Below are 63,560 nucleotides of genomic sequence, written 5' to 3'. Positions count from 1 at the left end.
TTAATTCTGTCTCGGGAAGAAAGACGAGCGACAAAGCTGAGCAAAGCTCGTTCCTGTAAGCGACTGACGAAATACATTTAGAGTTAAGGTACTATATGGTAGCCCTGTAGCAGTACAAATTTATTAGATGATATAAGTTAGGTAAATTAGCACTATATATATTTTGTAGTGGATAACTGAAAACATTTCATCGAACTCTTTAATAGCACCTTTTATTAACCCAGAAATCAACTTATTTTGATGATGGAAAATATCTTGTAGTGATCTTAAACGAGGGAAATCGCCAAGCATTGTATGTACATTAGCATTCTATTACCTTGAAATAATTACCGCTAAGACTTTTTTGCTACTTTATCAATCAACTACCATCCGTTGATAATCATTTGCCATACTTAACCCCTCAAGCCGGTATAGGTACTTACATTCTTGGGCCCCACTCGCGGTATTTAATTTTTTTAATCTCTCCCTTTTGGAGCATTGTTGAAAATAATTTATCTTTTTAAATATTTATTCTAAAATTTAAAAAATTACCTAATGTCAAATTGCTTATTCTATTTGGTAAAAATTTTACTGACGCTATATTTTATATTTTCACTTCTTTATTTGCCTTTTAGTTTCGAACCTCACTTCTAAAAGTTCAGTTTTGTGTGATATGATTAGAAACAATCCTCTAAACATAGGATTGCATGGCAGTTGGACACCAGTAGTACACTGCATCCCTCCTTTAACCTCGTGCGGAGCACACCTGAAATCTTCTTTGAGGCCTGGACTTCATCCCAGTCGGCAGTATCTTTTCAACGAGTTGCCTACCGACCAAACTTCCTCACTTGAACTTGCACTATCACATCCGATAAAGACGAGCAGAACCTGATGACAAAGCGTTGATTCAAGGAATTCACTTATCTCATAGAAGCAGACTCAATAGATTTATCTTCCTTAAAGAGTGTCTTTTCATGTAGTCAAAACAGAAAGATTAGGAAGACCTATTATTATTCAAGAAGCAAAGGACAATCATTGATATTCAAATAATTCGATGGCGCCACAGAAAATAATTGCAAAACCGAGAGAGCGTGGCGGGGCGTATGGCGTACGTCGATCCGCGGATGAGACCTGCCGACTGCGAAGTATCACGTATTGAGAACCGCGCGGAGGGGTTAAGGCATTATATATTTGATATATAAATAAATATATATATATGCCTATATATATATATGTATATATATATATATATGCCTATATATATATATATATATATATATATATATATATATATATATATATATATATATATATATATATATATATATATATATAGGCGTATGAAATTCGCACATCAGGGTATGGGGGCCAGTTCCTTTCCCTGTGCCGGTTATGGTTTCTCTGGAAGATCTGGTACCTAAATAATCACGCAGCTTTGATGGAGCTGCAGGTGCCCAAAGACTTGCCCGGGAATCGAGCCCGGGTCCCCCGGTCAGTGGTGTAATGCTCTAACCCTGGACCACCGCGACCCACGACAATAGGTTAGAGGTGGCATAAATATTTCCAGGCTCTGATATGCGAAAAACTAAAGTGAGCTGATTTTCAGAAAGTGAATATATCATTGCTCCGTGGACCGCATTATGATATTCATTGCAGTTAAAATTAATATTATAGTTTAAGTTTAAAAAATGAAGTTAAAATTAAGACACTCGAAAATTGTGGGAGATCGTCGAACTCTTTCGGATTGCAGTTGACATGGGATCAGAGAAGTCGCCTTTGTGGTTAAATAGAAATAAAGGACGGTTTCGGGACTCTTGTCAAACATACAAGGTCTGCCCCAAAAGTAATATGACTTATTTTTTCCCCGAATAGACGGACGGACGGGCGGCGGTTTCTCTGGCTGGGTTCGAGGGAAGCCGGGCCTCAGGAAAGGCTGGAGGCCTAAGACAGTTGGCTCCCAGCCTCGGCTGAGTGCGGATCGTTCGTTTGCGAAACCTCTATAACGTTACCTCTTAACGCTCCGTCATGAACTGGTTATTGGAACAGCGCTACGCCATCAAATTTTGCGTGAAGCTTAGCAAAACTGGGAAATACACTCATGACATGCTCAATGTAGCTTATGGTGATATAACGCCATGGGTAGATCGGTGGGGTGTTTTTGTGTGGCACAAGTTGTTTTGGGAGAGTGGAGGAAGACGCGGAACGTTCAGGACGCCTTTTGACCTCAAAAAGTGACGAAAACATTTCAAGAGTGAAGGCTTTTTTGGACAGGGATCGTAGATCAAGTGTTCGCATGTCTCCTGATGAACTTGGCATCCCTAAAAGTTATGTGCATCGACTTGTGACCGAAAACATCGGCAGCATGAGAAAGGTGTGTGGAGGGAGTTCGGTGCCGCGAGTGCTCTCGGGCGAACAAAAGCTTCCATTTGTTTTGATGTTCCTCCTTCAAATCGGGCTATCCCTTCAGTCTTCTTCTTTTTTCATTACTTTTGTTGTCACATTACTCAACAAACCCCGTACCACCGAATTTAGTCCATCACTTGTAGTAGTCCCGTGACAGACTGATTCACCACTTCGGTGATTCCTATACCTAGGTGAAATACCAACCCAAAATTGGTAGAAGTGGTACTTAGGGTTACGTTAAACTTCGGAATGTACATCACGTTCCCCAAGACAACATGTCATATCTTATGTTCTGCAACCTTTTGTGTAAGTAAAAATATTATCTTAAAATCAATGGTAAATCAGTTGAATAATATTTTGATCGCGAATAAAAAATAAGTAGGCTGTATGAACCTAAAAATATTCGGTGGTAATAGAAGCCTGTTGTACTTAAAATGATTGATTTATATATAATATAATTTTTCTTGGTCATGAAAGTATTTTTTTTTTGTTTTACCAAGTTTTTATTGGGAGGTGCAATGGATGTTATATTTGCCGTTAGTGTTTTGTGTAGGTATTTGTGATAAAATGGAATTTCTGATTAGCGGTATCGGGTAATGGAGGACGGTGTTTGGACAGCAAATCTATCGGCCATTATCGTCTGTAAACCGTGCTAATCCACATTTTGGGGACCATCGCCTCGCATCCGTCGCATTCTTATTTCGCCATTTTTTCTTCTAAAGATACAACCAACGGCGGTCGTGCGATATAACCGCGGGCAAGCGACCTTGATTCTCTCCCAGGCTGCTATCCATCCAAACACAGGGCGTGCTGACGTAATCCTACGTAATTTTATGAGTCATTTCGTTCATTCATGTTCAATCCACCCCAAGGGATGGTCAAGATAATGAAGAATATGAAAATATAAAATACATTGCCCATATACTTCGTCCTGATAGCTTCCGCCCAGTGAAGGGCGAAATTCTAAATCGCTTGTTTGGAATCAGCATTCCTCTTTACGTGGCCCATTTGCAATTTCCCCTCTGTTTCCTCGCCAATTCCCTTCCATTATCTATCCCTTTTCATTCCCAGAGAAATTATCGTGCCTCCAGGTGTCCCCAGGCCATATGATTCTTCATTTTCGTTTAGTGAACCGTAAGGCATTTTTCTAGTCTCCTCCGCTTTTGAGGAATTCCTCTTTTTCTCACGTCATCTTTCCACTTAATCTTCAGTCCCCGCCTCCAGCATCACGTTTCCATTCACTCATTGCATTCAATAATAACGGGAATCACTCTCGCTCACTATATTTTACTGGAATTTATAAGAGCATATTAATGAACAAATAAGCAGGTAGCTTCTTCAGTGTCAAAAACTTGTTTCCTTGCAACCTCTGCAGATGAATTTTAAATACTTTGTCTTTACGGTGAAATTCAATCCCCTCATGATATTTAAACACTTATGATAGATAGCGTGGGTTGCGGTAGTCCAGGGGGTAGAGCGATGGACTACTGACCGGGGGGTCCGAATTCCATTCCTGCGCAGGTCACTCTGGGCACCTGCAGCGGCACCCAAACTATGTGATTTTTCGGGTACCAGATCTTCCTGGGAAACCATAACCGGCACGGGGAAAGGAGCTGGTCCCCCTACCCTGATGTGTGCATTTCACACGCCGCCGGGCTTAGTGCTGAGTGAACTCTACTATCACCTACCTAGGTCACCTACCAAACCGACCTTCAGGTTAATTACTGTGTTTATGGTGTTAAAATAAACGATAATTTTGTCTGGATACCAAAGCAGGTACTTGGAAATGTGATAATCATAGAACTACATGAAACAACTAAACGTATGTGTAGGTAGAAACAGAATGTTTTCCGTAAGAGACTCATTAACTCTCCCTAAAAAATTCCATGTACTCGTACATTAGATACAGCTCCCCGTGATTTTAAACCTACCGCCATATTGGAATACATTGCTCTTCTGCCGTTTCTGCGCTCTTCCAGTTATCAAACATGGAAATTAATTGAATAAAAATGTATTATATCTGCGTAAAATGTCCCTCGAAACTGCATTTTAAACATTTAAGAATAATGAAAAAGAAAGAGGATTTGACTTATCTCTTTTAACTTTCAAGAGACATTTTATTGGCATTTGTAACTGTTCCAGAAATAGATGTTGACGTCACCTTGCGAGCAGGACGTTTCTCTGCATTGGGGTTGTCTTATGCCGAACTGCAGTCACCGGATTAGCTGCGAATGCTGAGAATTGTAAGTTATTAGTAGATCCTAGCATGGTTTAGGAAACTTTCATAAATTTCCTATATTATGGGGACATATTTTTCACATTATTTAAATGGGAATTTGTATATGTTATATTTTGACTTATCGTTATTGACAAGCTAATAACCTGGCATAGATGGTATATTGATTTGTTATAACATCTTTGTTGTTAACGGAATATGTAGACGTTTTTGTTGATGGTAATAAGCAAAGCTGTATCTCATTTTTGGGTCAACCGGAAATTTTTGATTGCGTTTATTGATGGGCGTGGCCATCTTAGAATGAAGGAATGTGATTTTATTTCAAGTTACTTCATGGGTCCCTGCAATTTCGTAGTCGTTAGTGTTGTATAAAATGCAATCCAAACCTGGTTTGCTTTAATTTCTCGACCCTAGGATTTTGTTGTTGCTCATTATAATTATTTTGAAGTGAAGATGTGACAAATTGCTTTCGCCAGCTATGCCATTATGGCGATTAGATTTATTTCATTGTATGTATTCCTTGGGCAAGTGGTAGGGTAAAGTTTAATATTTGAGTGATAGCCAAAGTGGCGTCATTGAATAAGTAACTCCAGCTAAGTATCAGCAATGCGGGTAACATAGGGCGAGACAAATGACTAGGCTGTCGAGCATTTCGTAGACTTATTTCATGGTTCCAACCATTATGTTGATAGTTATATCATAACAAGGTAGCGCTATGTCATTATGCAAATGCCATTATCAGCCCACCAAAGTAAGATAATTTACTTTAACCACAAGTCTGAACTTTTCCAAACCACAACAATAAATAAGTGCCATAAATATGGAATTTATGTGTAGAAGGACGTAAAATAGTTTTAAATGTTGAATCTGGTGTGTAACTAGCTCAGTGATTATTTAATAGATGATCATTTAAAAATGACAACATTCTTTCAATGGCCTTTCAAGCCGCAATTGGTTTGTTGAAATACTGCCTTCATTGTCGAATGATAAGCCCCCTATACAATTCCCCAGTCGCAGCCTTAACCTATTGTAGCGCAATCTTTTAAATTCCTATAAGTGTAGGTCTTAATATTTACCGCCCCACCCAAGTGATATTTTGCAGCATATTCTTTGAACTCCGTTCATCGTGATAGATTAGATAATAAATGCCAGTTTGGATTTTTTTTCATCTTCTCAGGTGGCAATAAAATCCATAGTTTCCCCAAGTTTGAATGTGTTGTATTTTCATTGAGCTTAATTATATGGAGCTATTTAAGATATGTTCTGAATAAGCGAAATTAAAAAAATGAAATGCTCATAAATAGAAAACAGTTAATGCTAGCCTTATGAAAACCATTAACCAGTTATGAATCCCGAGGTCGTTTTGGTAGGGGATGGTCGAGTCCACCCGACGGCGTGTGAAATTCACACATTAAGGTAAGAGGGATTCTCGGAGAGGCATGTCTGGGAATCGAACCCAGGCTCTCAGGTTAGTAGTCCATCACACTACCCCTGGACCACCACATTTCTGCATTATCCACATTGCTCTACAAAATGAACCAACCGGAGTCATTGTCCAGGCCATTGTGATCATCTGTCTCAATGACTTGATGAGATATGGCAGTGGTTCATAAACAAAATTGTTTGATGCAAAGAAAGGTGACTTGGTTTCAATGGAGTGTTCCGCATCGGTTGAATAATATTGTTGTATACTTGTCGATGAGTCAGTAAAACATTTATATTTTAAGGATGGCTTAATTATGCTCAGTGCTACAAACCATGACTATGGCATATCTTTGCATGGGAAACTTCTGCAGGAGACTGACCATTTCATCTGTGTCATAGGCATCCAATTCAGCTAGAACAGGGAAAAGCATAATAATGTATTGGATACTTTTTAAAGAATTAATTTAACTGAAAGAGATTTGTTTGCTGAGATTGCAACTATGAGAATATATCTGAATTAGTTACATTTAAATGATTGCCACCTCGTTGTATGACATCTATTGACCCTATTAAACGAATTCTTTGATTAATAGTAGTCTGCTGGTCGCCACAGTTTTTCAGTGGGCACAGATGGTCTAAGCTACATTTATTAGCCTCGACTAACATCACACCAATTAATCTGTATTGCAATAAATCATTTTTTAATTCCACGTGTTTTTTAACTCCATTTATTCTACCTAAAATGCTCTCGATATCTTTAAAGTTCCATTTCCTCTCAGTAATTCCTGCATCCACTTTAATTGATGTCATTGAAGTTCTCTCTCATTAACCTCCTTTCTTCCTGGAAAGGAGAAATTGAGCTTCTTATGACCTTTTGAAGACTTGACTTTATTAATTAATTTTTTGAACACTTTTTTGCTTAAGGAAAAATTATTATTTAATATAGTCACTGGTCTATATTCCTGTCAGTTAATTGTTGTCCGTTTATTGTTTTTCTCCATTCAAATATTTACATTCTTCTCCACACAAGAGAGTACCTAATACCTATAGGGTTATAGAAATTGCCACTGACTTTGCCCAAATCACAAGAATTCTTAGAATACAGATGGGACAGCTGTGTTCTTTCTCATTATGTCAATCATCTTTTTAAGGAGATGAAATCCCAATAGTGAATTTTAGACTGACTGGGCAGAACTCTCCTGGTGATAATTACCTATCTGCATTGTCATGTAATGCATCAAGACACTAATCTAGGGATGAGTCTAATTATATAAAATAATGGAACAGTCAAAATGGTAATGATATTGAATTAAACAGTACATAGTGTCCGTGATCCACATAGCTTTTTCTGAAGCATTATCATGTGCTTTGTGGACATCAATGCAGCACCATAAGGATGTATTTATCATGTGGCAAATTGGAGGCATCACTGCAGTTTGAACATGGAAAAACCACAGAAAACCTTAAACAAAACAAAAATAAATAATAGTAATACAAACAGTATGAAAAAATGACATTCAATACAAAGAATATGGAAAAAATATCCAAATCATTGGGAATCGTGTAGTATGGGGATATTACGAACTGTTTAAATATAGCAGCAATCACATTTCAACTGCTCCAGGGTTCAAATGCTCCTTTTGTTTCAACAAGACCATGTAATTATGGTGCTGTTCCAGCTTCTATAAAAGCTTCTTGCTATGCATATTGTCTACTATCCATCAGTATACTTTTATTATTGAAATTGGTGGCTGACTTTTGAGAGGAAAAATGAATATTTCTCCCCTGTACTATCGTCTGTATTTTTTCAAAGTTCTAATAGCTTGATTAATCCTTCCCATTGAACTTGGGGTGATGAGAGCTAGGCATGTAATGACCAAAATGTGTAATTTCGTGCTTACCGAATATCAATTTTATTTTGCACTCCACTGTCTTTAGTATAATGTAGTTAAGTAGCCTCTATAAAAGTAGCTAGCAGTATACAGCTACCAGATCCTGTTGCTGAGTTGTCCGCACCCATAGCTGGCCATGAAATTCTGGAACTTTATTTATTTATGTAATGACTATTTAGGGGCAATTGAGACTTAATAGTCAAGTCTTCTGCCGTATGCCTACATATTACATTATAGGCAATTACAAACACCCAAGCCTTAGGTGGAGGAAAATCCATCTAGGTGAGAATCAAACCCATTACCCCGGAGTTGTCTTATTGTTCCAAAATTTAGCACTAGTTGCTTATGATTTCGCAAAAGCCTCGATGTCCTTATTATATATATTCTAAACAAGGTGGATCTAGTCCTGTCTTTCATCAGGGATATACCAGAATTACCAACATGAATTTTTTAATAATATTTCAAGCTTAAGCAAACTGGAAATTAGAATCCTATGTTTAAAAAATACAATATCCCTAATTATAATCGGCTCTAGTTTTAAAACAAAGGATTGCTTCAAATTATCATTAAGTGTGCCATTATACCTTGCCCAACCAGTTATAATTTCCTTTTTAAATTCTGTTAACCGCTTGACTTTCCTTCTTCAATGGTTTTCTTTTCCATCATTTTCAGTCAGTCTCGGTCATGTGAAAATAATTAACATATTCACTTGCAATTCAATTTTTTTACTAAATTAGTTTGCTTGTCCACACTGCAGTAATTGAAGTTCGTTATTAATGTGTCAGCCATAAAAAATGATTGTCCTGCCTTTAGTTCACTTCTAATGTAAAAGTTGGAGATTAATCTTTGTGAACATAGTGGACTTTTCTGGAGTTGCCTCTTAAAAATTGAGACCAATGATCAGTCTCCACTCTTCGTATATCTCTTTTTCAAAGGAAAAAGTGCATAAAATTCTCAGATCCAATTGATATGCTTAGCATTCCTTTCTTAATTTGAATGCTTATCGTTTGGACCTTAAGTGGATTCTCTTGAGACAGATGCTGAGGGCATACTATTGTAAACCAATGCTGCACCCAACTACCACCGAATAGAATCCACAGACAAAGTTAAGGGCTCATTAGGACCATAGTTATTCAAGTATAGTATTTTATTTACTAATGTTTTAGTTGTTCAAAACACTGAAACGTCATAATCCCCGCAATAATTGAAACATCTTTTTGTAATTCAGTGGTTTTGTGAAATCTAGAGTTAGGAATGAATTTGGAAACATCCCATTGCTCCGAACATGTAAGTTCTAGGAAATGTGGTATTACGGAACAAAATATGTGAGCCAATATTATGGAACAACCAGTTATATTAGCAACTCCTTTGATAACTCCTTGAGACACATTTACTCTCATTGGTGGGCATTGACCCGTGCACTTCTGCATTGGTTTTCAGGGTGAGAGGTATTTCAAGGTGTATGAAAGGCCAATGCATGTATAGCACTCACTGACTTTTGATATAAACTGGTTCCAGCAAAATTGCAATCACCTCATTTTCACTGTTAGTGAAATGAAATAATCTCCAAATTTATAGAATCCTGGAAGCAAAAATATGCCACAATAACTTTGAGAAAAGCATACATTGTTAGTCCCACGAAAAGTAAAATAAATCTGGGAAAATAATTTATTGCAAATGAAAGTGAAAATTGATAAAATTCTTAAAAATAGCACCATTGTGCGTCGAAAAACCCATGCCAGTGCCTCTGCCATTCGCAGTATGCTTCCTGGAGGATGTTAATGTGGACCTTGTTAAGTCATCTGATCATGACCTCTTTGACATTATCTGGAATTCCAAAATGCTTTCCTTTCAAGCTCCTTCTTATTCTACATATTTTTTTTTGGGACAGACCCTGTATTTAAGACAAATAAAACTCTTGTATTAATTATAGTTTAAATATGCTGGTGTATTTACTAGTTGCCAACAAATAACAGTTTCGGCATTGATAATTTACGGCAGTAAATAGAAAATAATGGAAAGAAATGGGCTAAAATGTGTTTAGAGTTGCAGAGCATTGATGTTTCACTGCCATAATTATTTTATAACATTCTTCAAAATGTAGTAGTAGTAGCCGCTGCTACTACATTATGAAGAATGGTATAGAATAATGAAAGTAGTGGAACTTCATTGATATTTCGGGAAAATTAAAAAAGAACGAGTGGTGATTGAAATTGAAAATCTGCCAAATTGATGCAGTTTTAGTGTGAATATGAGATGAAGTGGGGAAGTTTTACTTGATACAATGAAAAAGGGGAAAACATTTAAGCTGAAAGTTTGGTTTTTATTCAGATTTAGGGTTAAATACCCTGGGGAATGTGCATATTAAAACAAAAGTAGTTGTGTTGATCAGGAGGATGGTAAGAGTCATTGCAGAGTGAGGTAAAATGGCAGAGATATTGAAAAAAACTAGACTCTTTATGGCTGATTTACGTGAGAACATGGCTGATGTTCTAATGGCTAAATCCGTCCCCAGGGCCAGATAAAGTCACTGGATTCACCATCTTGTGGCACTCATCATTTAAATCAAGTACTGCTCTCATTTTGTTCTGGGGGACCAATCTGCTTAAATTATATCTAATGCGGGATCTTTTGTAGTTTCTTCAATGTCATACCTCAAGTACCCCGAGCCATCCTAAAAGGGTTAGTTTTGATTTTTAAAAGTGTTATTCCTCTTCATAATTATGGGGGTAAAGAATTTCAAAACGGGTCATGTGGTTACCTCTCCCCAATCCTGGAAGTGCCCCTTTCCTTCACAGAAAGACCTAACAACACCCCCCACTGTTAACCCACCAATCACCTTTTCTGATGCTTAACACCCCCCCCCCCTCCCAATCAACGGAACCCCACTTTTTTCTCCTCCCCTCTCCCACCCACCCCTCCTCTCCCTCATAAATGGTATATAAATGGACCGCAACTTGTGTTCTTCATTTGATGAACTTATTAATCCCAAGAATATGGTTACTCTAACCAAAATGGTTGTAAAATCATAAGTCTCATATAAAAATAATTTTGTTGTGAATGATATGCCGAAATGTGATCAAAAAGAGGAGCATTTAATTCTGTGGCTGTATTTTAATTTAAATGCTTAAATCATAGCTCACACACAATTTCGAAAGGTGAAAGACGAAACCTTGGCACTGAATTCCATGCTCTTCACATGGAGCTAAAAGTTGACCGGTTTAGCGTAGAAATAATAATAGAAAAATATAGAAAATAAAATAGAAAAAAATAACCCTTGAAAATACATAATCACTCATTGGGCTATATTTTGTCAGTGTTGATGAAAGATCTACCTGCTTACCAATCAACGATTTTCTAGTTTAACTCAAAGTTGATAGGATGCACACAGTGGCAAGTGACTGAGGTCAACTATGGTGCAGACAAAGTGACTAGCAAACACTGGTTGATAGATGTCGAAAATTATGAACCTGATGGCATGAACTCACAAGAATGAAGGCATGGAACTGGACGCTAACAACGGAATGCGCATTAAAGTGTGTGGAATGCTCGCAATTGACACACATTGTTGGAATTTACAAAGTCAATGGTGAAGTCAGTCAGCTTGAGAAGGAAATGATAAATAAGAGGTCTTTGGTTCATATCTTTTATTTTTGTCCTACAATAATGTATTAATTATGTTGTAATGATACAATTGGGTCATGGCAGAAATGGACTTTATCATATGCTTTGTGGTTTGTATACAAAGTATCAGGAAAATTTTAGGAAAGATGGATTTATTCATCAGATATTGCTACAATGCCTCAAAATTCTTTGAAGTACATCCCTCAGATTCGACGCACTTTGGAAACAGCTTTTCCATGACTTGAAAGCTCCCTGTTCGGCGAATTGTGGAAAGTCCTGAAGGGTACACATGCAAGCTTCTTTGACAGCACTTAGGGTCTCATGGTGGTGTCATTTGAGGAAGGTTTTCACTTTTATAGGGAATTAGAATAATAGTCTGCCGGTACCAAGTCAGAACTGTATGCGGGTTGGGGAATTGTCGCGATGCCGTTGCAGAAAGTTAGTTGGAGTAGACACTCAACTCTGCTCTTAGTCGTCCATGAAGACCTTCAGGAAGAGTTCAGCGTGGATCTTTGACATAGCTCTGTGAAAATGTGTGCACTGTCATCTTATTAATGGCAATACAATCTGCGATCATGCGGACACTTAACTGGCGATCTGAATTCAGCACTTCATGCACACATCAGAAAAATTGTTACTAATACTTTTTATATAAACCTTGTACAGGGTAACCTTTAGTCACCAGGGTTTGGCTTTACCTTACAGTGATTGAACAGTCACTGATATGGTCTTGGCTATATTTAGTGTCCATCTTAAAGATCAACTATCAAATATATGTTTATTTGGGAATTTTTTAGGAAGTGATATGAAGGAAATATTAAAGCTCTATTACTCACCACTGGCACAACATTGTTATTATCAAAATGTGCTATAAGACAACCATTTTCTCTGTCGGATGAATGAATAAAATACCTAATAGTGAGTACTTATCATGGCAAATTGAGTTGGAACTTAAGGAACAAAGTCTTATATGTAGATATATATGTGCCCTTGGCCCATAAGGAGACCCTGCCCGATTTTAGAACACATTTTGGAGTAGAAACATGCATTGTCCTATGGGCCAGAAATTATGATCCCTTCTCATAGTAAATTAAAAAAATATTTGTTTGACTGGGCTCAATGCTTTTGCTTTTACAGGCTCGGGGATGATGGGGTAGTTAGTGCTTTGCCATAAGTTTAAAAGCAATTGTTCATGAAATAGTGTGTGAAACTTTGTTTGTATATACTTAGTCATTTATGTTCTTCTAGTTTCATTTATCTTTTTGAAATATCTCATTCAATGTTGCTCTCCCTTTTAAAACTGCATTGCAGGCTCTTTGATAAAAACTGAAGGATACTTTGAGAGGTTGGACCCCTAGGATAGAATCACACGCAACAAGAGCACACATCTGACTGAGGGAGTGGGAAGTGAGTCACGATGGAGCAGATCGCTGTGAAGGAAGTGAGGGTCCTGGAGAGTGCGGAGGACATCCAGGAGAGGAGAGAGCAAGTCCTCAAACGATATGGCAACTTCAAATCCGAAGCGAGGTCGAAGCGAAATATGCTGGAAGATTCCCGGCGCTTCCAGTATTTCAAGCGAGATGCTGACGAGCTGGAGTCTTGGATCAACGAGAAGATGCAGGCAGCCTCCGATGAGAATTACAAAGATCCAACTAATCTGCAGGTAATTTCCTTCTAATTTTAAATGTTGTGCGGTTGAGTTTGTTCAAAGTTGTCCCTGTTTTGGTTTAAATTTCAAATTTTAAAAGTTTGTTGAAGTGGAATCCCTTAATTCAGCTATTAATTTTATTTTGCATGTTTTGGCATTATGCCTGGTGAACTTAAAAAGGGTTTAATCTTACGTGAACTTGATAGTCATGAAGAGAATGAAATGTTGCATTTGTTCAAGAATAATTGGCATCAAAGGCAAAGCAATTTTTTGAAGTCTTCTGTGTTTTGAGGAAAGGAAAATTAATCTTGATAAGTGTTTGTGTTGAAAAAAATGGGGGGTTGATATTTGATTAAATACAGTATAGTGTGTTTGTTAAGAAAATTGTGGTGAAGAAGCATGATGGCTTAAATTTTTGTGGTGTTTTCCTTTGATTAGAAGATTGTAGCATTCAATTATGCATAATGTATGATTTTGATACATTTGGAGAATACATGTGAGAATAGAAATGCAGAGTCAGATGTGCTATTAATTAATCAAACCTCGACAGTTTTATTTGACAATTCAATATTTAATATTTCAAAAAACTTTGGGAGATGCCAAAACATTTACTTTTAATGGCGTCATCCTCTAAAAATGTGCGGTGCAATGCAAAAATTCGAGTGTAAAAATCCTTTGCCTCGATCAAAATACAAACTGGTTCAAATCCTGCTCAAGGCAAATGATTTGTATTCTTTAAAATTGTTGCACTGCAATATTATATATCTTCAATTAGAAATAATTCTGATTCATGTGAAGAGAAATGATCCTGTATCACAAAAATGAACGGTAACCCTGCAGGTGCTTGAATTGACAATCCAATGCCCGGCCAACTATATACAAATCAATGCCTCCCATGCATGGGGATTATCATGGGGAAGTTTTAAGTTTTAGTTGATTAAGCATTTTTTGTTGTTCTTTGCCAATTTCAGGCCAAAATCCAGAAGCACCAAGCTTTCGAAGCTGAGGTTGCTGCTCACAGCAATGCTGTTGTAACATTAGACAACACTGGCAAGGAAATGATTACTGAGAATCACTTTGCATCTGATGTGATTAGGAGAAGATTGGGTAAGTTATATTAAATCATTCTGTGTGTTGTTAAAAATGCTATATATTTTTATAATAAATAAAAACCGAATTTTACCAAATTCTTGGATGGAAAAAAATTATTCAGGATTTCAGAAGAAGTTGGTGTTTTACACCAATTTCACTGTCAAATAATTTATTCTGAATATCTTGCTTAAATGTTGAAATTGGAATTACCTTTCATTATTTAATTAATTCATGGTAGAGAAACAAAAAAGGTCAATTTTTCAAAGCAATGTTTAATAATAATAATTTATTGTTAAATAATGAAAATCTAAATTATAATTAATATTTTCACCTCAAGCATTGTAGCTTCCTCATTTGTGAAAATGTAGTGGAACCTCATCAAACGAGCACCTTGCACAATGAGTAAATAGGATAATGAGCAAAAAGTATTCACATTTTTCCTAATTTGGTTTCCAACATTATATTTTTGTGCACAAATAAATAACCCTTGCTAGAATGTCCCCCGGGCAAACAGCCCAATGAGGCAAAATAACGTATTCTTAATGATTTTAAAATGTTGCTTTTCTTATGGATAAATAAAAAACGATTGTATTTTCACACTATTAATGAGAATCTTATTTGTGAGAAGGTGAGAGTGATTTTGCTGACGGCATTAAGAAGATGCTGTAATCATTGGCAGTCAGAGAAATATTTGAGGGGAGCCTTTGGTGTTTTGAGAAGTGCAAATAAGAAAAGAACCGGCATCCTGAGTGAGGCATTGTTAAGCTGCAAGCTTGAAAGCAAAGGCAGCATAGAACTGGAATAACTTTAAAATAAAACTTTGTATATCCATGCAGAAAATTAACTTTAATGTGATGTGTTAAGCTGCAAGCTTGAAAGCAAAGGCAGCATAGAACTGGAATAACTTTAAAATAAAACTTTGTATATCCATGCAGAAAATTAACTTTAATGTGATGTAGGTTTCACTGTAGTGCAGCATCATCTGACCTGATTTGCACTGCGGTGAAACCTAGGTTACGTTGTGCCATTATCAGGTGAATTACCAATTGTCATCAGGTGAACGACCTTATGACCCAATGTGTTGAAATCTAGGTTTTCCAAAAAATATTCACTGTGGAGTTCACAAAGTTAGTTTCATTTTCATGAGAAGTAATGATGATGAGGATTTTTTATCCTTAACTATGCGCATGTAATTTTTTATAATAAATGTGCATCTTTTATTTTTGTTATCATGGAGCAAATCATCTTATTTTACATTAATTTCTATGGGAAAAATTGCTTTGCCGAACGAGTATGGTGCCTTTCAAGACAGATTGTGGAATAAATTATGCTCGTTGTGTGAGATTCCATTATAATTGCATGAATGCATTTATGACCCTGGAGGTTGTGACTCAGATTAATGAATTCCTATGATATGCTGATTAATACCAGCCTCATTTGTATGGATTTTCTCTTTGCAGAGGAATTGCACAGACTTTGGGAACTTCTGCTGTCAAAACTGGCGGAGAAGGGAATGAAACTGCAGCAGGCTTTGGTCCTCGTCCAATTCCTGAGGAAATGTGATGAAGTCATGTTTTGGATCAACGACAAGGTTTGTCATGAATGAAAAATTATGTACGCGTATTTCTCAAGAACATATCACTTAAATGGTGAAGTACATGAAAACCCATGAGTACCTGATTCTGAAATAGGCAGCCTTAATTCAGAAATGCTTATCAAGTTTTTCTGTGCTTCAGGAGACTTTTGTGACATCCGATGAGTTTGGCCATGATCTTGAGCACGTGGAAGTACTTCAACGTAAATTTGATGAGTTTCAAAAGGACATGACCTCCCAAGAATACCGGGTGACTGAGGTTGGCGATTTGGCTGACTCACTGGTGCGTGATGGACATCCAGAGAGAGAGATAATTGTTCAACGCAAGGAGGTATGTTTTTGTAGGAACTTTATAATTACCCTTAACGCATGTTATTGCTCGTGTATGAAAAGGTTCATTGACATCATGTCAGTCTAGCGCTGCTCAAGCCAGTTACAGAAAGTTTCCTTCCATTGTCTGTTGTGTTTAGGAGCTGAATGCTGCATGGCAACAGCTGAAGCAGTTGGCTGTGATGAGGCAGGAGCGTCTCTTTGGTGCTCATGAGATTCAGCGATTCAACCGAGATGCTGATGAAACCGTTGCCTGGATCTCGGAGAAAGATGTTGCAGTGCTCTCCGATGACTATGGGAGGGACCTTGCGAGTGTCCAGACTCTTCAGGTGAAGCTCTCATCTCTTTCTCCCTGGACTTAGTTGGCCAAGATAACATCTGTGCTCTGTAGTTATGCAATAAATGAGATATTTGTCAGATTCAAGTCGCTGCATTTATCTTCTCTGTATGAGAACTACAGAATAGCAATTATGTCGCAATGGCACCACACAGAATGGGTGCCATAATTAGACAATTGACTTCACTCTAAATCTTGCTTTAATTTAATATCTAACTGATAATTAATGATGGATTCTCATTTTAATTCTTGTTTTCAGATGTCATCAGAAATACCTGTAAAAGTTAAAATGGTAGTCTTGAAATGTCAATATAAGGATTTCATCTTTTTCTTTCCAAAATACAAAGCACTAAACACTCCTGTTTCTGAAGCAGATTTGATGGTTAATGTGTCATGGTGATGATTTTCATTGTCTTGTCCTATTTTCAGCGCAAGCATGAAGGGGTTGAGAGGGATTTGGCAGCACTGCAGGACAAGGTGGATGCCTTGCAGAGGGAAGCCCAGAGGCTTTGTGGCACGCATTCCAGCCATGCTCCACAAATTGAGAACAAGCAAAGAGAGATCATTGCGTACTGGAACAGTCTCACTGCCAAGGCCAAGGTGGGCAAAAAAGTCTTTGAGCCTCCCTTTAATTTTCTATTAGTCATTTGTTGTCTTGGATTTGGAAAAATTAACTCTTTTATGTTTTTTGTTTCAACAGGAACGCAGGCAGAAATTGAATGAATCCTACTATCTCCATCGCTTCTTGGCTGACTTTAGGGATTTGGTATCGTGGATTAATGACACAAAAGCCATAATCTCTGCTGATGAGTTGGCTAAGGATGTTGCGGGGGCTGAGGCCTTGTTGGAAAGACACCAAGAGCACAAGGTTTGTGTTGATGCAAACAAACTGGAAACTCTCTGGAAGCACACACTTAATCTATGCTTGGCTGCATTGGAATTTTTTATGCATACATGGATCTCACTCACAGCTTCAGGACATTTAGATTGTATTTAGTTTGTTAAAGGAAGATTCTCTTGTCTAGCCTCTGTAGAAATAGGTTGAGATAAGGTAGCATAATCAACTTATAACAATCTATATTGAGACAAACCAATGTTATAGTAATAATAATGTTTATTGGTTCTTTTAAGATATGGCTGTAGCAAGTATGGAACACTTCACATTGTCTGCTCATATTCTTTGTAGACATCACAGAGCGGACATTACAGAGTCGGCATATATCTCAAAAAATAAAAATATAAGTAAGTGTATGGAGTAAAAACCCAGAACAGGAGTTGGGAGCAGTAATAAGAGTATTGTCGTGGAGTTATTTATGAATAAAATCATTTACCTAGAGAAAGGGAGATGAATTCATGAACTGTATAGCATTGTTGACCACAAAGGAATTGATATAGTTCAGATTTAAAGAACAAAAAATTATCTATTTGCCTTAGTTTTCTCGGCAGTGCTTTCAAGAATTTCACACTAGCATATCCAGGGCTCTTAGCAAACATGGATGAATTGTGAGCAGTTATTCTAAAGTTGTAACGACCTCCTGTGCTATAACTATGTACAACAGCATTGGTTTTCAGAATGAAAATGCCTTTGTATTGCTGCACAAAGATTATAGTATGCAATGTTTATAAAAGGGAAGGGTTAGATTGTCAAATCTTTTAAAGTAAGGCCTAGTATTTTTTCCTAGTATTCTTACTACCCATTTCTGTAGTCTAAAGAGGTGCATGAAATGATGCGAGTACTATTAATACTATTTTGATTGGGTTTTAGTAATTTAATCCATGGTGAGAGATGAGATGGCTTCAGTCTTTGAAATGAGGAAATTTTTTTGAACCTCTGTATGAAATGCAGCCATATGCATGTTCCAAGTACTTGGATATTTTTGTAGAAATTTTTACTGTTATTAATGGGTCAAACTACGAACTTCAAGCATCCTAACATGATAGATCACTGTTTTTAATTCTTTAATCTAGTTGTTCTCTTCCAATTTGAGCCACTTCATCTAAAATGCCATCATATTTTGCAAGTTTTTTCCTTGGAGATTATTTTTTCCCGAGAAAAATTCAGAATATTTGAGTAATAAAATTCTCATCAATCTGTGGTAATTTATTCTATGCTTTTAATAAAGCATCCAACTCATGTACTAAGAAATGCGGTGTTACTGAATTTTTCACTTTTCATCGCGATCCATGCAGTCATTTTTATTCATTTCTGTCAGTTTTTAGAAATTTGTTTGTTCAGTTTTTTTTAGTCATCTTCGTTATTGATTGCTCTCTTTTCTTGCATGTGCAGGGTGAGATTGATGCTCGAGAGGACAGTTTCAGCAGCACCCTAGCCGCAGGCAGGGCACTGTTTGAGCAAGGTCACTATGCATCCCAGGACGTGCAGGAGAAGTTGGCGGTGCTTGCTTCAGAGAAGACTGCGCTGCTTTCACTTTGGGAAGAGAGGCGCATTCTCTACGAGCAGTGCATGGATCTGCAGCTGTTCTATCGTGACACAGAGCAAGCTGACACTTGGATGGCTAAGCAGGAGGTATGATCCATCAGGTGGCAAAGCCATTGCGTGGAGTGAAGACGGATTGCGTAAATCTAGAAATTTTAGCATTTAGTGCACTATGTTTACGTTTTTGGTCATTCAAATGATCTGAAATCATACTTATTCATTTCTTTATTGTATAACAGAAAAAAATGCTTACTTACTACACAATTTTAAGAAATAAATTCCTGACTTTCAAGTATTGGAGTGGGAGCAAATACCACTTGCTGATCTTGGGTTTCTCTTGAGAATCTTAATGGGTTTTGCATAAGTTTTTGAATTGTTAAATTAAGTACAATGGTAAATTATGTACCAATTTTTATTGGTTTGTTAACTCGTAGAAGGAAAATAAAATGAAAATATTAACATAACTGGATGTTTTGGAAACTACTAAATTATTTTTTGTGTCAAATATAATGTTGGATGATTTCCAGTTGGGTGGAAGGTTCAGTAAAATACGCTAGACTATTTTAGTTATTTGATGTGATTATCATAGCTGCCCAAGTAATAATATGTATTTGTAGTCCCTCTCAAGTTGTGGTTTATCTTCCCATTAGGCTTTCCTTTCCAACGAGGATCTGGGCGATTCCCTCGATTCTGTCGAAGCCTTGATCAAGAAGCATGAGGATTTTGAAAAATCTTTGGCTGCTCAAGAGGAAAAGATCAAAGCACTCGATGAATTTGCTACCAAACTGATTGAAGGGCAGCATTATGCTGCTGATGATGTTGCTCAGAGGAGGGCAATGGTATGTTCATCCATTTAATTCTTTTAAATTCTTTAAAATTTAATTCTCTTAAATTCTGCATTAATTATTTGGTCCTTTTCGACACTGGTTTGCCGATTTATTGGTGTTTTTTATGCATGTGATCTTATACTTTGATGTTGTGTCTTGAATGCATTGTCCTAATTTTTGAACGCGTGGTATTTCAGCTCCTGGAGAGACGCTCGGCTCTTCTGGCCAAGTCAACTCGTCGGCGAGCCATTTTGGAAGACTCGTACCGTCTGCAACAATTTGAAAGGGACTGCGATGAGACCAAGGGGTGGATCAATGAGAAGCTTAAGTTTGCTACCGATGACAGCTATCTGGTAGGAGCGCTATGCATTTTATTTGTTCGAGTTGCCTCTTCAAGTTAGAGGTCAAAAGTTTGGTGTATTGTGTGCTTCAGTAATTCATACGTACATTATGCTTGTTTAATGGCATTACTCATCAGAAACATATTGCCATTTGAATTTTATAAATTCTAGACTTTTTATATTTGAAAGATCACTGGACATTATAATTGTTGTTTTAAAATCATTGGCTAACCTGATTAATCTATGTTGATTAATGCACCTGTGTAAGTGGAAACTCATTGATCAATTGAATCCATACCGTGCATGCTTAATTACAAGTAATGTTTCACTTAAGGTATGCAAGGGTAAGGAGATCAGCTGGTCAGCTGCAGTCATTTTTTGGCTGCAGTTTTTTCTTTGACTCAGTATTTTTAATTATTTACCAATTCTTGTCTAACTTATGTTCCTATTCTCCTGTAATATTCCCTACATTTGAGAAATTTACCCTTAATTTTAATTAAGAAGTACATAGTCTCATTTCTTCTAAGTCATCAGAGTTCCAATTGCATTATCATTCATGCATGCATCTTCTGTTTAGGGGAAGGCGTTGAGCAGTCTGCACTATCTATGGCATTACAAAAAATATTCGAACCAGTACAAAATACCTTTCGTCTCCCTTAAAGCCCTCTTTACCACCTCATTGTTTGGTACTTTGTGCTGCTTGTTGTGTATAATGAAATCTTAATAGCCTCCCCTCTTGTCATTGCTTATGATATATTCTCCTTTCTACCATGTCTTTAAATATCTGTTCATTTTACTCTGCTGTCATCTCAAAAAAATTTCCATCAACCACTTAAAGTGTCCATCAATTCTAGAAATCCACCTTGTAAATCTATCCATTGTATTGTATGCATATCCTCGATCGTTGTTGAGTTGGTGCAATTCTTTGCTCAAAACTCACGTCAATGGTAAGATCTGCAGCTACTTGAGAAAGTCAAGTTAGTCATTTATACAGTTGTGTGTCACGTGAATAATTGGGACCACGGCCATGCTACGCTCTGGTTTGCATGGGCGTGGCTTGCTTTTTTCACGAGGGGAGTGTGAAGCAGCTTAAATATTTTGTGGGTGCACTTTTTCAGGATCCCACTAATCTTAATGGGAAAGTGCAGAAGCATCAGAACTTTGAGAGAGAGCTGAGTGCTAACAAGTCTCGCACTGAGGAAATTGCATCAACGGGAAGGGAGCTGATTGAATCTGAGCATTATGCCTCTGGTATGTTTCAAATCTATTTATTCCAGTTGTCATTATCATTCAGAAATATCTTCTTTTTTTTTCAATTTCTGGTTTTCTACATCTGCATCTACTTAATACCCCGCAAGCCACCGCAAGGGCGTGTGGCGGGGGGTGTTAGGACACCAACCGTAATTTAGAAAAGAAAAAGAAAAAAAATCGCATGCAATAACCACAAAATCATACATCCACAAAAAAAACATGGCATACATTCATGCATGAACACTTACACCCCACACACATGCAAACACTCAAACTACATCTTACATACACATAAACCTGAAAGTATACCTAACAGCTTTGCAGTGTTTAACTTTGCTCCGACTTGCAAATTCAATGTTTTCAATATTTCTAAAGTGACTTCGGTTTCTTACTATTATGATTTCTGATTGTTCGGGGAAAGAATGAGTATTTGTACCTATCTGTCCTGGAATCTATCTCCCTTAGTTTATCATTATGGTCTGATCTACCTAAGTAATGGGGGGCCATTATAATTCCTTCAGTGTCATAGTTAAACTCGTTTGTTCTGAACCTTTCTAAAAGTCTAAGCCTCGCTTTTTCTCTCCGCACTTCATATGGTTCTCAGCCTAAATCCCCTAAGAGACCTGTCACACTTGTGTTCTTATCATAACAATTTTTAACGAATCTAGCGGATTTCTCTGGACTTTATCTAATTCTTTTGCCAAATTTTCTCCCAAGGATCCCAAATACTTGCGGCATATTCCAAATGAGGTCTAACTAGAGCAAAATAACACCTCTCTTTAACTTTTTCATTACATTTCCCCACCACCCGTTTTATGAAGCCAAGTTTCTTTAAAGCTGATCCGCATATTGTCCTGATATGTGCTCCCCATGAAAGGCGTGGTGTTAGAACAACCCCCAAATATTTAACTTGATTTGCCGTAGTCAATACTAAACCCTCTATTTTGTAGTTTATATCCTGTTCCTCGCTTCCTTTGTTCCAAAATTTCAAAACTGCGCATTTATCTACATTAAGTGTTAATCCCCATTTATTGCACCATTCCGAGATATTGTCTAAGTCTCTAGAGAGTAGCTCGCGATCTAGTTGGCTCCTTATTTCCTTGTATACCACCGTGTCTTTAAGTGAGGAAGCCTTACCTCTTGGTGATAGGAAATCATTGGACTGTTATTAAGTGAATTTTCGGTGTTATGTTGCAGAGCGCATTGAACAGAGAATGGAGGAAATTGTTTCCCTGTGGCAGACTCTGACGCGGGCCACTCAGAAAAAGAGCGCCAAATTGCAGGAGGCATCCCAGCAGCAGCAGTTCAATCGCACGGTCGAAGATGTTGAGCTTTGGCTCTCTGAGATTGAAGGACAACTCATGAGTGAAGATTATGGAAAGGTATTGTTCAGGGCAGGGGAACCACAGTTTGCCCAAGAGCATTCTAAATACAGAGATTTTGCCTTCAGTGTTTAAGGGCTCAGTTTTTCCAATATATAGAATTGGAATTGATGATCGTATTAAATTTGTGAAAGCTCTTGTCTGGTGTAATCATCATTCAGCTAATTCACAGTCACTTAATTTCCATAATTAACAATTTCTCAGTCATGCATTCACCCTGTCAACAATTGATGTTAGATTTTGACAAACTTTTTGATGGAACAAAAAAAATTTTTGTTTTGTTGATTTAAGGAGAAAATTTCAAAGATCATCTATTGATCAAATTCAACCACATTTTTAACATTGGTTACTACTTTTAATAATGGTTAATTCTAACATTCTTAGGGTTTCATAGTGGCAGGGAAAATTTGCTAAGCCACAAATAGTAATGGCCCATTATCATTGGATTAACATTCTGGATGTTCCGAGTTCTCCAGTGGTAACCGAAACTCTCTTCTTGTGATCATGATATGTTTCAAAGCTAATCCTCAACTCTTGTGCTCAGGATTTGACCAGCGTGCAGAATCTGCAAAAGAAGCATGCCTTGCTGGAAGCTGACGTGGCTTCGCACCATGATCGCATGGAAGGTATTGGCGAGCAGGCAGCGCACTTTGTTGAGATGGGCCACTTCGATGCAGACAACATCCATACCAAGCAGGTGAATATCATTCTTACGCTGTGCTGTTTCATTTCATTTCAACGGATGAACCATGGTTTTGATTGCATAAGATTTTATTTCCATTTGAAAAATCCAATTAATTATCTGAAAAATCCGCCTGAAATTTGAATGGAATTGTATTTGAAATGGCATGATTTTGTTGGTTAGCATGCATGTTTCTCAGAACGGAGTCTATTATTCTCAGTGCTTGATGACTGGTTTTTTGAGTTTTGATCACTGAATAGTTTTTTGCCATTGATATGAAGGGATTACTTTTGTGTAATGAAATAAGGACAATTTGCACTTTTCCACAGTTTATTTAACGTACAACGCGTTTCAACTCGCAGAGTCATCATCAGGTACAAGACAAGTACAAATTGTCCTTATTTCATTATGATGAACTTCCACGACCTCATGCCTGAATCTGTTGATCTTACTTTTGTGTAGTTTGCTTATCAATTAAATATATTATGTTTCTACATTGCTTGTTGTAGTCTGCCCTGGCTGATCGTTATGCCGGACTGCAAGGCCCTATGGCCATCCGCAAGCAACGGCTCTTAGACTCACTCCAAGTGCAACAGCTATTCCGTGACATTGAAGATGAGGAAGCATGGATCCGTGAGAAGGAGCCTGTTGCAGCGTCCACCAACAGGGGTGGGTAGCCTTTGAGTTTGTCATCGATTAAGAGTTCTAGCTAAGATTCTATGGCTCATGCGTTATGGGAGTCAAATTAGGATATTTATTGTACTGGCCCATGTATTTAGTTTGATGAATGTGGAGAGAGAGAGAAACTTAACTGGGCTGTAGATTTAAAGTGAATTTCGTGCGATATAATTTGCATAGAAATATGAAACTTTGTTCATGAGGTCGTATGACTTAAAGAGGGTTTTTTTTTTGTTGTCAACCTCAGGCCGAGACCTGATAGGCGTTCAAAATCTCATCAAGAAGCATCAGGCTGTAATGGCTGAAATAGCAAATCATGAGGGCAGAGTGACCGGAGTGGTTCAAGTAGCTCACCAAATGATTGACCAGGGTCACTTTGCATCGGCTGAAATCAAGCAGAGGGTGGACACACTTTCTGAAGATCACTGGAAGGGACTGAAGCAGAAGGCTAGCCAGGTAAGGTACCATCCCTCAGGTTTTGATGTGTTGATCCTTTGCACTCTGCTTTTGGAAAAAGTTTCAGTACCCCTCAATAGTTGCTTCCATTGCCTTTTGTGGATCTGAGTATATATTGATGAACATATCCATATGTTTAGTGTGACAAGGTAGTTTTATGTCAAAACGTGTGCTGCAAGCACTTAGACTCTATGATAAAATCATTGCTTATGGATGTGGTTTTAAGTTATGGACCCTGGGTGCCTTTGGTTATCATTAGGGAAATGCTGTTGCTTGGCTTCTATCCACCCCCCCCCCCCCCCTCTATCCGAATATCATCTTACCTCTACAATTACCCAACTATCCATAATGGTAAAAATGACCTTAGCTATCTCCCCTAATTACTACTATTATAAATATGTACCATTTCCATCCATTTATACTGTTCAAACAGTTCCATAGTAAATATCCTGTTTACTCTTGTGGGTAATACCATCTTTGGTTAATCTTAATGTTGTAGGCTCAAATTCTCTCTTGACGTCAATGTTATATCTAATGGTGGACTTTTTCTGTTGTTGAGTTAAAGTGTGATATGGATGTTGGCCATTACTGACCTTGAAAAACTTAAATTCATAAACTCCAACTCTGCCAGCCCCGCTGGTGGCGGGGTGACGTCCTCGTCTGCCCCCCCAAAGGTCATGGGTTCGACTCCCGACTTGGTGGATTTTCCCCCCTTTGGACTTTGGTGTTTGTAATTGCATCCATTGTTTTGCTAAATGAAATAAAATACTGTAATTATGCAAAATGCAAGAACTGAGCCAATCATATGATTTTTCCAGTGACTGGTGTTGTGTGCTAATCATCTTTGCATGTTGTTTCTATAATGTAGAGGAAGCAAGACCTGGAGGATTCCCTGCAAGCCCATCAGTACTTTGCTGATGCCAATGAAGCGGAGTCGTGGATGAGGGAGAAGGAGCCAATTGCTGGCGGATCGGACTACGGCAAGGACGAGGACTCCTCGGAAGCCCTGCTGAAGAAACATGAAGCTCTAGTGTCAGATCTAGAAGCATTTGGCAACACTGTGCGTGCCCTTCGCCGAGATGCCCTTGCTTGTCGGGTAAGTGCCCTGTTAGCATCAAACAATATCTTTGTAGTGGTGTTGTGATGCAATGCAGGAGGAGTTGATTTGTTGGAGAGTTTTGAAATTTGTTCGCGTATACTGAGACATTGTTGTTTCATGATGGCAGGAAGCTCCAGCGGTTGACCTTTGGGGCAAGGAGTGTGTTGTTGCGCTCTATGATTACTCGGAGAAGTCACCGCGTGAGGTTTCTATGAAGAAGGGAGATGTGCTGACCCTGCTGAATTCAAACAACAAGGTGAGTGCTCGCTTCTTAGGGTATCTGAAAGTTACTTACCTTGATCTGTTTGAAGCAAATGAAATGATTGTGTTGTCAAACCATTGTTATTCGACGGTGGTCCAGGTGTGTGCAATTTGTGCAGCCTTACGGGAACTGCTTTCATATCTCCATACAAATGGCATTTTATCCTTGTAGAAAAGAATATGTTGGCAATTATATCTGTGTGCATATGTATTGGCTTAATATGCATGCTTCTTTTCAATAAATAATATGTATCAAAATGGTTGTTGGACTAAGGTAAATTGAATTACCTGAATACTTAAAAAAAAAAAATAAAAGCTGTGCAGGGTATGGCATAGCCTAACCTAATAATGTATATTTCGCATCTATCATCATAGCTTTAAAAATTAGTCTTATTTTTTCTCTCTATTAAACTCTCCTTGGACTAAGCTAGAACGTGCATCAGTATATTAAGTTTAATTGGTGGTGATTTTGTTCACGCACAGTCTCAAACCTTGGCGCAATAATAGGCCATCAGCTTTGTAATATTTGCTGAACACTCATTGTGTTGACTTCTGTGGATTATCTTCCAGCAGAAACGCAAAGAGCTAATGAATATTGACTTTTATGATGTGAAAGGTACTTAAGTGTGCTTATTCGTTGTTTTTCAGGACTGGTGGAAGGTTGAGGTAAATGACCGCCAAGGGTTCGTCCCGGCTGCATATGTGAAGAAGGTTGACTCAACAGGAGCTGCTGCCATGTCGTCATCCCGTCAAAATCTCTCCAAAACTGATGGCTCAGGATCAGGAGCCGGGGCAAGTCCAACGACGCCAGCGCAGGGTAAGCCCCTGTTGTGGACGATGCATGCTCCAGAAATGGAAAGACTTTCGTCCATTGTGTATGAAATAGAAAATGAACGAAACTTTGATTAATTATGCCTCTCTTTAACAAGATAGTATGCTCATTTTGAAGGCAAATCATGATTACTTGTTACTGATGTTAGTTTTACTATGGATATTTTTCCGTGAGTGAGAGGCTTGATTTTAAGTGGCTGGGAATATTTTTTTCATCATAAATTAGAACAAAAAATGTTGCCTTATATTCAGGAAAATACAATTAAGTCAATTTTTCATTCATACTTTGTGAAGTGCTTCATTTGTGGAGTTTTTCAGCTGTGTGTTGTCCTTTTCCTTTGTATAATTTAGAAAATATTTTATTTTTACCTCTGATCGCCGTGTATTGGCAGCTGGTTCAATAATGTCCCGTCAGCAGCAGATTGAAACCCAATATGATCACCTCCTTGATATTGCCCGGGAGAGGAAGAAGCGATTGGATGAGACTGTGAAAGCGTATGTGCTTGTACGTGAGGCAGCTGAGCTTGCGACTTGGATACGCGACAAGGAACAGTACGCGCAAGTAAGTTAGCTCTGTCAAAATTGATTCCAGAAAATTATGTTTAAAGGATGTCTCAGTTGACATTTGCCTTCTCGGTTTCAAAATCCTGTTTGTTGTGAAGCATAATAGTGTACTTGTAAATAATTTTTTTGTAGAATGATCACACTATACATTCTCTTTTATATGAATTGAATTTGAATGTTCATTTTCCAAGCAAGCTCCACTGGAGTTCATGCATTCATAATCTGCCTTGAACAGGACTGTTAACTTCCCATTTCTTTCAATTTTTTTGAAATGTTACTCCATATCTGAATATTATTGAACCAATGGTTGTCAAGCAATTGCAATTGAATGAGAAAAGTCAAGGGAAGTGGGAACAAGCATTTTTCTCATTTCGGGCTGATTTTTTCATAGATTTTATGCCGCTGGCCATTAAAATACTGATCAAGTGCTACACTTCGTAGGCATTAATCTGAGAACACTGCAATTTTCAATATATGAGAATTAAAAAATTCCTCAGTGAAGCCAAATATTTCCCGTGAGAGTTTATCTTAATTTGAGGTGTATGATGTGAGTGATTCTAAATTGATTCAAAATGTGGAAAATTATTTAAATTAATTTAATTAGAGGTTGAAGTTTTACTTGATGCATTTGGCATTTCAAAACACTGGATGACTTTTTAAAATATGAGGTGCTTTGGTGGCAGAGTTCATTTTAATATGCATAATTGTTTCAATGCGTTGTAGTTTTGGGTAGACATTTTTTTTGCGTTGGACCATTAGAAGCGTCCGACAGTTTCTGCCAAACCAGAAAATTTAATAAAGGAAATATCTCTCTCTCTCTCCTTCCCTTGTGTCCACTAGGTGCAGGTGCAAGATGTTGGTGAGGGTGTTGGTGGGGAGGACTTGGAGCAAGTTGAGGTGATGCAGAAGCGCTTTGACGATTTCCGTGCTGATCTCCATGCCAACGAAGTGCGATTGTCCCAGATGAATGAGATAGCAGTGCAGCTGACGAGCCTCGGCCAGACGGAGGCTGCGCTGAAAATCCAGACCCAAATTGAGGTAGGGCATTTTAACTGGACCCACACTTTAAATTCTTATTGATGATAATGTATTTATTTTCTACTTTTTCATCTCTTTCTTTCTTTTTGTCTTCCCTTCTCTCCCCTAGGATCTAAATGAGAAGTGGACCTCTCTGCAGCAAGTGACGAGGGAGCGCGCTGCCCAGTTGGGCTCTGCCCACGAGGTGAGGCGCTTCCATCGCGATGTGGAGGAGACGAGGGACTGGATCTCTGAGAAGGACGCCACATTGAGTGAGGATGATCTTGGGAAGGACCTCCGCTCCGTCCAGGCCCTTCAGCGCAAGCACGAGGGCCTTGAGAGGGACCTGGCTGCCCTCGGGGACAAGGTCTGCTCGTTATTTCCTCAAATACTCCCCACCTCACAGCAGAAGTCTTGTGCGAATTCCTTTGTTGTTGTTCGATCTTTAGTTGGTTCCCCAGAGAACGTGGATATCAAGATGCCATACTCGTACATAATAATTGGAGAATGATTCTATTCACATTAATGTTTGATTTAGCTCTGAACAATCTCACAGAATCTTTAGATTGGGGTTCCTTAGATTGGAAAATCCACTTTTATTCTTATGTTTTTCTCTTTGTTTGTTTGAGTTTGAACCCTGGAGGGGTGGCAGGATTTTTCAGTGGTATCCCGATACTTGCTTATGTTACTCTATGGAGGGTTGTTTAAGTGGAGTGTGGCATCTATTGGATGGGATGTTAAATTGTGGACCACGAGGTGCCTCTCGCTAAGAGAAGTCTAATGCAGGGTGTGGGTTCCTTTTCGCTCCTCTCCCCCCATTCCATGAAAGCCCTACCTCTACCAAGTTGCCCTCCTACTCGCAATGGTGCAAAGACCTCGTCACTTCCACTCTTCCATCCCGAGGCTCTCATACATTGGAAGGACTAAATGCTATGACTTGATGATTTCAGAAGTATAACTGCACACGAACAAAAATATTACCATTTTCTTTTAGAGCAATATGAGTGTTGTAACTGACACTTTACTTCGGAAACTACCTCCAGTGTGGATAAAACAGTGTGACATAGATTTGGCATTAAATTCATGGCTGATTTTTCTCTTAAAGAACTCCCCATGCCAAGAAGAATCATAAAAATGCTCCACCATATGCATTCCTTGCAGGCTGCTTTCTGCAAGTGCCTTTCCCTCAATTTTGCCTCCGCACCTTTAACTACCCACCTCACCAAACTTGTTCATTGTATTTGCTTGTTGTTTATGCGTGTATAGTTGGGTCAATGTGTGCGTTCGCTCTATTTAGATTCGTCAACTGGACGAGACTGCCAACCGCTTGATGCAGACGCATCCAGAAACAGCTGACCAGACGTATGGAAAGCAGCGAGAGATTGACGAGGAGTGGAGGCGACTGACTGCTCGTGCCGACGCGCGCAAAGAACGCCTCCTTGACTCTTATGACCTCCAGCGTTTCCTCGCCGACTACCGTGACCTCATGTCATGGATCAACTCTATGCTCGGCTTAGTTGCCGCTGAGGAACTTGCATCAGATGTCACCGGTGCTGAGGCTCTCCTCGAGAGACACCAGGTAATTGAGTTGTGACATTGATCACAAATTTCCTTGATTACTTTATTGAAATTACATATTGGAAGGGGAGCATTTTAATGCATTTTTGAACAGATCTTAATTTTACTTATGGAATGATAAACTCATTTTAATGCCTATGACCGAAAGAGTGCCTTGCTAAATTTTATTCATTGTGGTATTTTTGTTCGAGATTTACAAACATACATGTATATATATATGTATACATGAATATTATTTTAAGTTATAAGTGAAGTTGCTGGAAAACTGCTGATGAACTCCAAATTTCTATGATGGCACAATAAGCCAAGGAGTATGAAATGCCATTAGATCTACAAAATTGGAGTCTGCTATCATTTGATCATCTTTTTCTTTAATCAAAAGCGGAGTAGTGGAGATTTATGGTCTGATAGAATGTAAATCCTTTTTGTATGTGCTGAAATTTACATGTAAATGATACCATTCTACGGAGTTTTCTATGGTAAGTAATCATTGAGACAGTATTAACAGTAATATTAGCACTATCAATCTCATTATTTAATGAAATATTTTATGACACATTAATTGAAATACCTTACTCTTTGTTCATTGCCATACATTTTGAGACGGTTGAAATGTGTAAAAAATAAATGAGTTGATTATCGCGATTCAAAAATTCTCATGTTATGATGGAACATAAGTTGATACGGAATAGATTTGCGAAGAAAAAGGAAACTTATAGTGTGGCCATTGTGTTTTATGTCCTTCCCAAAATTCCATGTCATTCACAATTTGAAAAGGTGAAATTTCATCCAAAAAAGCAGGAGGAAGTTGTAGTCAGAAGTATGGCAACTCAAAAAATAAATCATTATATGAATCATGTTGGTACATTTTCAGCCAATTAAATTTGTCATATTGTTTTCAGCCTTGGCCGGTTTGAAGTTTGAATGTTTCAAACTTGAATGATGTATTTTCAGGAGCACCGAATGGAGATAGATGCTCGTGGTGGCACATTCCAGGCATTCGAGCAGTTTGGAAAGCAACTGCTGGAAGCGGAGCATTATGCTTCGGTTGAAGTCCAGGAGAAACTGGAGAGCATGGCTGAGGCACGCCAAGAATTGGAGAAGTAAGTCTTATTTCATTATATTGATTGATTGATTAAGGTGAAAGAATCAGAACAATTTTGGTTTTGAGAAGTAATCCTTTGGCCTCAAAATACTGGAATCTGAGAACCTCTGATGTATAACAAAGGAAATTGATCGATAAAGCAAGTACATCATTCTTTTTCCCTGCTATCAATTTTGTTTAGTTCACCTTAGTAAGGGGCATGCCCATATTGTAATAATTGATTTGACCAAATTGTTTCACTAAAAACTTAATTCATAACCATTCTATGATTAATATTTTTGAAGCAATAAGATTTTAGACCCCATTTTATTTTTCAATGTGATGACCTCATTAATGCAATTTAAATTAAAGGTCAGTTCATCAATAATGTCAATGTGAATTATACGTATTTCCTGAATGGAAATAAATGTGATCATTTAGACCTTGTTGGTTGTTTGATGATCATTTTTTGCTTTTATCTTAGATGAATAAAGTGTTGACAGCTGTCGATGTGAGTGTTGTTTGTAGGGTATTTGAGCATATTAAAAAATTTGTTTGTGCCAGGGCGTGGGCTGATCGCCGTGTTCAGTTGGACCAATGCCTGGAACTTCAGTTGTTTTATCGTGACTGTGAGCAGGCTGAGAACTGGATGTCTTCTCGGGAGGCATTCCTATCTGCAGAGGAGGTTGATTCAAAGGGTGACAATGTGGAGGCGCTTATCAAGAAGCACGAGGACTTTGACAAAGCCATTGGTTCTCAAGTAAGTGGTTGGTGGTGGTGCACTTGGGCACTTGCAAGGAGGCCTGGCCTCAAGACATATCATAATCATAAAATTTCATTTTTTTACACTACATAATTATTGTATGTTTATTGATAACGATTTAATGGCACAATGTTAATTCTCCTGTGCAATTCATCAATTTGCACAGCAGACATGTTTTTTCCTGTAATGGCTGAATGAACTTGCAATTATTCAGGGTGAAGTTATCATTACATTACCACCTCCTAAGTCTCCTTAACTGTGTTTATCTCTGCAGATTTTTATGCAAGTATAAATGGAACTTAGTTAAAATATTATGCTGATAAATCACATTTAATGAGGCAAGGTTGCACACAGCACCTTGATGTGATAGATTCTACCCCAGAAGATCCTAATTTGTAACAATATCTAATTGTTTTCAATTATAGACATAAGTGACTTAAATAATTCAATATGCGGATGCCAAATGAAATCAGTGGAATCCATGGCATCCAGTCACTTTCGTGATGCCTAGTATTTTGCGAGACTGTTTGAGGTCCATAATTGGACCAAATATGGTTGTTATTACCATAGAGCTGGAAAGAGCAGCTTTTCTAGGCATGGAATACCAAAAATGCCAAAAAACAGAGTAGGATGAATGGAACCATGCTTTAGTGAATACTACCGTCTGCATTGCCAAGTTAAATGCTTTGCAACGCACTGTGTTCAATGTGTGCACATGGGATCTGATTGCAGGAAGAGAAGATGGCCACCCTGCAAACGCTAGCGGATCAGCTCCTTTCCTCTGGCCATTATGCCTCCGATGCCATTGATGACAAGCGTCGCCAGGTGCTCCAGAGATGGCGCCACCTGAAGGAGGCCCTGATAGAGAAGCGCTCCAAGCTGGGCGAGAGCCGCACCCTGCAGCAGTTCAGTCGAGAGGCGGACGAAGCGGAGCACTGGATTGGAGAGAAACTGCAGCTGGCCATGGAGGAGTCCTACAGGGACCCGGCCAACATCCAGTCAAAGCACCAAAAGCACCAGGCATTTGAGGCTGAGCTGGCGGCTAATGCAGACCGAATCCAGGGGGTGCTTGCCACTGGTCAAACGCTGATCGAACAGCGACAGTGCGCCGGTTCCGAGGATGCCGTCCAGGTGGGTTTGTCTTTCTTTTTTTTTAGCTTTATTCTCTGCTGAGTTTTTTCTCTTTTAACTGCAAGATATTCTGCACTGTTTTAAGACTCAACTTGCAAATATCATGGATGAGGCTTCTGGCTGATCCAATGGTTGTAGGTTAAAGTGTAAAGTAAAATGTGACAGCCGGGGAAGTAGTGGTCACCGAAAATGCGATGCCTCGTTTTGTTGTTTAATGAGAAAGCATCCAAGCATTGTGCAATTTTAAACAAGTCACCCTCCACACTGATTGGGAGGGTATATAGTCACCTGTGCTGTTAATAATATGGATTCAAGTTAAGAATATTGTGGTTATGGCAATGGAACTAAGTGATTAAGTATAAAGGGGGAGTTTTGAAAGTTTGCCCAAGTCAAAATGATGTGGCATGGATAGGAGGAGGAAGGGTGGAGAAAAGAAGACAGGTGGCGCTGTTGGAAACAGTAGAACATTACCATCAATTTGGATATTTTGGGAACCTGAAAAAGTCTCGGTGGTTTAATATTGATCCTGGTAGCAGTGGGATCTTGGGGAAATAACCAAAATTCTATGCAGTTATGAAAGAAAAATATTCAATTAAAACAATTGTCACAAGTCCAACATTCGGATGGCCTGAGAGTAGTTACGCATGGTAGTAGACTACTTAAATTATTTATTTTTGAACATACACAAGCTTTAGTTAATCAAATTAAAATTCTTCTATTCATGCATGTAACAACAACTATCTTTGTCTAAATGATACATGACTGACTGCACTGTGGAGTTACATCTGTTAGTACTGAGTCTGATTTATCATTAGAAAGCCTTAATCATATGCTCTAATAATACCCTTTCTGAAATTTTTAATTGGGCATAATGAAGTATGTGAATGGAAAATTTGGTGTAGTCGCAAAATTTGTAGTTTCAAGCTTAACTTTGTGGAGAATTTCCATTTTGAGGAGAAATAATAATTAGCAATTGATTTCCACTATATTATTTTTATTCACACAACCAGAGTTTCAACGCATGAAGACCTGAGGATGACGTGAAGTGTTGAAACCCTGGTCGTGTGAATAAAAATAGTATAGTGGAAATCACAATTGCTAATTATCATTTCTCTCGAATATGGTTAAGTCAGTTCAGAAATCCTGAACTGTAGGAATTGCTTCATTTCTTCTCTCAAAGTCTTGGTTAATTTTGCTTAGTTTTGCAAAAAAAGCTCTTATATCTTCATGTAAATGTCATCAGCGTTTTAAGTTATAAATATTCAAAACCATATCATTTCGTGATCTCCTTCCTTCCTTCCTTCCTTGGCAACGTAAAGGCGAGGCTGGCATCAATAGCAGACCAGTGGGAGTATCTCACGCAGAAGACCACGGAGAAATCGATGCGTTTGAAGGAGGCCAACAAGCAGCGAACCTTTGTGGCTGCAGCCAAGGACTTGGACTTCTGGCTGGGGGAGGTTGAGTCTCTCCTGACGAGCGAGGACTCTGGCAAAGATTTGGCATCGGTGCAGAATCTCATCAAGAAGCACCAGCTGGTCGAAGCAGACGTCATAGCTCATGGAGATCGCATTGGAGGTGAGTCCTCCTGAGTGTATTTTTGCAAATGGGCCGTTGCAGGAGTCTTAAGTAGTTATGCCTGTAGATCACTTTTGTTGTGTACTATTTAATTTTAGATAAATGATAACATTGACCATACACATTATGGCAATCCTTAAATATGAATTTTAGCCGGATATATATTTCCTCTTCAACACAAAATGTGTTCTTTCTTATTAATATTTAATTTGCTTTTCCAATTATAGCTGAAGGAATTTTTAGAGGTTGCACTTTAATGGTGAAGGGAAAACTTGGGTAATTAAGCGTGCTTACGATAGTATCCATGCAACATCTTCACCACCAGGATATAGGGAGTGTAAAGGGCATGTTAGATATGTTTTAAAAGAAACATCAGTGAACAATTTTTACTCCAGTAGAATTAATGTAAATCAGGGCTCTGTATAAACCATGTCAAGAACAGTAATGATTTTTCCTTGATTTTGCTAACAATCCGTGGAATATTTTTCTGTGCAGACATGAATGCGCAAGCCGATTCTCTGATTGAGAGTGGGCAGTTTGATGCCGCAAGTATCCAGGAGAAGAGGAATTCCATCAATGAGCGCTATGAGCGAATCAAGAACCTGGCGGCCCATCGTCAGGCTCGACTCAATGAGGCCAACACCCTTCACCAGTTCTTCAGAGACATTGCGGATGAGGAGTCTTGGATCAAGTAAGTATATATGGGCAAGGCATGAAACACCAAGCTGATGTATTGACTGTGATTTTGTTATTTTGACTCCATTTTTAAGTTTAAAAATTGGAAAACATTTGTAAACTTCTTTTTTCACCGATGTCAACAAAGCAAGCTTGATGCGTACTGTGTATTATATTCTATTGTGTGCTCTTTCGAATTTTGTTCATATATACTAGACATGCGGCATCTCAGCCAAATGTTGTGGATGATAATCGTTAATATCATATTTGCTGGGATTGTTGCCTTATTTAGTCTAGGGCTGAAATGAAATAATCCAGAAGATTAATCAAATTAATCGTTATGGGTATTTTCAAATGAAAGTTTGTATCTTTAAGTGAACTTAAATTACCTTAAAGGCATTCATAATAGGTATTGTCTTTTTTGGTTTGCTCTGCATTACCCTTTGGAAATGGGATTTGAGCCATTTGGTTTCATTGGTGTGGTGTGTCGTTTTCAGGGAGAAGAAGCTTCTTGTTGGCTCCGATGACTATGGCCGAGATCTAACCGGAGTTCAGAACCTAAAGAAGAAGCACAAGCGGTTGGAGGCGGAGTTGGCGTGCCACGAGCCGGCCATCCAGGCTGTGCAGGAGGCTGGCGAGAAGCTGATGGACGTGTCCAATCTGGGCGTCCCCGAGATAGAGCAGGTCAGTCAATTGAGGCAGATGTATTGCAAAATAGATGCTGCTGATGGATTCAAAATATTATTGTTATTCATAAAATATAGAGGGATGGATTGACACAACTGAAGCACTTTTTAAAGCAGGAGTGAGGATTTGAAATTAAAATGTTGGAAGGTAATTTGGGATTTATAATATAATGGAAAAAATGAGTTTCCATTGTCCAGAATTGAGTTAAACCCACAGCTAGAATTGTAATATTAATTGGTGATAAACTGCAGTGAAGCCTCACTCAAGGAGCATCTTGAACGATGAGTAATTTCGGTAATGAGAAAAAAATAGTTATTAAACAATAACTCAATCAACAAGTGATATTTCCCGTAACCAAAGGCAAGGATAGAGGAATTCCTGGATTGTTTGAAGGGCTGCTGCTCCTGTTTGCATTCAGCACTCATTCCTGGCAGCAAATTAGTGTCATTAGCGATCACACATTTTTCCAAAATTATGTTCAGACATTGTTTTTTGTGCGAAGTTCAATAACAAAACATTATGCAAAGTTACATATTTTAAATGACTCTGAAAGATTGCTTCTCGAATGGATAATCAATTGCAATTCAATGCTATTAATGATAACATCATTTGTTAGAAGGCAAAAGTGGTTTTCGCCGACCTCATTAGTAACATGCTAGGATCACCAATCCTAGAAGTCCAAAGAAGTTTTAGCATGTAGGGCTCCTTGATTTACCAACCTCCAGTGGCTGAAGCTTCTCATTTCCATTTGTATTTGTGATTTTTAAGATAGTAAGCCTTTGTTGTCTGCTAAGCACCCATCCATGTCACTGTTCATATTTGAAGGGCAGTGTTTGTGCTGGCAGCTCCCTAAAATAAATAATCCTGACTGTTGACATTGAAATCATCTTTTGGGCACTTCAACTTTCGTTACACAGAGTCTTGCATACAAGAATGTGTCTATTTAAAAGCGATTTAGCCGATCAGCGGATGCTGGGAAATCTTCGATTAACTATGTATTGGGAATATGCAATACTTTTTCTTTTATGATTGCACCATTTATGGGGATATCAATTAAAAACACCTCTTCCAGTTATTCTTCATTCCTGGAATTCTTGACTTATTTTTCTTTTTTTTTTTTGACATGATCTGCTTTGGTTTGCATGTTTCACAATCGAATCTCAATTTTCCACTTTTGCATTCAGTGTAGAAGCCGGCAACCAGGGATGTTTTGCCAGATCAGTACAGATGCTATCATGTGATACAAATTGTACCAGAATTTTAATTTTTCCCTCAATTGAAAATGTTATTTTTCACCTTGTCTTTGCACTGTCAAACGGGATAAAATTTACATTCCTGTGCATTTGTGGAAAACTTAAAACATGAGAATCTGAGCAGCCTCACTCTTTAACTGATTCCAACTGTTGGCCAACTTCAAAATTCTTTGAAGAAAATATAATTATTTTTATTTCAGTATATTTTTGATCCAAAGTAGGAAGTTTCAATAATTTTTATTATTCAGGAGTCCGCTGTTATATCTGTTGCCTCAAGGAAGTGCAAATGATGCCAGTTGTCCGGCAGCAGTTCTTGCATTTTTCATGCTTCATTATGTATGGGTCCAAGTCATTTTCATTCCTCATATGTTCAACTTATGTGCGATATGAATAGCCTCTCTCAAGTGTTCTTACAATGTATAAATATGTAACTAACTCCTGGTCCTACAATGTATTCATTTCATAGCACAAATCTTTTCCTTTCAGACTGAGCTTATGAGTTAATGTAGTTCACTTTTCTATCACAAGTAGCTCTATTTAATACTTGTTAAATTTCAATTCTTCCTTAAAACCAATCATATTACTGTTCTCTCCAGTCTTTTTTAGTTCTGTATGCATGAGACGAAGGCAAAAACGTTTTTTCAAAGACTGAGTTACTGTATTTGAATGTGAAATTTTTTAATCAAGCACCTATTGATGTGAATAGCAGGAAAATAGAGAATTAAATTAGGTAAACATGAGGTTCTACATACTTAGGAGCAATAGAAAATTAAATGGGAGCTAATAAAACTGTCTTAAATTGTGGGAATACGTAAAAATTGCAATGACATAAATGTGAGGTTCAACTGTATTTCTCATTATTTCATAAAAGTTCTGGAAGGCTAATTTTGTCTCTTATGCTTGAATTAGCTCTATAAAAATTCTCTAATTTCCACTCTGTTTGGCTTTTCTTCTTGGTGCCTTTTTTTTTGTGAGTGTTCTTGCTTACGTGTGGCTCCATTGACCTTGAATGCGTGCTTCAATACTATATTTCAGAGGCTGCGTCTGCTGAATGGAGCATGGGCAGAGCTGAAGCAACTTGCTGCTGATCGTGGGCAGAAGCTAGAGGAGTCTCTTACCTTCCAGCAGTTCTTGGCCAAGGTTGAAGAGGAAGAAGCATGGATAAGGTGAATTTGTCATCTCTTCTTGCAGGATGCTCGACTCAGGCTGGTATGGCCAAGGTTCAATCAGACTATGTATGTCCAGGATTTGTGTTTGCGCACTGTCGCAAAGTGGAAGTCCCGCTTGTGTCCTTGTGGACGAGGAAGAGGGTTTAGGTGGGGATGCAGAAATGAGTTGCTTAAGAGTTAGAGGGGTACTATTTTTTTATCAATAGGGTGCACACTAATTGCGCTTGGAGCATTTGAACCCATTAAATATGCAGTTAGTTAAAGGAATTAATTATATTAATTTTAGGAGAAAGCTTATTTTTTACATTTTATTTTATGCAAAAAAACTAAGTCAAATGTTTTTAAACAATATGTAATGAGAGACCCAGGGGTGGGAATCCCACATTACAGGAATTTATGTCGTATAAAAGTCATTTACGAATATTCTGCTCACTCTTAACGTCTGTCTGTATACAGTGTCATTATCCGGAAAATGTATTGATGTTTAGGAATTTCAGGAAAAAGGTAAAATTGTTGAGCTTCAATGTAATGTAGAAAAATTTTTAGTGAAATGTTTTGCGTTGTAAGATAGGTATTACGTCACCAATCCTTTTTTCCTGAATCCAGTGATTTCATAAGATCAGAAGCAACTGTAAGTGTTGAGGAAATGTGAGGAATTTCCGCATTGAGAATAGAAACAACTACACAATACCCTACAAGCTACTTCATGGTCGTGTGGTGGGGGGTGTTATGTCACCACCCGTAAAAGAGAATAAAACCAATGAATTCATGCAAACCTACACCTACGGAGGCGTATGTATTCATGAGAATACCTTTATAACTTATGTGCTATATACCTTAATAACTTGTGTATACTTAATAACTTTATATGCATGCGAATACATATCGCATACTATCAACTAACGTACACATGCCCCCACGAATATAGCTCATGTCTATGCAACATTTAATCTTGTCCCGGCTTGTAAATGGAATGTCTTTAATATCTCTCGAGTGACTGATTTTTTACTACGTCACTACCCTCCAGTGACTTTGATTTCAACTCTACGTTGCAGAGTTTCTCAATGGAAGCTTCCTGAAATCTCTTAAAGTAAAATAATAATAAAATGACGACCGTGATTCTACCAAAAATGGCTCTGCTCTCAATGGCTTGGGCCCAGGATAGGGGCATTTATAGTTCATGAATTAAGCATTCATTTTTCCCAAAATTGATGATACTTTTTTTTACCATTATTAGCATAATTTCACTGAATGATTGGGAGGCTAATTATTATGTTAACTTTTGTTTCAAAATTCATCGCATGTAGAAACCATCAAATAATTGGAAAATACCAAACAAACCATGACTCTCCACGTATTAGTTTATTTGACGAGTTGCATTAAGGGTATACCCTAATAAATGCAAAGAATTTCTGATTGTTGATGTATTCAATCATCAGATGAGTGTGTGGTTAAAAACTCGTAAAATGCTTTCCCCATTTTAAGTGGTGCCCATAAACATGTAGAGAGCGCTGATGTGTGGTCATGACGACTGCCCTGGATGGCATTGTGGTTAAAAATCTGTGCTCTTTTTTTGTTTCCAGCGAGAAGCAACAACTTCTGTCCGTAGAGGACTATGGAGACACAATGGCGGCTGTGCAGGGTCTCCTGAAGAAGCACGATGCATTTGAGACCGACTTTGCCGCCCATGGCGAGCGCTGCCAGGACATATTTGCTGCCGGGCAGGCCCTCGTCAATGCCTCAAACCATCACGCACCAGCCATCTCAGCTCGCTGCCAGCAGCTGCAGGCGAGTCTTTCACTTTCGAGGGTTTACTTCTTTACTACGTCCTCATTCGAAAATTAAATGGCAAGGTCACAATTACTTCCCCCTCAGCTATATGCACTTAGAGTGTACAATGTTGATGAGGGAAGTTTTGTGTCGTGATACTGGGGTCGAGCATTTTTGAAAGGTGACTGTGAATTGCACCTATTATGAATAACTATTAAGTAATAATTTTTGTGGTGAAAATTATTTCTTGCGGCAAGGCGGGTTATAAGTATTTGGCTATTGGCCATATGTGCTTCAGTGAGTGAATGGTGCCTGTTGTTTGCAAGCAGGATAAATTAAACCAAAATTGTTATGCTGGAGACAATTATCAGAAATACTTTTTTGATGTTAACAGTTGAACAAGTTACTGCATTCAAAAATCATTAAAACAATGCTACCACTCCGTGCCATTCCCTCGCATTGTCTTCCATACGTCTTTGGGTGACACTGATGAATCGTCCAAGTTGAAGGGAGGGATAAATGAGCCAGTGTAAGGAATTATGATTGTGTGATATGAATAGGTGATAAATTTTTGAAATGAAAAAGAAGAATTCAATGGAAAAGAATGGAAATTTCGAGGGAATGATGAAATCATTCTCAGAAAGAAAGGAGATTAGGTTTTGAGGTGTTTATCAACATTTTGTGATAATGTCCAAAGTTAATATTTATCGTAGGTTCAAGGAAAAGTGTATTAAGATAATGTCCACTTCATTATATCGTGTGCTTTTTGAATTCACTGCGTACGAACTTTCATTTGTTAAAATATATCTATAGGTACCCGAATTTACTAATTCTTAAGACGACTTGAAAAAAGCTGCATGCACTGCAAACTTAAAAATGAGGTCATCATTCTTTAAGCTAGTATTTTTCATTCTTAATTAAAGCCTTCATATATGAACCTCATGTTGAGTACACAGCAAACAATATATAGCCTTGTATTGACTGAATAATACACTTTCATATTCATTGGAAGCCATTGTAAGTTTGCCTTTCCTGTTGCATAACTGGAAAATATGCCATTGTGTAAAGCATAGCTATATATATATTCTTTGTATTATGTTATGTTTGTAATAATATATTAATCACTAAGTGATTGTTAAACCATCAAAATTTCACATTTGAATTGCAAATTTTCAAGGGAGATGGACAAAAAATGAGCAATCAAGGTTTAATTCTCTTCCAATGTTTATGCTCAAGTTCCATGGCAATAGGTTAATTATTTTATCATTTAACAATTTAACAAGAAAATCAATCTGCTCGGTAAATTTTCATTTATCCCATTTATTTATATTTAAAAATATAATAATTTCTGGGCTTGCCCTCTGGTCCTTTGGTTTAAATTTTCAACTTTTGTCCTTAGTAATTTTATGAATGGGAACATTCCCTGAAAATTTCACGTCTCTAGCTCTGGTGCAATTGCTCAATTATATGTCTCATTGAGTCAGTCAGTCCCTGGCATCATTGATCCTAATAGAGAATTTCTTGAATCATAATCACATATGCTTTGGTTGACTGTTGCCAGAATGAAAACCTGCACCGTCAGAGATTTTACTTGGTTCTGTCTATGTAGCAGTGATGCCCAAGCAAGGAATGCTAATAACGTAATGTGCATATGAATAATATGCAAGACCACTGTAGGTATCTTTACAATCATGCCCACCATTAATTCCGGAATTGCTCCTGATGTGAAGAATTATTTTATGGTTCAAAAAAATTCACTTGTCAAGGGGGAGACTTATTCTGAACTATGTCCAGTAAGCCACATCACGATGGATGTTAATGCCAAAGTTACTGCATGCATATGTCATCATAGTAGTTTCTCTGCCTTTTATTCCTCAGACCAAACTGGACCATCTTGGCTCTTTGGCTGCAAGACGCAAGGCTCGCCTCTTGGACAACTCTGCGTACTTGCAGTTCATGTGGAAAGCGGATGTCGTTGAGTCATGGATAGGTGACAAGGAAGCTCACGTTCGCTCCGAAGAGTTTGGGCGAGACTTGTCCACTGTCCAGACACTGCTCACCAAGCAGGAAACCTTTGACGCTGGTTAGTGCCACTTTTGGGCAATATTTGATTGGCTAGTGCATCAGTTGTTTGGGAAAAAGTAATTTGTACAATTCAAGAGAAGTCAATTCAGGCGAGGAAAGCATGACATGGGTACGGGAAAATTTTTTACCTTTCTGTGGAATTACTTATTCACTGTTGTGACATTATTCGGCCAAATTGGGAATTTTTCATGAGCGTAGGCGAGAAAAGTGTAGACTTGTGTATTAATGTGTGCCAGATCGGCTGCATATTATTGTACCACCAGATGTTTCTTTTTTTTTTGCTTTTGTTAAGTTTGTCCCTAGAGTTTTTCTTGTGCATTATGCTCATCCCCATGCCAAACTCCTTGGAACAAGCAGCAGAGCGAAGCTGTGGTCATCCTCGCGGTTTTGCATTTCCACTAATTCAGCGTCCATGTAGTGGTCAGGTTCCTTCAACAGTTTGTCTTTGGTATAATTGTCTCTTCCCTGTGCAAATTTAAGGATTTGATGGAAAATACGAATCCTTCCAACCGAACCTGTGTTTATTTTTGTTTGTTGTATGTTATCACACTTCCAAATCGTGATTTGAAATTAAATATGTGCATGTTGTTGGAAGAGTCAAGTACAGCATGCCTCAACTTTGATCACCAATAAATGTCAGGCATTGTCTTTAATTATTTGTTGATTGAAATATTAAAGTAACTTTGACAAAATTCAATACTATTAAATTTGCTGAAATCCTTAATAATTCATTAGAAACAAAGGGTAAATTGAAATTAAAGTTTCATGTATCATGCCGTACAAAAAAGAAGAACTTTCATTGAGAATCTGACCTAATATAGTGGTTCATGAATATATATTCAATGCTTTGATCTCTTCAGGCCTGCATGCGTTTGAGCATGAAGGAATCCAGAATATCACTGGCCTCAAGGACAGACTGATTGCCGCCGAGCATGACCAAACTCCGGCGATTGAGAGGAGACACGCTGATGTCATAGCAAGGTAAAGGAACTACTATGTCCATGCCAAATCATTGCATGTACCATCTGCATCAAAGTAGCTGTTTTGAATGGTGCTTGATGGATTGATCTTAAAGATGTGCTCGCCTTATCCTTCTCACAGATGGCAGAAGCTCCTGAATGACTCCGATGCCCGCAAGCAGCGCCTCCTCAGGATGCAGGAGCAATTCCGACAGATTGAGGAGCTCTACTTGACATTTGCCAAAAAGGCCTCTGCCTTCAACTCGTGGTTTGAGAATGCTGAGGAAGACCTCACGGACCCTGTGCGGTGCAACTCCATTGAGGAGATTCGTGCCCTCCGAGAGGCCCACGCCCAATTCCAGGTGAGTGCTTGTTGCAGGAGAGGGGGGGGGGCGACGAGGGTTATTATCACTTGAGTTGCAGCTTGGAAGAATGGGGGGCTTGAGCACTTATCTGGTATGTAGTGAAATACCGTTAAAGTCTGACTTGAGTTCGAGATTCTATTTGAAAAGTGATGACTCTGAGTGGTGGCACTTCCGGTACTTGCTCTTTTTTATCATTAAGGTAATTATTCTGCTATATCTTTAGTGATCTGATATTACTTAGTTAAGTTAAACTTAGTCCTTTGCTCTGGGTATATAATGGGTTTAGTTTCTCTTAACTTGAAAATGTGTCAAGCTACAGTTTCATGGAAAGTATAATCAGCTTCTGTTCTTTGTGGCAAAGTCTCTGTATACTAATTGCATCTGAAGCTGGTATTGTTCACTTTGAATTATTGTTTCCTAGCTAATCAAATCTTAATGCTTGCTATTCATTAGCCTAATGTAATTGGATGGAAAACAGGCATTGCTTCAATGATGTGAGCCAATTTTTATTAATGCATATTGTAACGTTATTTGTGATATTATGGTTCTTAAATTTACCTTCGATCTAAGATATCTTAAATGCAAATTAAATTATTGTGTAAAAAATGAAATAAACCCGTGAATGTTTGGCAATTTCCATATAATGGTCATCATGTGCAATGTTCTTTGACTTTATAAAATGGTAATTGGAATCATGAATGGGATAGAATTTTTTTTTGTGGAACTTTCTTTGTTTCAAAATCATGAGGATGAAGGGGTCAGGAAAGGGAAGAAAAGTAAATGATATGACTTGATATTTATAATAAATATTTGTTTTGCTTAGAAAATACATGAATTGCGATTAGTTTGGAGAAGTTCTGCCGTGTTTGGTGTAAGGAACGTGATCTAATCTTGAAATCCATGGTACCTAGGAAATTATTTTGTATTTCTTTTTGTTTTCAGGCATCTTTGTCCTCTGCCCAAGCAGATTTTGAAGCCCTGGCAGCCTTGGAGCAGCGCATCAAGAGCTTCAATGTTGGCTCTAATCCGTACACATGGTTCACGATGGAAGCTCTGGAAGACACCTGGAGCAATCTTCAGAAAATCATTAAGGTGAGAGAGAGAAGAGATTTCAGAAATTCCATTACTTAGTAACATATTCAATTAATGTGACCTCATTTCAACTTGTATATTTTTAAACTGCATAATAAATTCTCATCTTTCACACCCTTTGCCTGAATTTAATGGAAAATATCTTTGAAAAAATAAATGGAAGCAAAAAGAATGAGAATTTAGAACTGAGGTATACTTGCAACCTGATGATTTCTATCATCTCTCATTTTCATGTTTGTTCTATTTTTGGAATGCAAGCTCATATGAATTTCATCCTCGCATTGCAATTGATACATTTCAATTTGGCTGCAGGAACGTGACTTGGAGCTTGCTAAAGAAGCCCAGCGGCAGGAGGAGAATGACAAGCTAAGGAAGGAATTTGCCAAGCATGCCAATGCCTTCCACCAGTGGCTGACTGAGACAAGGTGAGACACCCTCCCAAACCTACTCGCGTCTCTGTTCATTTTGATTTGCATTTTCAGTGTAATATTGTAGCATGTTTTACATCAGAGAGTCAATTATTAGCAGTGGAATCTATATTGATCTGAAGATGATAATGACCCCATTTTCTTCTTATTAATTGCTAAAATCAAAATAATTTGATCCTTTCCAGTCTGATCCAAGTATTTTTTGTGAATTCTAACCTGAAAAATCTGGGTGCATCTTATGCGCTTGGAAATACGGTACTCAAAAGTTGCACCACTTCATATAAATGCATGTTGGTGTGGCAACTTGGAAAATGAAATGGGACTTTCATATGTTTATTCCTGTTAAGCTTCATTCTACTGGTACAACTCGTTACTTAAATGAAATATCATTTGGATTCATCTTGGTATTTTTATTTGAGAAAGAATATTATTTTTTTAAAGTTTTCTGTTGATTTTTACCATTTGGTTTTCCACTTGACAAAGTCATTTAAGTTTTTCTTTTTTGCCAAACAAAGCAGGGCACAGAAACGTAACATGGTTTGGGACTGGGACCTGAAAGAATGGGGGTGTCAACAAAGGAAACTGAATTAAATGAAAAAATGGCCAAAGACCCAGTGAACATTTGAATTTAAGAAATTTTTATGCTGGAATTTAGTTGAGAACATTATAAACATCAGACAATGAATCTGCTTTGGTTCATGTGTTTCATATTTTTAGCAATTAATATATGTGTATCAAACGTAAAATTCGTTAAACGTAAAATTCCTTTTTTATTGCGTATAAATTGAAAGTACAAGAGCATCAGTTTTGAAATATTCTAAAATTGCTTTATTTTTTTATCATCTCAGGGTTTGAAATTTTTGCATTGTGCCACACCAATTTTTGAAAGTAAATATTGAAAGCTGGACGATGATGTGTGTGTATGTGCATGAGGGGGGGGGGACACTACGACGCTATGCAATTTTGAATTGCTGATTACATGCTAAATGGTGATTGGTTTGCAAAAAACAGTAACACTTTTTTTCTTCTTTTACTTGTTTCCCTGTAGAACATCCATGATGGAAGGGTCTGGTTCTCTGGAGCTGCAGTTGGAAGCTACCAAGGTTTGGATTGTTTCATTTTTCTTGTCTTCTTTGGTTTGAAAATGTTAAAGTTTGAGAAATTACTCTGGATTTCCTGGCAATTCCATCCATTCTGATTTTGTTTTTCTTATTAATATCAGAGGAAAGCCACAGAAGTCCGTTCCCGGCGTACCGACCTCAAGAAGATAGAAGACCTGGGGGCATTACTGGAAGAGCATCTTATTTTGGACAACCGATACACCGAACACAGGTAGATTACATCTTTTCATTTTCTCTGTTGGTGTTAATAAGTATTCTGTTGTTTTCTGATTGAAATTTTTTAAAACTTATTTCCAAGGAGCCTCTGCTTCATTGAAAATTTTAGCTGTGGAGCTGCTTTATTTTTTGTTGCTTTAAAATTTGACAGAAAGAAATTATTTATCTTTCAATTAAAAAAACTGCCCAAATTTAAAGTTTAGCAAGACAGTTAGCCCAGCCAAATATTTTGTGTGCAAAATTGTGTTTCTCTAGCAGTGATTCCACAAAGAATATTATATGAATACTGCAGATTAATTCCTTATTTGTGACAAAACTTCGTTGTTTTTCCTCTACAGCACTGTAGGTTTGGCACAGCAGTGGGACCAACTGGATCAGCTAGGAATGCGAATGCAGCACAACTTGGAACAGCAGATACAGGCTCGCAACCAGTCGGGCGTAAGCGAAGATGCCCTCAAGGAGTTCTCGATGATGTTCAAACATTTCGACAAGGAGAAGTCTGGCCGCCTGAACCACGCCCAGTTCAAGTCCTGTTTGCGAGCCCTTGGGTATGACCTTCCCATGGTGGATGAGGGACATCCTGACCCTGAATTCAAGGCCATTCTCGGTGAGTTAAAGTGAATTGCTTAGGGCTTCATTTCTTGTGTATGAAATTCTTTGTTTCTTGAAACCAGAATTTACAAAAAAAACTGAAGGCATAGTTTTTGTACAATCAATGCATGGTTCATATGCATAAATTATGCTACAGTGAAAATTTGTTGATGCACATGGTCCTCCCTGGTGTCAGAGAGGAGAGTAAGTCATACTCCTAATATTATACCTCATTAATGTCCACAATAATAGTTTAAAATTAAAAAAAAAGTCAAGGCAATTGATTTTTACACCCTGAAATTGTTGCATTGAAATGCACATTAGCGGATGACTCCGCTAAAAGTTACTGTTGTGGCATCTCCCACAGTTTCTTTGGAATTTACAAATGAGAAAGCAAACCCTTACACTGCTGCAATATTACGGTACATAGATATGTAGTACACAATTATATGTGCATTATAATTGCTATGGAAATTAATATTTTTGTTTATGATTAACTAGAAGTATTGTTTGATTATTTCCTCCTACCATTTAGGCATATCTTGTATTTTTTTTTTAATGATTAAAATGTATGCACTGCTACTTCCTTTTATGTATTAATTATCATCGGTGTATTCATGACCTCATATTGGGCTGTGCTTCCTTGTATCAAGTAGATTGACTTCCTTAACTGTATTGTGTTCATGTTTGTGTGAATTGAAAAAAGCATCTTCTCTTGTCTCACAGATGTAGTGGACCCCAATCGGGATGGCTATGTATCTCTGCAGGAATATATGGCATTCATGATAGGTAAGGAAACGGAGAATGTGAGGAGCTCGGAAGAAATAGAAAATGCTTTCCGAGCGATAACAGCCGGCGATGGGCCGTACGTGACGAAGGAGGAACTCTACGCGGTGAGTCCTTTTTGCGCTTTTGTTTAAGTTGTGGGAACTATTATGCCAAATCTCTGGATTACAATTAATGTTCAGCATTGACTGGAGAATAATAAAATTCTCATTCAATTTATCCTCAGAACCTAACCAAGGAGATGGCGGACTATTGTGTGGCACGAATGAAACCGTATGTGGATCCAAAGACGGAGCGTCCAATACCTGGTGCACTAGACTACATTGACTTCACTCACACATTATTCCAAAATTGATGAGGGTGACCGCTAAATCACTTTCTGTCACAGCACTATTCCTGCCCCCACCATCGTGTATTTGTCTATGTAACATGTGGATGAGAGAGAGAGAGAAGGTGATGCTTGAGATTGGCACATGCTTTGGTATAAATAATAAATGCAGCTCTTGGAGAATATATCGGTGGTGGGACATTTTACATTTCTGATACATCCTTGTTGCTTTGTTAGGTATTATTAAGCTTCAGAGGGCACTTCTGTCTATAAAAAATTTATAATTTTAAGAATATTGCTTCACATTCATGGACTTGTGCTTTAGCATGCATGTTCTGTCTCTGTCGAATCCAGTGAAAGCAATTTCAGTTCTCATTGGAAATGTTCAAGGAAAATACGTTGTCGAGATAAATTTATGCGCTGTTGATTCTTTAGAAGTCTAGTCTATTGCATGTGCTTACAATGATGCCAAAAATTCATGTAATTCACAAGTCCAAATACAAAAAAATCAAGGTACCCTAAGTGTCCTCTACAGCTGTTTATTCATTCATGTAAGCTTTGAAATAGCATCGGAATATATTGTGATTGGATCATGTTGTAGTGTTTAGTGGTGTAATAAATAACTCTTCTTTCTGTTGTGTTTTTTATTAATGGAAACCTTGAAACAGAAGTGGAAAATGGGGCAAGAGGAAGAACAGCTTGCCTCTCTAGGAAGTGTTTGGACTAGGTTGGTCAAATTAGTAGGGACGTAAAAAAAAAAATGCTCTGGACAAAAGAGCTTTTGCAAGGAGGGGGAATTGATGATGGGGACTTTATGGATTTCAAGAAAAGCATGGTTTTGTATGACTTGGAAATAAATTGTAGGAGCAAGATGAATGGGCATAGATTAGAAGCTTTTGATGCGTGGGTGAGAAGAAGAATGGAAAGAGAAGAAGTACCAGGAGTGGTGAGGGAGGAGGGAATTTAAAAAATTCAAGAAAGGTGGATTCAGAGCATTATGATTGGCAGTGGAATGTTGAAGAGAGGAGATGAAAAAGACAAGGCAATGTTGGACAGAATAGAGATGGAATGTACATTGTCTGTGCAATAAATGCACGACCTGGTGCAATCTGAAGGCCATGACACGGACTATTGCCCCACCCACCTGCGGTGCCATCTGTGCTTGGCCGGATCGTTGAGCTGTACATATGGTGCCAGTTATCTTAGTTTCCGTTTAAATTGAAATTGATTTTCTCTATGAATCCATCCAAAACCTACCTCGTAATGGAGTATTCTCCCAATTATTCAATCATTTAATGAAGATCCTTAGTTAAACCAACTTGCCCTTAGGAAGGCTAGGCTGCAGCAAAATTATGCAATAAACTTACATGCTATTCTAATTAAAGTAACTTTTAGTGCATTTAAGAAGTAACTGTAAAGGGGGGAAACTAAAATCCATGATATAAATTCAAAATTCATTTTTTAATGATTCGTACAAGTCTTGGAAATCTTTGCAAAAACCTTTGTTTGGGCACAAACTGATCTTTTTAAGTTAAAACCATAAGAATATAGAAGGAATTCTGAGCCCAAATCAAAGCTCTATATTTTGCCTGGAAATATTAAAACGTTTGGCCCCCAGCCAAATTAAATCTCTGTAATGAACAGCTTATTGCTTTGATAGCATGTAAATTAAGAGCTGTTTTTACCAAGAGTGTAAATATTCTGCTGTTTCCTTTTTGGTTGAGTGTTGTATCACAGTCAACCAAGAGACGGCTGTTTAGAGCACTTGATCCATAGGTTTCGTTTTGAATTTTTCCACAACTGAGGTCACATGGCTGCTACTGGTATTCCATTCCTTGTGCCATATTCCCTGGTCCTGGCTATAGCCTCTCAAAACAAAAACTTAAAAAGTTTTTCGTTTAAGTTAGAAATTGTGCGAGCCATGGAGACAGAGTAGAATATCTTAAAACCTTCCTGATTGGGAGCAACAAATTAATAATAATCTCCCATTCTAACTTTTACCATCCTTGTAGTATTTAACTATACTTTGAATTCACCTAAGCTGCAATTAAAATTTACTTAGTGAATATGATTCAGAGCTAGAAACAAAGTGTCTGTAAGTTGGTAAATACAATCAAAGGCGGATTTATATCCCCTTGGACAGGAAGATCCTGCATATTGCCCTTCAAGTTATAGAGTACAGGGCACAGTGCTTAAATCCAAACAAACACAATTTCCTCGAATAAAATTTCCTTGCCGGGTTAGCAAAACCTTTCCCAGACTTCTCCGAAGCATTTTACTTGGCCACAATATCATAAAGTTGACCTGGGATACCCGAAGAATCAAACTATTTTGAAATATAATGCCCAGCGTGAGCACTTTCGATAATAGCGGCTCTTCGATTGTACTCCGCACTTTTACCTGACATCTCGGCCATTTTGAGGTTATGACTATTTACTAGTTGCCTAGAGATTTCAAGAACCTCAATTGCAACCTCCAGTGGCACTACAAATTGGTGGAAAATTCAAATTGCAATTTGTCCGGATTTCAGCACTGCACCCTGTATACTTAAAGCACATACATGTCATTTGAGCACAATTACAACTACAAATAACCACATTTGAATCTCCTATGAATGCAAAAATTTTGGAAACTAGCATTAGACATAAAAAGTTTTGATGAATTCCAACTGCGTGATGATTTGTATCCAATGAAACTTCACAATTAAATTAAGTCTCTTTTGATACGTCACTAGAAAGGTGACCAGATTATCAAATGAAAACAAATAGTTAATTGATGTCCTCCTCCCTATTGCCAACTGCCGATGGCAGTGGGCCACCCTGGTATTACAGGTTTTATTATCCAAGCATATGAATTCCTCCCCTTCTCAAGAGCTACCACTTCACATCATAACTCGGATCTTCCAGAGTTACCAACTAGGAAAGCAGAATGAGGTTGCTCAGGGCCTCTATTGAACCTGGGCTTGGGTTTTTATGTTCCATAATCGAAGGAAATTTTTACTACCTAATTAGGCTGTATAACCCGGATGAAGAGGAACGAGGAATAGTGTGTTGTGCACGGCATGAGTCAGCACAGGTAGGGAACTGAAGTGTTGCTTTTGATGCTGTCAAATGCCATCACAATTACCATGAATTCTGCTGCATAGACACAGGTTCACCCAGGGAAAATTTTAGCCTCCTGGATACTGCAAATCAAATACACACCAATTTCCATTTATTTAATGAAAGTCAAATGAGCAAAAATCAGGGAACGTATATACAAATTAAATGAATTACATATGCATGCTTTGACATCAATAAACAAAAGATATAACGTAAACCAGTGTTGCCTTTGCAAGACACGAAATTACTTCAAACCATCAGTTTGTAACTATTTCAATTGATGCAGGAAAATAATGTGTGCTGGACGTATTTCGCACAAAAACCAACAATTTTTTGTTCCAGCCCTTGGTCTTAATTAGGCAATCCATAGCAGGCAGGGCAACATACCCATAGCCCATCTCTCTCGCTTCACTAAAAGAGAACCCACCACTTACCACATACCCAGCCACTTCCCTTGAACATGAATTCCTTGCATTAAATACTGCCGGCAGAAACAATTCCTCCATTCTCTTCCTGTAATGTGCGCACATTTCCTCAGTTACTTTTGGGCCCATCGGTGGTCTTTTTGGGGTCGCTTCCGATTCCTCAACAACCATGCCAAGAGGCGATGCCTCTTCATCTGCTTCCTTTCGCATTTTCACCCTTTTTCTCCGTAATTTCCTTAGTTCTTCCTTGTGTTCCTTCCTGGCCTTTGCCCTCTCTTCCCTATACGGATCTGGATTGTTGGGTTCCACTGGTCCTTTGAACTTCAACCCCTGAGAACGATTTCCCTCTTCTCCACTAAAGTCTTCCTCAAGAGGTAGGCAGATTAGAGCATGTTTTGCCACGGTGCCCTTCTCGCAAATTGTCACTTTCACCGGAACGAGACAGCAGCCACTGACATCCTCGGAATCCCCATTTGTTCCTAAGATCTCATTTAAACTGAGAGATGACTTCCCTCCTGCCATAACACTGGGCTGGTGGCTTTGGACTGCTCTAGATAGGTCTCCCGATGACTTATCTCTTTGCAAGTCATGGAGGGCCTTGCTCATTTTCTCCAATTTGTGAGGGCTTCGCAGCACGTAAAATGAACAAGAGGAGGATGGCTGCATGCCAGATGTGGCATCAACTGGGGAGGGGGACCACTCTTGACAGAGGATGCTCCACGGGAAGGAGAACGGAGATGAGATTCCCAGTCGAATGTAGTTGGGTCTTTTGCTTGGCGGGAGTCTGTAGAAAAAAGAAGTATTTATTAACCCTCTTAGTGCGGCGGGCTGATATATCGGCTTTTGTATCCCTGGCGAAAAGTGCGGCGGGCCGATATATCGGCTCTTGTGTAGGCTATTGTTTAAATCGCTGTAACTTATGGTTTTTTCTTTAATAATTTATGGTTTTTGTGCTATCGATAGGGTGAATTCCATACAATTATATAACACATTTTTTAATTAGCAATTTTAAATGCTTTTCAAAAAGTATAATTCTTACTATAATTTTACTTACATTATTAACTACAATATTTTATTTTAAAATAAAAAACTGCACATGGATATCTAAACAAATAACTTCATAATGTTTTTTTTCCTAAGGTGATACATTTTCTTAAATTACCCTTCACACTTCTCACTAGTACCCATGGAATCCCCACCGCACTAAGAGGGTTAAGTAATTAGAAGTTGCACAAGAAAGTTGCCAGATTCATTCCCAACATCAACTAAATTAATTTTAAAAGCCCTCAAAAAATTTCAATTGAGCACACGCCATAGATCAAATGCCATTAACATGGCAAGTGAGTTGCCATTTCAGTGTTCTTCAGAGGAGGGGTCACCGAATAGGAATGAGATGAGACAAGAAGGGGAACAGCAGGGGGGGGATGGTTAAAGAGGGAGAGAAACTCCAGAGGAGTGACTTGAATCGGATTAAGTTCACGAGTGCAATCTAAAAAGGAGAGAAGGTGGAAAATAACATGAGCAAGGTGACAACAGTTTGAACCTTTGAATGCAAACATTCAAATTCTTCAGTCCTGTGGAAGGGTTAATTGAACTACATACTCACTTTTTATATTTTTATCTCTTGAGGCAAATACCACTCCTAAAATGGATTCAAATTTTTTAACCCAAACTTAAAGGAAAACAATAACGTTATGATAGAGTAAACGGCTCATATGAAAACTCTTGGTGGTAAGGAGCAGCAACTAACCACCTTCTACCAAACAACGCTAAAATTGCTGCTAAAAGACCGACAATGGACAACAAGATCGCTAATGAAGAGATTCATGCCGTTTGCCACACTTGTTCCAGTAACTTTCTATGAATCTATGAACAGCACCTCAAAGCATGAATTCATGTCATAATCAATAGCCCGCTTTGTGTGCACTGACCCTATGTCAGAGCTTTGAAGACTAGAGCTATGTGCCTGTTGAGTGGGCAGACCAATATGGATCATTTCTTGAAAGTTGTGCAATATTGTGACTAAATACATGTAGCAGATTATATCCGAGCTCAAAATTCTTGATTTGGTTTAGAAAATACTTGAAATTTTTCGAGGTGGCAAATCAATATCAATCAGAGTGGAGGCTACATTCAGAGATAGTGGAATGTTATGGCCATAATAGAAAAAACAATTATGAATTTAAATACATACTGTATTTGAAAAGTCAATTTGATTTTTTTTATTAACCAAACTAGGCTTCAGCACGTGCTGTCATAGTCACGGGCAATGCCAGTAAGCAGTTTTGAAACTTATGTCAGTCAATGAAATATTTAGTGGACCACATAAATAAATGTTTACTGAAAACATGATCAGCCAGTTCCCCACAGTTACGGCTGAGTCCTTTTAAGTACAAAAGGAATTTAGGGGGGGCAGGGAAGAGCCTTTTCTGTTGTGTGAAAGTGGATGCTGAATGTAAGAAGAGCAGGAGAAGGAAATGAAGTAAGACAAAAGAATTTAGACAGCGCAATAGTACACTGATAAATGTGCAATGCTTTACAAGACCTGTTCAAAACTTGCATAACATTCATAGGCTACATGTTCACACATTTGAGACAAGTTCAATTGCTGACAAATTGATTCATTACCTACAAACTGCCGATGTTGACATAACAATCCTGCAATCAACCAAAAAGGTGGGTGGCAGGGGGTGCAAGCACCAGGTGGGAAGGGTGAGTGATAAGGGTAGAAAGGGAAAATAGAAAAATAATCAGTAAAACGCTATCAAATGACGTGCACATTTGTATAAAAGCAGGAGGAAGACCTAATTCAAAAAAAGAGTTAATTCACCTGATATATCAGTTATTTGCCATGCCAAAAAATTAAATAAAAATGAGCCACAACCATTTATAGGACAGGCCTCCACCACAACAAGACAGGTCATGCAGAATTGAAAAGTTACGCGGGGGAAACTCTATTATCACATGGACATGCAACTCATAGCCTCCGCCCCTAAAGCCACAGGTAGGGAATGTGACACTGCTGTAGGCTATGGACGGCATGAGGTGTCCCCCCAACAGAGGGAGACAAAGGATGGAAGGAGAAGCTTGAAAACAACAAAGAAGAGTATGAAATACTGAAATGGGCACTGCATTCATTAAATGGCTGTCCCATGCGGGAAGAGATTTGACCAATGTCTAGATTTGTCTTCTTGAGTGAAGCACTTCGCATGGTACATTCACTGGTCTTATACAGCTTGCAAGTTATATAATTTTCTGGAAAGTAAACAAAATATTGTTTGGTTTATTAGGAATATTGGTTTTTGGCTAGTTCACATCCTGTTAAAGTCAATTCTTTTTTCACAAGTGAGCACTTCCCTATTGGTATATTTCCACAAACCAAAACTGCAGCTATCTACTATTTTGCATGATTGCATTGAGGCGACAGTATCGCTCTACTCTGGTATTTTGCAGCCGTTTAGTTTGACTTTGATTTCATGAGAGGGGAAAATATGTTCTGGACTCTGCTAATTAGTGTCATTCTCTCTTCTTAGGGGTCCAATCGTAAAATGTAATAATGCGGGGGGCCACAATAATCCCCTCATTTGAACCTGTGTCTCTACAACCAATAACTAACTCCAGGTGAATTATGAGCTTGCATAAATAGTCATAAATTTACCACACTCACATCCTATACTATAAAGTTTCTAAGGTTTGAGCTACTAATCAGAACCTGATAACTCAAAAATGAAATAATCCTGCCAATAAGACTCACCTAAAGTACTTCTCTTTGGCTTCCAACTCCAAAACACTCATTTCAACTTGCCCCGCCCTTGTGTCTGGTGGTGCGGGCCAGTTACACTCTCGACTGACAGCAGCATCCCCGAGAACCTCAGCCTCACGAAGCCCTGCTGCCCGAGCACCCCTCATCACCATGGCGATCCACAGTGGTTTGCCCCATCCTCCTGGGGCAATCAAGTCCCAACCACTGCCATAGCCTTGATTTGCAGAGAAAAAGGAAGGACTTAATGCGAGGAGAACACTGCAGCATCCTAGGTTTTCCAATTCAAATACCACATAGAGTAGAATTCATACAAGGGCCGTCAAGAAAGTAACTTATGTTGCGGCCTAGCGTAACAGTGGGCAGGACTAGAGCTACCATCTTGGTGTCTTAACATCCCTACACTCAGTATGCATCCTGCTGTTGTAGTGTACAGACCGTGGTTAATAAACTTTGCTCACTGCGAACAGTTATAATGTGCACTGCAAGAGAAAATCCCACAAGTTGTGAAGTGTGATCTGAGATTGGATTTTTATTAGCAAATAACAACAAGCCTATTGAAATTCACAGACAACTGTGTGAAGTGCAGGGAGATGGAATAATGAGTGATGGCGGAGTGAGGCAGTTGTGCATTCAGTTTAAAAATGGTCACAGCCCCAACGTTTACGACGAGGAATGCAGTGGCCAGCACAACTCTTGTCTTTCATCACATTTGGTCCGAACAGAGCACAAATTTACCAATGAATGCCAGAAGTTTTGAAGTTTATTGCCAATAAAATCCTTATCACTAGATGGATTTCCCATTTGGTGAGATTTCCAATTGTATTGTTCGTTTTGAATCTTAACCAAACTCGTTTGACTGTAAACAAACAACAAGGGGCATGATCTTCCAAACACTGCAGCAAGAGGCGTACTGCCCTAGTGTGTGTGTGTGTGTGTCAACACAGCAAACATTCGTCTCCCCCATTACTTTGCTCAGTACACATAAACAGAGGTCACTTTCTGGACAGCCCTTGTATTTGGCAACAGAAATCAGGTCATTCCACGTCATATCTGCAGGTTACATAAAGCAAGTGCCAACAGTAGCAAATCAATGCATTAGATGCTTGATTTTACTGTTGAATTTTACATTCATTATCTAATTTTGGAATGAGAGATTTAAACTTTTTGTGCATCAGTATTTCTTTCCCATTACAAATTTTTTAAATAATGATTTTTATGGTCGATAGAGTTTTTTTACAAAGAAAAAAATCCATTAGTCTTAACCTAGTCTTTTTCTGATTGGGTCCCGACTCCCTGGTCTCTGTATCAGCAGTATTGGTAGCCTTGGTGACAAGTCTCCATTTTCCGAAGAGGCTGAAGTAACATCACCAGCCTCTGTCAAACCAGGAACAAGGTTCTCAGACCTCCTCCTGTTCACCTGCGCGTCTGACGGTTTAGAGCTGGTCACAATGTCTCTGGTTTGAGGGTCCCAAATGGGGCTGAGCGGGAGGCCTCTGGTGCACACTTCTAGTGAGGCAACAGAAAGAGAAGTGCAATCATTATAACATGTAAAAAAAGAGTCAATGCTTGTTTTTGCCAAATTCCACCATGCACGAACACTTGACTCGTGGATGGGAGGACGTGCACCTGAAAAATCAACCAATCACTATTTCTAAGAAAGGCTCACATCACACCGGATCACTTATTTACAATAAACTGCCAATGGACACTTAAAATAGTCCACTGTGACTGCTTTTAAAATTGAACTTGAGAAGTTATTACTCCTCAAGTGTTACTACATTATAGAAGGATTCTTGTGACAAACTGTAATAGAATGATGTTTTCTTCTACGTGAAACTCAGTACTGTGTAGCAATGATTCTTGTGTATTATTATTACATTCCTTTTCCTCACTACACTGACCATGTTCTATTCCATGTATTTGACCTATTATCAAAGATCTCTTATAAAAACCAAACTCAATCCAAGCCTCTCATAAAAACATAAATTAATAGATTTAAAAAAATTGATAAGGGAGAAGCATTTTCTACAAGAAAATTTAATTCAGCTAATAGGGTAGAAAGTTGCACCAAATCAAACTTATCTTTGAATATTAAGTCTTTAAACAATCAGAACAGAGTCAACAACTGGGTTCAGAACAGGGGGCCTGTATTTGTCATTGAATTTCAGTTTTCGCAAGCATGGTCCCAATGATTTGATTAAACAACTAAATGAGGTAAATTACATCAACACACTATCACAATTGCAGAGAGAATGACTCAAAATTCTGCATAATACAAGAATAGAATAGGAACCACTCAACACCAGTTGGTGGCAAAAACTACTTAATATGTAGCAGTAGCAATGATTAGAGAATTGTTTCTTTTCATCCTGGGCAAGGGTCAACATAAATATCTGGAAAATGAGTGGGGTTACAGAATAACTGAGAAGTACTTTAATTTCTAGACCTATAGTTAAATTAATTAAGTGCTCAACACCAATATTTATTATAGCAAGGACAAACTTATTATTATCAATTATTATTATATTATTATCACAGAAAAATTTACTCAAATTTTCATATAGTTAGGAAAAGATATAACTAGTCTATTTATGGATATATTTGACACTTAAATGAAACCAACTTATATTCGGCAACAGTTCTCGTAGTGAGAAAGTGTGAACTTTACCACATACTGCTCTACACATTAATGGGCTTTTCACTAAGGTAATCTCTTAAAAACTTTTCCACGGTACTAGTAACACTTGAGTCTGCTCCACAAATGAGCACAAACATTGAATTAGCACAACATGGGGGGGGGGATTACTAATTAATAAGTTGCATGCACTTAAAATCAAACGTGACATCACAATAATAATTTACCATTTTTAATGATGGTCTCCAAGTCGACTGCCTTGGTCCTCTTCTGTGGCAAGTTGCCCCGGGGGTCAAGAATGGCGAGTCCGAGCACCATGTGTGGGGAAACATTTGCAGGGCTCGTGATGGCAGACAGCTCTTCCCACAACTGCTTCTGATGTTCGAACACGTCCTCCCACTGTGAACCCCACCATGGGGGATCCCCGTCTCTCATGGGTGGCACAGGAGCCAGGGCCTCCCTCAGAACGGCATGGGAAAGCGGTCCAGTCAGCCTCAACCTAACCAACGTGTCCTTTAGCAGTGACATTGTAATATTGCTCCCAAAGAATTGAACGATTTGGTCACAGCCAATCCTTTGATGACTGCTTCCATATGATTCACCGCCTGTCTCCGGTGACTCCTTAGAATCAGACTTTGATTTGTCAGACTTCTGTCTTTTGTGAGGTGGCTCTTCCTGAGACCCCTCTCCATTGACTGCAGGACACTGTTGGAATTTGAACACCTTAACCAGTTCCTCTTTGATTTCACCATAATACGATGGATGCACCCACAGCCAAAGTTTCCTCTGTTGATTAGCGTCACTGTCCTCACTGTCAACCTTTTTAAAACTTTCAACTTCGCCAGAGTCCTCACTACTACCAATATCGTCAGACATATCCTCCTCACCCTTGACCGGAGCCTCGCTTCGGGCTTCGCTACCTGGTCCTCCCAACGGTTTCCAAACAAAATTAACTCTACCGATTGCACCATGAGGATACTTTGAATCCGAGTGGAACAACATGACAGATCCCTCTCTATCACCTTTGCACCACAACTTGGCACGGAAGGTAAGTCCACATTCTGGTCTAGTAACCATTCTCAATCCATTAATTATGCTTTCAAACGAACCCGCAAGCTCAATGCATACGTAATACGATATATCCTAAAAATAATGGAAGTAATTATTATTTATCCACGTCGGGTGGTTATCAAAACATCCATCATATAAAGTAGCCTCTAATGCTATGGTAAGTTCATAAAAATTACCTGTAATAAACAATGATTTGCAGCCCCACGGTAACAAGCTCGAGAGCTTTTGTCATTGGGAAAGTGAGGTAGTTTGTAACCCCACTTTTTTATCATATGAAACCTAGGAAACAATGATAAAATTTACAAATGTTTCCTCAATAATGTTCATGTCTTTCGGGTGAAACTATCAGTACCTTTTTGCATGCCAAATGTGAGTTTCCAGCCAGACATTTTCTTTTTGGCGGCGGTTATAAGCTTCCAGTAAATTGCTTGGCCTACGACGGTACTTTCTACTAGGTCTCTTGGATTTAGGAGGCAAGCCACCTTTCTCCATCTAGTAACAATGGGGAAATTACAGTAAACTATAACTAGAGAAAAACATCATAAGTATAGGGAATGACATGGTTCTAGCAGAATTCAGGTTTACCTGTCGTTGATGGGCCTCACGAAGCTGTCTGGGCATTCGCTTGGTATTGTGGCTCATTATTCTCCTCCTCATATGCCTTGGCAAGCGTTGAAACACTAATCCGGTTCTCCGAGGCTCTTCTGTTCAGTAATAAATAGCACTGGATTCATTATATACATTCACATATAATAATAAGTATCTGATATTAGAAAATTAATACATACGCAAGGCTTCACCGATCGAAATAATTTCTTGGGCTCTTGCAGATGCAAATTCCATAAGAGAAAAATCTTGAGGAAGTTCTTCTCCACCCCCTAAAAGTATATCAAACTGGGGACGGTCCATTTCGAGTACCAGCTCTCTTACGGGGAAGTAACTATATTATTAAATCAGCGAACAAAATGAAGCCGTATTCGGCATAAAATTGCAAGCTAGGGAATTTAAAGCAAAGGAAAAGGGAATGATACACTCATTTCCGTGACAAAGTGCGACGGTAGTCTGAAATCTCAGGCATGGAATCAACCATACGATCAGTTTCAATGATTTCAAGAAACCGGCCAATACACTTCCTACGACGCGCCATTACAAATCGTTCGTCACTTTTAATATCTTTTGTTTAGTTTAGCGGGCTCATTACCGTTGTTTGAAGTTTGACTACGATCACAATTTTTTATCGACTACTAATTACTCCCAGCAAAGAGTGTCTAGGAATCTTACTTTTAACTCTTTAAGTTTTATGGTAACAACTATTGAACATGGTGACCTAGAATAAACAATCAAAATACTTCGATGATATTCAATTGTGTGCGTGTTCAAATTGACTGGTATAGAGCAACAAAAGATATGGGGGGCGAAAAGAAAATTTGGCAATATACCCGGGCAGATAGGGAAGGGTTCCAGGAATTTTTAAGGGGCAAGTTTCCTGGATGGGCAGCTAGTGGAGCGACCGTGGAGAAAATATGGGGAACATTCAAAGAAATAATTCTTGAAAGGCAAATGAAGTATGTTCCCATAAAAAAGTTGAAACAGAACACGTATCCGGAATACTACAACAAAACCATAAAAAAACTAAAGAGAGCGGTAAGAAAGGCACACAGATTAAAGAATGAAAGTAAAGAAATGTCACACCATTACAGGACCTTGGTCCGGAACCTAATTAGGGAAAAGAAGGAGGCAAAGGAAAAATTCTTATAAATGCAATTTCGAAAGACAATGCAACGAAATTTTATAGATACACGAGAACAGGGAAAGATAATAGGGAACGCGTGGATATATTAAAAACTAAGGAAAATGGCATTGTAACAGACACTGTAGAAATAGCAAATATGTTAAACTCCTGCTTTACGGATGTTTTACGGGGATTAGAAAACAAAAAGGAAAATAAGGCTTGCCTAAATTGCTCAGAAACGACAGAGAACTTCGTCAGTATAACAGCACCAAATAGCTTACTGCCCTCGACAAACGGTATTATCGTGGACTCATGTGAAGCAGCCACTGGGTAATAAACTTCATTGTAGTTATGAAAATATTTGGAGGTGATGTGGACGGCATTTTGTATGTGAGATGGAAGTTGTTTGTATGTGATGTGGAAGTGTCATTGCATGTAAAAATATTTTGTCTCTAATCTGTTTCTATGTGTGTTCGTATGTAATTTTCGTTGTAAGAGTTATCTTTGACCTAACTTGACCGTTGCAACCAGGAAAATCGCCTAATTGCAACGTAATTGTGTAACTAATAAAAAAATAATGATAAATAATTGTCAGCTCCATTAAGAAGTAGGTTCATTGGTTTGCAGTATTAGCTTTTTAGTCCTCAGACAACATATATTATCATGGAGTTGTCAACAAAGGCAAGAATAAAGTTATTGCATGTTATATTACATATATTCACTATTACTGCAAAACAAGTTTTTTGTAGCATATCTTTTCCTCGCAGTTTAAAATCTTTGTGTGTGATGCTGTTGAAGTTTTTAGGTTCTGTGGCTGTACAAATGAATAAGTTTATATGGTATTTTATTCTTATTATGGAAATTGATATTTTTCCATAGGAATTAAGGTTTACGTTTCTGAAAGTCGCTGTCTCCATTATGTAAATGCTTGGCACTGACACGGTATTGAGTTTGGCATTTATTGTGTTTTAGTGGGAGTTCTTCATTGAATTTGTTTTATTAGTTTTGAAATTTTTTTCTACTATCTGAAATAGTTTTTTTCTTATGTGAGGATCTCCAAAGTGGAATTCCTTGAGTGGAGACACCCATTATAGGCAGCTTAAATGACCTATATGGACGTAAATTTAACTAAAATGCGCATAGCATAGTGGACTTAATATCTGGATAGTTTTGTTATATGTTCATCCTTTAATTTTGTTACTGCGTACTTCCGTTTAAAATGTTGTAAACCAAATACCTCAATTCCTTACACTTAATTTACAAAGACTGGATAAGGTGCACGAGACAAACACTTGAGGTAATCAAAATCTTGTAATACCACTTAATTGAACGGCCTTATATAACAAGTCGCTTACAGTGAATGCTAGTCTAGAGTGGAATAAGTTTCCCATAGCCAAAAGAAATTCACTTTCGCTACCATTACTTGAAAGGGCATCGCACAAAACACTACGTAAAGAAATTGACTTTATTTATTCGAAAGCTGTATTTATCCCCCGCGAACAACATATTAGTACTGTAAATATCACTGCTAATATTCCATAATGGTAAATATTTTTCATAATTATTGTGTAATAATTTTTTGCATGTATAAATTATATTTATCAATTTGACATGTGTACATTTATAATTGGTATATTGTTTGTTAAATTTTCAAATACATCTGACATTCTAATATTTATAATAACTCTATTTATATGCATTTGATACATTCTTTGTTTTTGCGATACTTATTTCTATATATCGACACATATCTATAATATATATCGATACTCTTATCTTATTCAATTCTGAAACATACTGTTAGTATGGATGTTTTCAAACACTCAACTATGGTCAATTTTATTCTCTTGTATCATACGGTATCATAATCTGGGGAAGTGGGTCATCAACTAAGTTAAATAAAATATTTATTATTCAAAAGAAATTGCTTATGTCCGTGTGCAATAAACCCTATAGAGCCCACTGCAGACCTCTCTTTCAAAGCCTTGGCATCTTAACAGTCCCTAGTGTTTTTATTTATAATTCGATAATTTTTGTAAAAAAGAACATGCATCTATTCCCATCAAATAATGGGACTAGGACAAGAAATCGTCTGTGTGTGGTGTCTGCTAGCATGACAATGATGTCCAAGGACCTCGTTCTCTGTGGATCAAAATATTCAACAGGCTTCCCATTAGTTTAAAAAATGAGAAATCACTCTCTATTTTTAAAAATAAGTTATTTATGTACTTAAATGAAAAATGTTTTTGCAGTCTGAACGACTACTTCAGTTCTGTGTAATTCTGAATTTTATATTGTGTAAATTCTTCTAATGTGTGTAGGTGTAATTTTATTTTCTCTGGTTAGTAATCCAGTTACTGTACTTCTTGGTGTACCCGATACGATTACATAATTGTATGATATTCTGTACCATACTTTGTACTTGTCAAATGGGGAAATAAAATTATTATTATTGTGACTCTTGTAGTAATTTAATGTATGATTTTTCTGAATGCTCTAATGATATGTGTCACCCTTTAACAGCTCTTAGGTATCGGCGCATTAGTGATATGGCGGTAGGTTTTTTCCATCCCCCTTCCTGTGAAGGTATTTTTCTGCAGTGGGTTTTTTCGTGGCACTTTTCCCACGAATGTATGCATCTATTCACACTCCACCCCATTTCTTTCTCAATATAGCATTGTAATTTTGCTATTTTCTTTATAACCACATAGAAGTGTTTACACTCTTTGTTGTTATGATTTTTGAAGTATGTATACCAGTGAAAGACATTGGGTTAAGTGGAATAAGGGAC

General features: G+C 38.1%; 2 protein-coding genes across 2 annotated transcripts; one reads left to right on the top strand and one right to left on the bottom strand.

Annotated features, from left to right (window-relative positions):
- The first annotated feature begins 4,537 nt into the window (after positions 1 to 4,537).
- Positions 4,538 to 48,675, top strand: alpha-Spec (alpha spectrin). Its single transcript, XM_071585960.1, has 41 exons — positions 4,538 to 4,625; positions 12,871 to 13,222; positions 14,179 to 14,314; positions 15,760 to 15,890; positions 16,036 to 16,224; positions 16,364 to 16,552; positions 16,990 to 17,160; positions 17,261 to 17,428; positions 18,848 to 19,087; positions 19,648 to 19,836; positions 20,022 to 20,177; positions 21,284 to 21,416; positions 22,614 to 22,798; positions 23,343 to 23,495; positions 23,990 to 24,149; positions 24,406 to 24,614; positions 25,483 to 25,710; positions 25,841 to 25,969; positions 26,623 to 26,791; positions 27,198 to 27,367; positions 28,210 to 28,407; positions 28,517 to 28,753; positions 29,684 to 29,965; positions 30,919 to 31,067; positions 31,613 to 31,808; positions 32,544 to 32,942; positions 34,262 to 34,517; positions 35,013 to 35,208; positions 35,690 to 35,876; positions 38,168 to 38,298; positions 39,885 to 40,089; positions 41,950 to 42,154; positions 43,017 to 43,137; positions 43,258 to 43,477; positions 44,423 to 44,572; positions 44,885 to 44,997; positions 46,049 to 46,103; positions 46,223 to 46,332; positions 46,676 to 46,944; positions 47,655 to 47,821; positions 47,941 to 48,675. The coding sequence occupies exons 2-41, from the start codon at positions 12,977 to 12,979 to the stop codon at positions 48,067 to 48,069; spliced, it is 7,326 nt and encodes a 2,441-aa protein (XP_071442061.1). The 5' UTR covers positions 4,538 to 4,625; positions 12,871 to 12,976; the 3' UTR covers positions 48,070 to 48,675.
- A 2,725-nt stretch (positions 48,676 to 51,400) lies between these two features.
- Positions 51,401 to 60,009, bottom strand: Pop1 (POP1 ribonuclease P/MRP subunit). The gene is made up of 8 exons (XM_071585640.1): positions 59,826 to 60,009; positions 59,623 to 59,741; positions 59,390 to 59,529; positions 59,214 to 59,316; positions 58,194 to 59,109; positions 56,595 to 56,837; positions 55,323 to 55,545; positions 51,401 to 52,352 (listed from the first exon to the last, which is right to left on the bottom strand). Exons 1-8 carry the CDS (start codon positions 59,944 to 59,946, stop codon positions 51,401 to 51,403), a joined length of 2,817 nt encoding a protein of 938 aa, XP_071441741.1. The 5' UTR covers positions 59,947 to 60,009.
- Positions 60,010 to 63,560: the final 3,551 nt, after the last annotated feature.

Source organism: Hetaerina americana, unplaced genomic scaffold (genome assembly GCF_022747635.1).
Source record: "Hetaerina americana unplaced genomic scaffold, ioHetAmer1.1.p SCAF_2, whole genome shotgun sequence".
Lineage (NCBI taxonomy): Eukaryota > Metazoa > Arthropoda > Insecta > Odonata > Calopterygidae > Hetaerina > Hetaerina americana.
This window is presented reverse-complemented; position numbering and strand designations above follow the sequence as displayed.

Bases quoted from the DNA above. Each gene is read 5' to 3' on its own strand.
- alpha-Spec (XM_071585960.1), top strand. From the start codon at position 12,977: ATGGAGCAGATCGCTGTGAAGGAAGTGAGGGTCCTGGAGAGTGCGGAG. The intron at 19,837-20,021 runs GTATGTTCATCC...GTGGTATTTCAG, and splicing joins TTGCTCAGAGGAGGGCAATG to CTCCTGGAGAGACGCTCGGC. The intron at 34,518-35,012 runs GTGAGTCCTCCT...TTTTCTGTGCAG, and splicing joins TCATGGAGATCGCATTGGAG to ACATGAATGCGCAAGCCGAT.
- Pop1 (XM_071585640.1), bottom strand. From the start codon at position 59,946: ATGGACCGTCCCCAGTTTGATATACTTTTAGGGGGTGGAGAAGAACTT. The intron at 59,742-59,825 runs GTATGTATTAAT...ATTACTGAACAG, and splicing joins TTCGATCGGTGAAGCCTTGC to AAGAGCCTCGGAGAACCGGA. The intron at 56,838-58,193 runs GTAAATTATTAT...TTGCCTCACTAG, and splicing joins GGAGACCATCATTAAAAATG to AAGTGTGCACCAGAGGCCTC.